The 71,974-nt window shown below is 45.5% G+C and overlaps 1 pseudogene; it reads right to left on the bottom strand.

Moving 5' to 3' along the window:
• Nucleotides 1-26,037: 26,037 nt before the first annotated feature.
• LOC101401806 (acyl-coenzyme A synthetase ACSM2A, mitochondrial-like) lies at nucleotides 26,038-49,211 on the bottom strand (annotated as a pseudogene).
• Between the last annotated feature and the right edge of the window lie 22,763 nt (nucleotides 49,212-71,974).

Genomic DNA, 71,974 nt, shown 5'->3' with positions numbered 1-71,974 from the left:
TATTTCTGGTAGAGGAGGCAATGCTAAATATGCAATTGGGTTACTGTCTGCAGAAAAGAGGACAGATATATGAAAAGTTCACCCCTTAGAGTTTGCTTCTCAGCATGGATCCTTGGGCCACAGGAACTAAAGTATGCCCTCTTTTCTTTCAGTGCCTGTCAATCAATCAACAGTACCTACCATCTTTGGTTTTGTCAGCACTTTTGGGCAAGAAGACTCTAAGATATCAGCTGGCCCAGACCCGGCCCTTGGACATATTCCTTTTGGCCCTCAGTCTTTGGAAATAAAATTTGAACTGCCAACATTTAAAATGTGGGATATTTCATTTAAAAGTCTTGAATGAAGGTTTCTCTTGAAAACTTAGGAGGTCTAGCAACGCGGCACCTTTAGTTCAAGCTAGCATCAACTGGCTGGAGCTGAGAATTTCTGCTTCATTTAAACGGGATGTTCTCCAATTTGACACTGCCTCCACCACTCCTTATTTTGTCACACCTGTCTGCTTCTCCACTTACTATACCTGTCTAGCTCCTTTGGACATTTGAGCTTAAAATCCCTGATCCAAGCCAACATCCCAGGAGAGACAGGGATTTCCCAAGGTTGCAAGGCAAGTTTAATAGCAGAGCTGGTTTCTAGAAGCCCACCTTCTCTGCTATTTCTTTCCAATACATACCTCCCTTTACAGGCAGGAGCCAATTTAGAGCAAGAATACCAGCCTCAGTTGCCATTTTTACACATAGGTAGATAAATGACCTCAGGATCTTCCTTAAAATACCCCAAGACAGGGCAAACAACCCCTTAATAAGTGGCTAGAGACCAAAACAAGACAGAGAAAAATAATGAGGAAATTAATTAATCCTTTATTATGAGCTGAATTACATCCCTTCAAAATTCATATGTTGAAGTCCTAACCTCCCGTTAGCTTGTATTGTGACTGTATTTGGAGATAGGATCTTTAAAGAGATAATTAAGTTAAAGTGAGATCATTAGATGGATCCTAAACCAATATAACAGGTGTCTTTATAAGAGAAGATTAAAACACAGGCACATCCAGAGGGAGAATGCCGTGTGAACATGAAGACAGCTATCCACAAGCCAAGGAGCGAGGCCTCAGAAGCAACCAGCCCTGCCGACACCTGGATCTCAGACTTTTCACCCACAGAACGGTGAGAAAATAAATTTCTGTTGTTTAAGCCCCCCAGTCTGTGGTATTTTGTTACGGCAGCCCTAGCAAACTAATACCCACCCCCTTTTTAAATTTATTTTATTGAGGTCACATTGGTTTAATCAAATAAAAAAGAAATGACTTTGGCATCATCTTACAAACGTGTTTGCAATTCTAATTTAATCCTCATCACATGAGAGGGCCAAACACAGTGCCCCGCTGAGCACTGTGGTAGCTGAGAGCCTGCCTTTAGGAGTCACACAGCACAGGTCCCAGTTCCAGCCCCTCCAGTCACCACCTACGTAACTTTGGGCAATTCTCTAACCTCTCTCTGAAATACGAACATACGGGCAGCACCTATTTCCTAGACCTGTGGTGATGAATGAATGACATCCTGTATAAAGCATTCGGCACAGACAGCACAGATAAGTGCTCCAGAAATGGGAGCTACTGACACTTAGCACTCTCTCTGGGGAAACTGCCATTGAACAATTAGGCCTCACAAAAAGAAATGGCTGCTTAACCCTTGGAATTAGAGTCTAAAGAGAAGGATCAGGAATAAATTTCCGAACATGGACACTGCAGGGTCCAGTTCCACTAATAAGTAAGGACCTAATCTCACAGTGTGTCAAGAGGACTAAAAGTCAGAGATACCTGTATCTATATGTCTATCCTATGTATATCTATCTTTATAACTATATTTCTGTATCTATGTCTATAACTATTCCAATATCTATAGCTAATCAATATGTCACTATATCTATAACTACATCTACATCTATATCTGTATTTATAACTATATCAATATCTGTGTATCACTATATATAACTATATCGGTATTTATAACTATATTTATAACTACATCTGTATCTATATCTATTCCTCACAATACCTGACACACGATAGATACTCGACCAAATGTTAGATTCTTCCCTTTTGGTCGTAATTCAGAAAAACAGAAGATGAAATTTGGGGAGAGAAGAGCCAGTGTGCCTATAGAATGTGAGAATTATAGAAAAATATATTTTTCCTTCATTGGCTTTGAGAGGTGGCTAGGCTCACCACTATGTGCCCAGGTACACAGTGCCTTGAAGAGTTCCTGCAACAGAGCTCTGATTTCACAAGAATTCACACTGAAAAAGCTATTTGTTTTGAGGCAACATACTTAGTGTGATAGAGGATCCGAGAGTTACAGAGCCAGGTTAGGCTCCACTGCCTACCAGCTCGGTGATCTTGGCCACTGTTTATATCTCAAGACTTGAGGACACAGTAATAATACCTACAGCCCAGCTTTCCACAAGGATTAGTGAGATAACCTACATAAATCACTTTGCCAGCCGTGGGTCTAATTCACAGTAAGGGTTCAATAAATGTTGAGGTGTTCTCTACTCCCAGCAAATTCTGAAGCCAAACCCTCGCAGTTATATATTAAAAAGAAAAAAAAATTTTTTTAACGAAAGGAATTTGCTTTATATAATGTGAACCAACTTCTGCATAATGGAGTTTTCTTTCAAGTGTTCACCTTCTGGGTCTCTTCTGCTCCTCTCTGCACCCTCCTCCCACAGCCCGCCACATTCAAAGCTGCCTCACATGAAATCAATCACCCTCTATGTACCAGCCACTGGCCTGGCCATATCACACGTATATTCCCATTTTTCCCTCTCACTCACTATCACCATGCTCATTTTGCAATTAAGGAAACAAAGTGTCAGAGAAGTTAAGAGACTTGCCCAAGGTCAGCTAACCTGTAAGCGGCATTGCCAGAACTTGAAACAGGGTCTTCAGATTTTAAGTTCAGGGCTCTGCATATCCTTTACTGCCCTGTGGAAGATAAACACACATACACTCATACCCACACACACAACTCAAAGAAGCTGTCACTTACCTCAGTTCTACATAGTACTGTCTAGGAAACAGTTGGGTTAGGTCTTGGATTGGTGTAGAAAAGGGGAATGTGCATGTTCAGTTCTCTCTGACCAGAACTCCCTGGGGTTGTACACACATTAGAATTTGCCTCCTGGCCCCACGTGGGGCGGAGAACTTGGCATGAATTGGATGTTCCAGAAGGGGGAGGAGATACTCAGGTAGGATAGGACAGAAAGCAATCACGGGGCTCCATGGAAAGCCAATTGGTTAGAAAAAGAAACTACATGAAGTCACCTCTGATCCTTGTGGGATGACTTGCAGTGTGAATGAACACATAAAGTCAAATGGAGCACTTGGACTAGTTCCCTGTGGCTAACCTGCTCCCCTTGCCCAGCCCTGTACCTCCAATGTTTTCATTTAAATGACAGCCAAGCAGCAGTGTGGCTTAGTAGTAAAGCCTGTGCTCTGGAGGCAGAAAGATTTGGGTTTCAGCCTCAGGTCTGCCACTTACCATCTCTTTCACCTTCACTGGCCTCCTCTCTCTATGCTTCAGTTTCCTTATTTGCAAAATGGGAACGATAATAGCGACACCTATCTCCTTGGTTATTTTGTTGTTGTTGTTGTCAGGATTAGATGAAACAACTCATGAAAAGCACATAGCATAGTGTTTGGCATAATCAATGTTGGCTGTGCGGGAGATCAAGATCTGGCCACCCTGAAATCTATCTCTTTACCTTGGTTGTTTTCTCTGAGGACATTTGACCTCCCCCACTACCTGCCTAAAGAATTTGACATGATGGCTCCTTCCTGGAACAGATCTATCATGATGGCTGTAAAGATAACGTAGGATAAATGTTACAATAGGAAAGGCACCAACAAGCCCATCTTATCGGAAGTTCTGTCTCTCTGGCCACATTCTCTGGATGACCCTGTGAGGAGTTGCCAGACAATCATTTACATTTACAAGGGGAATCTCCATTTGTAAAGGTATCTCCCTCTCTGTTTTGAGAAGAGAGGGGGATGGCCTCATTTCTAGAGGCTTATCAATGTGGAAGTTGAAGCCTTAAAGCTGCATAATAACCTTACCCTTGTTTACTGTGCTGTAGTGGTAATCTCCTGTAACTGACTCCCCCCACCCCCAACATCCTCCTTTGTCATTGGCTGAACATGGTATTTAAGACGAGAATTTCTGCTATTGTGTTGAGAAACGCAGTGTCCCTGCTTTCTCCCATGTATACATGTTATTAAACTTGGTATTATTTTCTCCTGCTAACCTGTCTTGTTAATTATTTGGCCAGTCATAAGAACCTTAAGGGAAAGGGCAGAGGGAGATTCTCCCTCTTCCCCCGACAGCTGTTTTTATTAATTTGGGATTCTAAGAAAAATAGTTTGGTGTACTAGTGAGATGCAGGGTCTTTGGAATCCCAAAGTCTTGAGCTTAAATCTTGACCCAGCCACTTACAAGACGGCCCTTGGGCAAGCCATTTACTTCTTTTAACTTTGGTCTTCTCATCTGAAAAATGGAGGAGTGGGGGTTGTTAATAAGATTTGTCCCATGGGATCTTTGAAAGGACTACATGATGTAAAGTCTGTAGGGTGCCTGGCCCAGGCATGTGGATGCTGGGTTCATATTGATGTTGCATTTGATAAGCCCAGATTGCCATAGATAGTGGTTTGTACTGGTAGTTTTTACAATGGCTAGAGCCATTATGGGGGTATCGTTGGGTGATGGGGAATCTCCAGTATCCTGGCCCAACTTTCCCAGTACCTTTTCCCTCCCAACCTCCACAGAAGCAGGGAGAAAAATAGCTCTGCTCAAAGTCACCACCAGAGATTGCTGGAGACACCTAGAACACCCATGCCAGGACTGAGGGGCAAGCCTGGCTTCTGCGAGGTGGGTCTTGCAATTCCTGGCCGATTCATTCAAGATAAACTTTCAGCTCAGGACAGGCTTTTATTTTATGGAGTGCAGTGAGTGAGGGATAGTTGCCTGGCCTCAGTAAGCTAACGATTAAACACCCAAAGTATCGGGGCCAGCCCTGTGGTGTAGCAGTTAACTGCGCGCACTCCACTGCTGGCAGCCTGGGTTCGGATCCCAGGCGTGCACCGACACACTGCTTGTCGGGCCAAGCTTTGGCGGCGTCCCACATAAAGTGGTGGAAGATGGGCATGGATGTTAGCTCAGGGCCAGTCTTCCTCAGCAAAAAGAGGAGGATTGGCATGGATGTTAGCTCAGGGCTGATCTTCCTCACACACACACAAACACACTAAATAAATATATTAATTAAAAAAAAACACTCAAAGTACAAAAAACGCTTTTGCTCAAGCAGAAGAGGCAGTCACTTTGAGAAAAGAATGGAGACAGGAGGAAGAGTCCACGAGACACTTTCTGGATCTCAGTAGATCTCTCGCATGGAACTGTAACACCAGTGTTGTGGTCAAGAAGACAGGCTCTGAGGCCGGGCAGCCTGGGTTTCAGTCTAGCTTTCACCAGTTACCAGCTCTGTGACGTTGAGCAGGTTTCTTATCCCATTGTGTTCAGTTTTCTCATCTCTAGTAGGACTCTCTGAAGATTCCACACACACTTCTCTTTCATTTCCAAGCCTCTCTTGTAGTTAGGGTGAAGCCATTGAATTCCAGTTCTGGACAATGAACTCCAGGTGGAAGTGACATAAGTCACTTCTGGTCTAGGGCATTTAAGAGCAGGTATGAGTTCTCTCTCTTCCCTTGACTCAGTAGTCTGGGAAACCATGTGTGGAGATAGAAACATCAAAATATGGCAGGGCTTCTCTCAGCCTAGTTCTCTGAATGACTTTGTGTAGCTAGGTATCCTGTCAATTTGAGTATTTTACATCCATTAACCTCTTTAATCTTATAACAATCCTATAGTACATTCATTCATTCAATAGATAATTAATGAGCACCCTCTAGGTGTGAATATAGCTTTGCTCATGTCAGACAAGGTTACTGCTCTCAAGGAGTTTACATTTCCATAACAGGGAGGCAAAAGACAACAAGCAAAAAATCAATTAAATAGACAAGAGGATAAAACATTATGTGGTAGGTACTATAATTGCCACCATTTTACTAATGAGAATATTGATGCTCGGAGAATTTAAGCTACTTGCCCCATGTCACACAGCCAGGAACGGCAGAACCAGCATTTGAATCTAGATCCACCTGGCTCTAAATCTTTGACTCTTAGTCACCATGTTCGTTCACCAGGTTGATCCTGGGGATAACTTCTAACTGAAAGAACACACAGTTCTTTGCTTTGCTTTGATTTTTGGAGTTAACCTGTTCTTAATTCCAACTGCAAACACCCTGAGGCAGAACAAAGCTTAGCTTGAAGCTTGTATGCTGATTACAATCTAAAACACTCTCCTGCACTGTCCTGGGAACTCCTAATGCATATTATCATAAAAGAGCATTTGGGGCGAGGGGTGGTTAATGTTTTTAATTGAATTAAAATGTAGGTACTCACAATAAGTATGGGTGGGAGGAAGAGATTAATCAAATCATTCACAACTAGGAACGTCATAACAGAACTTACACTTCGAGTATAGAATAGTATCTTCCATAAGACCAATTTTCTGATGGATATAAACTATAAACTCTGGAAAAAATATAAAAAACAATACCAGAATGTACTAGAAAGCAACCAAAAGCAGTCAGAAAATGGAGGGAGGAGACTGGAGGAAATGAACGAGTTCCCATTTTTATGGAGAAAATTCAAGAAACAGAGAACCAGAGGAGGAGATCCCCCAATTCTGTGTATATATTTTGCCCAAATTTCTGGCTGATCCCTGAACTACAGAGAATCTTTTCAGTTTCAGGCTAAAAGAACTGAACAGAGTTTTCAGTTGGTGGACACTGCAGGGGGGACGGAGTCTGGAGTTTGAGTATGGCCAAGTTAACTGCCTGCTAAAACAAACAAACTAAATAATCACACTTCAGAAAAATATAACAAAGTCCAGAATCTCTACAACATATTATAGAAAATGTTCAGCATAAAATTCAAAATAACTAGACTTACAAAGAAACAGGAAAACATGACACATTCTCAAGAGAAAAAGGGCATCAGTAGAGAAAACTGATGACCCAGATATTGGAATTAGACGAGGATTTTAATAACTATGCTATAGCTTTAATAACTATGCTCAAGGATTAAAGTAAAATACATTCATAATGAACAAATAAAAAAATTTAGCAGAGAAATAGAAATTATTTTTTTAAATTGAGAATCTCTAACTGAAAAATACATGGCTTTAAATTAAAAATTCACTGAATGGTCTTTAAAGCAGGTTCGAGATCACTGAAGAAAGTCAGTGAACTAAAGTTAGATCAAAAGAAAGGATCCACTCTGAAGAAGTAAGAGAAGAATATTGAAAAAGAATGAACAGAGCCTCAGTGAACTGTGTTTTATATATATATATAAAATATATAACGATATATATATAAAATATATGTATTTTCACATACATATTTTAATATACAAAATATTATATATAGAACTTATAATATATGGACATTATATTATATTATATATATTATTATATATATGTACATTAATATACTATAATTGTACATACATTATATGTACATACACACACACACACACACAGCTATACCTTGGCAGAATGCTTTTCCTATTGGAGTTTCACTACTCAAACTCTGATGTGAAATCCAAGTTCCTCTAAAAAGATACTAAGTTTTTTTCAACTTCTGAGCTCCCTGAACTGGAATTTTACTGCTAAAAACTTAAAGTAACACAGCGGGTTAATGGGAATTCCAAATACTGGAACATTCCAGGTCTTGCCTGCAAGAGCACATCTAGCCTTTGCTGACAACCCAGTTGTTCAAGTAAATATTGGACTGAGCCGGAGAAGCTTACCCTGGAGAGAGGAGGAAGGCAGGCAGGAACCAACATCAGTGGTAACCTAGAACAGGTTCCTCAACTTTGGCATTATTGACACTTTGGACTTGGTAATTCTTTGTGGAGGGGGTGCTGTCTTGTGCATTGTAGGATGTTTAGCAGCATCCCTGTCCTCCATCTACTAAATTCCAGTAGCAACTCCCCAGTTGTGACAATTAAGAATGTCTCCAGACATTGCCAATGTCCCCTAGAGGGCAAAATCACCCTGGTTTAGTACCACTGACCTACAGTCTAGGCACAGACACTTCTTCCCTTTGGCACCTGCAATTCCTTCCCGTAGCTGCAGCTGAATCCAGGCTGCCCTCTTCCCAGCACTTGCAGACACAGCTGCAAGTCCTGCCTCAACTAGGAGACACTAGCACAGCTGGCCTGTGCCTGTCCTCAGAAGTCTGGGCCAGCCCACGGGGCCCCTCCCCTGAGCTCAGAGACACCAGCCCAGCTGAGCAGTGCCCCTCCTTGGAGATCTGAGTTCACACCTCCGCCCACCAATGGGCTTCCTCCTCTGAGTTTCTAAGTTTTCTCCCTTGTTTCTTCAGCTATAGGAGTGGTAGCTGCTTCTTGCAACTGCTACCTTCATGATGCCTTAGAGTTCCTTTTAATCTCTCAGTCACTTAGTTAATGATTTTGTAACTAAACACTTTTTAATGTTAAAGTCTCTATGTTAAAATAACTGAGGTAGTTATTTTCTCCTGACTGGACCGACTGATGCAATGTTCTTTTTCCCTCTCCTCCCTTCTCTTCTTTTCCCTTCCCTTCTTTTCTTCTTCTCCACCTGGTAAAATTCTACTCCCTTTTAGAGCCCTGACAAATACCATCCTTTTCTGGAGCTTTCCTGGACTCTGTTAGGCAAAGCCAGCCACGCCCCTCTGGTCCCCTGGCACTTGGTACAGTGCTTCTCACCTGTGGTAGAGCCCTGTGTGTATATCTCTGTCTCTCCTACTAGACTGTAAACTCCCGAAGGTAGGAACCACATAACATCGTTTCTGCATTCCTGGTACACTGCTGTGCACATATTCAGGCTTGGTAAATGTTTGTTGAATAAATGAAGGAGTGAACAAATGAATGAATAACTGCATGCCACGGGACTTTTGACTGTTTCAAGCCCAGTCTGGTGCTGTGTTTTCTCCCTCCTCACCTTCTACCTAGATTGTAGTCTCAGTGAGCATTGGGATGGACTCTCTTGCTTTCCTTCCAATGGCTGGCCCACTGCTTTGCAACGACACCATCACAGCACCCTCATTGTGTTGAGTTTCTTGTAGTTGGGTCTCTTTTGCTCAGTAGATATTAAGCTCCTTGAGAATAGGGTTTCCTGGGCATAAAGGAGGTTCTTACTAAATATTTTGTTGAATGATTTGCTGAAGGGATTTAGGGGAGGTTTCAAGGGTAAGCCCTTGAAGGATGGGGAGGGTGTTTAGAAGTGGAGCCTTCATCCTTGGTAGTGGTGATGGGGTGGGAATGGTGTGGGGAAATGCAGAGAAATTGTTTAGGGAATCATTGACTGTTCTGGTCTGGTAGAATGCAGGGCACGTGGAGAAGAAATCTGGGAGATGAGACAGCACAGCTGAGTAGGATGCAGATTTGGGGTGCCCTAAGAACCAGGTTAAGCAATGTGTGCAGTATTTTGGGGGGAAGTCCAGGGGTCCTGGTGTAAGGGACTGACATCTCCAGACCTCCCTTTTGGGGAAGAGCCCACAGAGAGCTAGAGGAGAGACTAGTGGAGGAGGACATTCAGGCAAAGCTGTGTGCTGTAAAACCCAACAGGAGGGTTAACACGGAGAGCAAGGCTCCCACAACCCTGACAGTTCTATTCTGTAGGAAGAGGAGTCTCTTTGTGGAGGAAGATGAATGAACACTCCATGCTATAGACAATGGAGACCAAAAGGAGGTGAGAAAAGGAAAGAATCAGAATGTAATAATTATCCCAGGTTGAATGGTTCAGCGTCATATTTTTTTTGTCTAATTATCACAGAGTTTTTCAGAATTTGACATATTTTGTAAGATATGAAAGGTAATAAAAAAAAAGTGTCTATCTTGGCTTTTAAGCAGACGTGTGCTGGGCAACAGCAGTGTGTGCAATTCAGCTGGGTTCTGCTCCAACAGGGAATATGAGTCCATTATAATTCTTTTTTTTTTCCTTGCTGAGGAAGATTCACCGTGAGCTAACATCTGTAGCCAATCTTCCTCTATATCGTATGTGGGTTGCCGCCACAGCATGGCCACCAATGAGTGGTGTAGGTCCACACCTGGGAACCGAAACCGGACCGCCAAAGTGGAGCGTGCCAAACCTAACCGCTAGGCCATGGGGCTGGCCCCCCATTATAATTCTTAAAGAAAGAAAACAACAGCAGTTTGGGTGTGACCTGCATATCATCATCTGTTAAATGCAGTTAATGATATAAGCTTACCTTTATGTTCCAGGGCTTTTTGGAAGTTAAATAAGATGCAGGATGTACAAGTACTTTGTAAATCCTTAAGTGCCTACAAACTCCATCCATTCATCCAGCAAACATGTATTGAGCCTGTCCGATCTGACAGGAATGGTGGCAGGCCCACGGGGGTGCAGGCATGAATAAGACCTGGTCTCTGTCCTTCACATCTCTACATGAAGCCATGAGCTTTGACAAAGATACTCACCACGCCACAGTAGAAGGTTAACATACTTTACAAGGGATTGATACTAATACGACATTTAGTAAGGTGGGCTTTGTTGCTAACGGGTGGCAAGTTGACATGTTCAGTTTTCCTAGAAGAGTACTCAGAGAGTCAATAATGCCATGTGGTTAGAAGGAATTGGGCTTTGGAGACAAAGGATGAGCTGCAAGCTTATCCTCTGCCACTTGATGGCAAGTCACTTGTTTCCTCACCTGTGTCACTGACATAACTCCTCCTATCTAACTTGGAAGGTTAGCGAGATCACTGTATCGGCCACCTTAGAATCTCTTGTTCTCATCCATTTATTCATAAAACTTCTAACTCTAGGTGCTTCCTACCTGCTGACCAGAGAGACACAGAGAATAAATAAGGAGACAAATAGGCAAGGTACTTTTAGTTGGTGAGAAGTGCTGTGAAGAAGATGAAAGAGCTGACGTAATGGGGAGTGACGGGGCGGGGGCTGCTACTATCGTAGGTGATCAGGGAAGAACTGTTTGTGGAAGGGACATTTGAGCCCAGACCTAGATGACAAGCAGCAGCAGCTGGGTGAAGAAGTGGGGGAGGAGCACGCCAAGCAGTGGGCACCTGGCACCCTGAGACAGGAGAAGGTCCGTTTGAGGATCGGAGGAAGGTTAGTGGTCTAGTGTCAAGCAGAAGGGAGAAAGAGGCAGCACAAGGAGTCAGAGAGGCAGGTAGAGGCCAAATCACGTAGGACTCTGTGGAGGTGAGAGAGTGGGAAAGGAGAGCAGGTAGGAGACAGACAGTCGTCCTGGTGACAGGCAATGGCCAGTGGTGCTGAAAGGTGTGTGGCTAGTGATGGTGGACGGGGGGTTGCAGATAGTAGGTCAGACTGCAGACAAGCTCGGCCCTTGCACCAGGAGTCTTACCCATGCTGGTGAGGCCATTTCATTGATCTGATGACTCCATAACACTTTCCCTGGCTCCTTGAACTTTGAACTCTACTTGTCATTGGGAGCAAAAGTAGTGGTGGCTTGCTTTCTTTAGACTTGGCTTTTTTGTCTCTGGCTCCAGTGGTTCTTTTTTTTTTTTTTAATTTTTTGTTTATTGCAGTAACACTGGTTTATAACATTGTAAAAATTTCAGGTGTACATCATTATACTTCTATTTCTGCATAGATTACATCATGATCACCACCAAAATACTAAATACAACCCATCACCACACACATGTACCGAATTATCCCTTTCACCCTCCTCCCTCCCCGCTTCCCCTCTGGTAACCACCAATCCAATCCCTGTCTCTATGTGTTTGTTTATTGTTGTTATTATCTACTACTTAATGAAGGAAATCATACGGTATTTGACCTTCTCCCTCTGACTTATTTCACTTTGCATTATACCCTCAATGTCCATCCATGTTGTCACAAATGCCTGGATTTCATCGCAAATCAATCAACGTAATACACCACATTAATAAAATGAAGAATAAAAATCACATGATCATCTCAATAGATGCAGAGAAAGCATTTGACAAGATACAGCATCCATTTATGAGAAAAACTCTGAATAAAATGGGTATAGAAGGAAAGTACCTCAACATAATAAAGACCATATATGACAAACCCACAGCTAATATCATCCAGTGGTTCTTAGTGAAAGATCACGGGCTTTGGAGTGAGATAGACCTGGATTGGAATCCTTGCTCCAACACTTACCAGATGGCTGACTGGGTAGCTTTTTAATTTAATATCTGCAATCCTCAGTTTCCTCAGCAGCAAAATGGACTTAATAATAATGCCTGCTTCTTGCAGGCTTACGCTGAAGCATCAAATGAGATAATATTTGTCAAAATATCCAGCATACAGTAGGTTCTCAATGAAAGTCACTTGGCTTTCACTCTGAACTATCTCCTTCAACCTTCTGCCTTCCTAGACTGGGATGGGAGGCCAGATGTTTCTGCTAAAACTGCAGCACCAGCCTGGTGGCCAAGTCAAATTTCAACCTCAGCAGAACAACAAATTCCCACTTGACAAGCAAGGTCCCTGCTAAGGCCTTATGGTGCCCTAGTGAGAATTTTAAAAAGGGACCCCCTGGGAGGATGCACTTCTGCTGGACGTGACCTCTTTAACCCTGGGCAACAGCCTCAATGAGAAAAACTGTGGGCAGATCAAAAAAAGGAGAAAATTTCCGGGGCCGGCCCCGTGGCTTAGTGGTTAAGTGTGCGCGCTCCGCTGCTGGCGGCCCGGGGTTCAGATCCCAGGCGTGCACCGACGCACCGCTTCTCTGGCCATGCTGAGGCGGCATCCCACATACAGCAACTAGAAGGATGTGCAACTATGACATACAACTATCTACTGGGGCTTTGGGGGAAAAAAGGAGGAGGATTGGCAATAGATATTAGCTCAGAGCCGGTCTTCCTCAACAAAAAGAGGAGGATTGGCATAGATGTTAGCTCAGGGTTGATCTTCTTCACAAAAAAAAAAAATGGAGAAAACTTCCAAAAATCCAAAGCTGGATCTTCGTTTCCATAGATCCAAGCAAATGCCCTTTTTCTGCTCACTCCTCCCCCATCTCTCACAATTAATGAATATTAATTGTGAATGTCAGGTAACTTCTGGATCGTTACCAGTTTGTTTGGGGAAAAATGAAGGAAACCAGAAAGTAAACCTAAGAGAAACACCCCTTTCCATAAGTCAGTGTGGGTGGACAAGAAATGGGCCCCTTTCTGTGCCTCTCAATGACCCGACGTGACATCTCAGTGGCCCACTCAACCGTCTGCAAACAGGTAGGAATGGTGGTGGAATTTTGTTGTAAGTCTGTCAGAAAAAAAAATCTGCCATAAGTATAAGGTTCTATTTACTTCACTCCAGATATTTTCTATCCATAAAAATAGAAAAAAATGCAACCACTCTCTTTGATTCTCACCTGCTTAATTTTCTCCATACCAATCACCACTACCTATCCTAATCCCTATTTTCCATATTGGTTTATTTATCTTAATTATTGTCTGCTTCTCCCTTCCCCCTCCCACAACAACTAGATATGAGTTCCATGAGGGAGGGAACTTGCCTTTTAAAGCTGTATCCTCCCTGGGTAAAATACTAGCACTAGCAACCACTTACTAGCTATTTGTTGAGTAAATGAATGCAAGGCTTTGGGAGCCACCTGGTGGACAGACCCACTGTTATCCACATGCAACTGAGCTCTTCTTGTTTTCCTTTTGCATCCTTCTTGGTTTGGCGTGACTGGGAATCTCGGAGGATGGTGGGGGTAAGAACTAGGCCACACCCTTGCCCTGACAACTGAGCCACACTTGTCAGGTCTGGCTCTGCTCAAGAAGTTCAATCTCACTGGTGCCAACCCCAGGAGGAAATGGAGAGCATGGAAATCAGCTAGTCTGATGCAAACAAGAAGCTCTATAGTGAGAGGGAACTCACTACCTCCTAAGGCAGCCCAGAGCACTGGCGGAAAGATTGCATTTTCAGGAAATTCTGAGGTTGTTCAAGCTGAGATCTGCCTTCATGCCATGTACCCTCCCTATTCCTAGATTGGTTCTGGAGCCACATAGAACCAGCTTGCTGTCCAGGCTCTTCTGAACCCATCTAGGCTCCTTGGGAAGTGAATGCCTTTGCCCTCCTGAGTGACCATGCCCAGGCAGGGGGACCAACCCCTGAACACCAGATCAGCATCCGGCTTCTAGGGTAATGTTGGCTGAAATGCTGACCCATGTGCACAAGGCAGGAGCATGGTGATGGAGGTGCCTGGGGCTTTTCCCGTTCCACCCACACTGCTGGGGAGATGAAGAAAGGATATGAGAGATAGTGAGTTCTCTCCTGTAGGGGGAGGCCAGAGGGAACTGCAATGGGGTGCAAATCACAGCACAATCTGAGTAAAGAGGGAGAAAACCAACTAAGCTTCTACCGTCTGGCTCCCTCCAAATTTCCCCCCACATACCATTGAAAGGATTCACAAAAAAATTGTCATCATTTACCTCTGGGGAGGAGAACTGTGATGGCAGTGGGGGGTGGTTTTTATCGGATTTTTCAGAATATCTTTCAGGCATTACCAGTTCGCAAAGGTAAATAATACTAAAATGATAGAAGAAAACAACAAAGGTTCTTTCAGGATGGTGCTGTCACCTCTGTAGGGCCCTTTCTGCAGGACAGGTTTCAGATATTGCATTCTCTCATCTTCTGTGGGACCTGCTGGGATATCTGGGCCTCCCAAACCATTGCCGGGATGGGCTCTTTATCCAGCTCACAGCCCCAGGGATCTGTTTGTCTTATGCCAGTGCTCTCTTCTTTTTAGAGCACCCGGACCCTGGAAGGACCGAAAAAATCACGACTCCATCAAAAAGCTGGATCTTTGTTTCCATAAACATCCTGCTCTTCCAAGCAAAAGCCCTTTCTCTGCTCACTCGTCCCCCTCTCTCTCCTTCTGTGGGCAGACTGGCTCTCTTGGTGGACTGAGGGTTTAGTTAAAGGTAACTAAAATTAAATAAGAGGTTACCTCTGATCAGAGTTCATGCAGCCGGGCTGCTGTGCCCAGCCTGACTGCACCCTTGCTTGCTGAGGCAGCACTCATTCTCTGGGCCCCCGTCTCTTCCCCTCGCACCTGCACCTCTCAAACATTAATCCCTGCCCGGTGGTTTACCTGAACCCTGTGAGATGCTTCCTCAGGCATGATCTCCATGAATCTCTACTGCAACCTTGTGGTGATGTTGGATGCCTCCCATTTTTCAGATGAGGAGACTGAGGCTGAGAGTGGACAGGGCATTCCTCGAACAGAACTAGAACTCAAACTCACAACCTTCAACTCTAAAAGTTAGCTACATTCCCCACTCATCCTTGGCTACTTCCTTTTAGGAAAGATGACACTACTTGCACTTCTTTTTGAGTTTTCATTTTGGTCCCATTCGTTCTCTTATCCTCTGTAATCCTGGCCCATTCTTACTTGAATGTTTCTCAAACTTCGGTCATTCATGCCTCACCTTCATTGTCTCTTTCTTTTGTGCTATAACCATGCGCTATTATCTCTAGTCTTATTTACTCAATATTTTCCTTTACATTGATTCTCTTAAAAACTTAAAGCACGGTGGAGTGACGTCAGCATCATGGTGGAGTGAGCTTTCCCGTGAACTCTTCCCCTGACAAGATACAACAAAAGCAACAGTCACAACAACGGAATCCCAGACAGTGAAAAGCTAGAGCGGAGGGATCCACACTGCCGCACATCTGAGAGCGGAACGTGCTGGGCCCCCGGAGAAAGTGGGGAGAGGTAAGGAGAACTCCTCTCCCTCCCCATCAGATCAGCGATCCCAGTCCATGTGGCTCCCAGAGATGGGGGAGGGGCGGCCCCTGGCGGGGAAACCGTGGCTCTTCGGACTCTCTCAGCCAGTGGGAAACTCCTGCACAGAGGACTCAGAGGAGCCACAGGGCTACCATCAACATCTGAGCACCCCAGAGAGCGGATAAAGAGGGGCAAACGAGAAGCCTCCCACGTCAGGGACCCAGAGGGCAAAAGAGAGAGCCCCGCCCCCCGCAAACCGGACTCTGCAGCTCAACCGGCCAGACCAGATCTAGCGATCTGCGGCAGACCAGACCAAGTGATCCGCGACAGACCAGACCAAGAGATCCGCAGCAGACCTGATCAAACGACTGGACCCGTGGATCGCAGCGGGAAAAAAAAACAAAACAAAACTGCGGATCGCAGCAGAAAAACCGGGGCAGAGCGCAGGGGGCTTAGACTACACAGCCCTTTACCACCAGACAGTGGCCGCAGGTGGAAATTGCAACCAGAGATTTCCAGGATGAGGAAAAAACAAAACCAACACAGGAACCACAATGCAAAAATATATGAAATCACCAGACCAGAAACAAAATGACAAGCACCCAGAAATCAACCCTGAAGACACAGAAATTCATAAACTAAATGACAGAGATTTCAAAATAGCTATCATAAAAACACTCAAGGAAATACGAGACAACACAGACAAACAATTCAATGAGATTAGGAGTTTCTTCACAAAAGAGATTGAAATCATAAAGAAAAACCAATCAGTGCTGATGGAGATGAAGAACACAATGGAGGAGATAAAGGAGAATCTGGAATCTTTAAAGAACAGAGCTGACAATATGGAGGAAAGAATTAGTACTTTAGAGGATAGGAATACAGATATACTCCAGATGGAAGAGGAGAGAACTAAGACTAAAAAGAAATGAAGAAAAGACTCCAGAAATATCTGACTCTATTAAAAAATGAAACATAAGAATTATAGGTATTCCTGAGGGAGAGGAGAGGGAAAGAGGAACAGAGAGCCTATTCAAGGAAATAATAGCTGAGAATTTCCCAAATCTGGGGAAGGAGCAGGAAATACCAAGTAAGCGAAGCCAACAGGACACCTATATATACTAACAGACAAAGGCCTTCACCACAACACCTAGTGGTAAGGCTAGCCAGGGTCAACGACAAAGAAACAATATTAAGGGCAGCTAGACAAAAACAAAAATAACGCATTCAAAGGAACTCCCATCAGGCTCTCAGCAGATTTCTCAACAGAAACTTTACAGCCTAGAAGAGACTGGAATGATATATTCAAAATACTGAAAGACAAAAACTTTCAGCCAAGAATACTCTATCCAGCAAAAATATCCTTCAAATATGATGGAGAAATAGGAACTCTCCCAGTGAAACAAAAGCTAAGGTAGTTCATGGCCACGAGACCCCCACTACAAGAAATACTCAAGAAGGCCCTCAGTCCTGAAAAAAAGAAGAGAAAGGGAACACAAAGCTTGGAGGAAGGAGAAAAGTAGGTAGACAAACTCAGAAAAATAGTAGATCTTTACCGGAATAGGTTAGCAACCACTTAAATACTAAATTCAAAGATCAAAGGAAGAAATTCACCAAAAATAAATTTAACCTCATCACGGTAAAGACACAGCCACAACACAAGATAGAATAAGGTATAACAAGAACAACTTAGAAGGGGAAGAGGAAAGTGACTGAATTGACTTAGTATAAGGAAATAGGAGGCCATCAGATAATGGACTATCTCATACACAAGATTTTTTGCCCAAACCTCAAGGTAACCACTAAACAAATAATCAAAGCAAAACCACATAAGATAAACAAAGAGAAAACTAGAAGAGTCATAAGACAGAACAACCAAACTGAATTGGCAGTCCAAAACAAATGGGACAAGAAACAAAGGAAATGCAAAAGAACCAGAAAATAAGTGACAAAACAGCAACATTAAGCCCTCATACATCAATAATTACCCTAAATGTAAATGGATTGAATTCTCCAATCAAAAGATACAGAGTGGCAGGATGGATTAAAAAGCAAGACCCAACAATATGCTGCCTTCAGGAAACACATCTTAGCACTAAAGACAAGCACAGGCTCAGAGTGAAAGGATGGAAGACAATACTCCAAGCTAATGGCAAACAAAAGAAAGCAGGTGTTGCCATACTCATATCAGACAAAGTAGACTTCAAGATAAAACAGGTTAAGAAAGACAAAGAAGGGAAATACATAATGATAAAAGGGACACTCCATCAAGAAGACATATCACTTATAAATATATATGCACCCAACATAGGAGCACCAATGTACATAAAGCAACTATTAACAAACCTAAAAGGAGAAATCAACAACAACACAATAATAGTAGGGGACCTTAACACCCCACTTACAGCAATGGATAGATCATCCAGACAAAAAGTTAATAAAGAAATATTAGACTTAAATGAAAAACTGGACGAGATGGACCTAGTAGACATATAAAGACCACTCCGTCCAAAAACAGCTGACTACACATTCTTCTCAAGCGCGCATGGAACATTCTCTAGGATAGACCATATGTTGGGAAACAAAGCAACCCTGAATAAATTTAAGAAGATTGAAATCATAACAAGCATCTTTTCAGACCATAAGGCTATGAAACTGGAAATGAACCATGAAAAAAAAACTGGGAAAGTGACAAAAATGTGGAGATTAAACAACATGCTATTGAACAACCAATGGATCATTGATGAAATTAAAGGAGAAATCAAAAACTATCTGGAAACAAATGAAAATGATAACGTGCCATATCAAACCATATGGGATGCAGCAAAAGCGGTCCTGAGAGGGAAACTCATAGCGATACAAGCCCACCTTAACAAACAAGAAAAAGCCCTAATAGGCAACCTTAAATTACACCTAACAGAACTAGAAAAAGAAGAACAAACAAAGCCCAAAGCCAGCAGAAGGAGAGAAATAATAAAAATCAGAGCAGAAATAAATGAAATTGAGACCAAAAAAAACAGTAGAAAGGATTAATGAAACAAAGAGTTGGTTCTTCGAGAAGATAAACAAAATCGACAAACCCTTAGCCAGGCTTACTAAGAAAAAAAGAGAAAAGGCTCAAGTAAATAAAATTAGAAATGAAAGAGGAGAAATTACAATGGATACCATGGAAATACAGAGGAATATAAGAGAATACTATGAGAAATTATATGCCAACAAATTGGACAATCTAGAAGAAATGGATAAATTCTTAGACTTATACAACCTCCCAAAATTGAACCAAGAAGAAATGGAGAATCTGAATAGACCAATAACAAGTAAAGAGATTGAAATAGTAATCAAAAACCTCCCAAAAAATAAAAGTCCAGGACCAGATGGCTTCTCCAGTGAATTTTACCAAACATTCAAAGAAGATCTAATAACCATCCTTCTCAAACAATTCCAAAAAATAGAGGAAGATGGAACACTTCCTAAATCATTCTACGAGGCCAACATCACCCTGATACCAAAACCAGACAAAGACAATACAAAGAAAGAAAATTACAGGCCAATATCGCTGATGAACATTGATGCAAAAATCCTCAACAAAATATTGGCAAACCGAATACAACAATACATTAAAAAGATCATACACCATGATCAAGTGGGATTTATACCAGGGACGCAGGGATGGTTCAACATCCGCAAATCAATCAACGTGATACATCACATCAACAAAACAAAGAATAAAAACCACATGATCATCTCAATAGACACAGAGAAGCCATTTGACAAGATACAACATCCATTTATGATAAAAACTCTCAATAAAATGGGAATAGAAGGAAAGTACCTCAACATAATAAAGGCCATATATGACAAACCCACAGCCAACATCATACTCAACGGGGAAAGACTGAAAGCCATTCCTCTGAGAACAGGAACGAGGCAGGGCTGCCCACTCTCACCACTCCTGTTCAATATAGTACTGGAGGTTTTGGCCAGAGCAATTAGGCAAGAAAAAGGAATAAAAGGAATCCAAATAGGTAACGAAGAAGTGAAACTCTCACTATTTGCAGATGACATGATTGTATATATAGAAAACCCTAAAGAATCTGTGGGAAAACTATTAGAAACAATCAACAACTACAGCAAAGTTGCAGGGTACAAAATCAATCTACAAAAATCAGTTGCATTTCTATATGCTAATAATGAACTAACAGAAAGAGAGCTCAAAAAGATAATACCATTTACAATTGCATCAAAAAGAATAAAATACCTAGGAATAAATCTTACCAAGGAGGTGAAGGACCTATACAATGAGAACTACAATACATTATTGAAAGAAATCTATGATGACATAAAGAAATGGAAAGATATCCCATGCACGTGGAGTGGAAGAATAAACATAGTTAAAATGTCTATATTACCTAAAGCAATCTACAGATTCAATGCAATCCCAATCAGAATCCCAATGACATTCTTCACAGAAATAGAAAAAAGAATACTAAAATTTATATGGGGCAACAAAAGACCCTGAATAGCTAAAGAAATCCTAAAGAAAAAGAACAAAGCAGGAGGCATCACAACCCCTGACTTCAAAACATACTACAAAGCAACAGTAATCAAAACAGCATGGTACTGGTACAAAAACAGACACACAGATCAATGGAACAGAATTGAAAGGCCAGAAATAAAACCACACATATACGGACAGCTAATTTTCGACAAAGGTGCTAAGAACATGCAATGGAGAAAGGAAAGTCTCTTCAATAAATGGTGTTGGGAAAACTGGACAGCCACATGCAAAAGAATGAAAGTGGACCACATGCTATCGCCATTCACAAAAATTAACTCAAAATGGATCAAAGACCTGAAGGTGAGACCTGAAACTATAAAACTCATAGAAGAAAATATAGGCAACACACTATTTGACATTGGTTTTAAATGAATCTTTTCGGATGACATGCCTCCCCAGACTAGGGAAACTAAAGAAAAAATAAACAAGTGGGACTTTATCAGATTAAAGAGCTTTTATAAGACAAATGAAACCAGAATCAAGATGAACAGACAACCAACCAGCTGGGAGAGAATATTTGCGAAACATACATCTGACAAGGGGTTAATCTCCATAATATATAAAGAACTCACACAATTGAACAACAAAAAAACAAACAACCCGATCAAAAAATGGGCAGAGGAAATGAACAGACACTTCTCCAAGGAAGATATACAGATGGCCAATAGGCACATGAAAAGATGCTCAACATCACTAATCATCAGGAAAATGCAAATCAAAACAACACTAAGATACCACCTCACGCCTGTTAGAATGGCTATAATCACCAAGACAAAAAACAACAAATGTTGGAGAGGATGTGGAGAAACAGGAACCCTCATACACAGCTGGTAGGAATGCAAATTGGTGCAGCCTCTATGGAAAACGGTATGGAGATTCCTCAAAGAATTAAAAATAGAGATGCCCTATGATCCAGCCATCCCACTACTGGGAATCTATCCAACGCACCTGAAATCAACAATCCAAAGAGGCTTATGCACCCCTATGTTCATTGCAGCATTATTCACCATAGCCAAGAAGTGGAAGCAACCTAAGTGTCCCTCGACTGACGGTTGGATTAAGAAAATGTGGTATATATATACAATGGAATACTACTCAGCCATAAAAAAAGACAAAATCGTCCCATTTGCAACAACATGGATGGGCCTGGAGCGTATTATGTTAAGTGAAATAAGCCAGAAAGAGAAAGACAAACACTGTATGATCTCACTCATATGTGGAATATGAACCAACACATGGACAGAGAACACTGGACTGTGGTTACCAGGGGCAGTGGGGGTGGGGGGTGGGCACAAGGGGTGAAGGGAGTCATATATATGGTGATGGACAAACAAAAATGTACAACCCAAAATTTCACACTGTTAGAAACCATTAAAACATCAATGAAAAAAAAAAAAACTTAAAGCACAAAAAATATATCAATCCAAACGAAACTCTGTACCACTACTACCATTAAGAAATTAATTTTATCTGCCACAATGGAAGAAACTAAAAATGAATACAATGAAAGCACACATTGTTATTGTTATTAAATCCCATTGGGATATAGTTGCCTGCCAAATATTTGAGACTACTCTGTTCTCTTTTTATTAAAAAGGGGAATTAAGGTTTTATCAGTTATTTATTGCTATAGTAAAGTTGCCTAACAAACAATCCTCAAGTCTCAACGGTTTACACCAACACACATTTATTTCTCACAAGCCTGCAGGTGGTCTGGGAGGCTCAGCTTCAGCTGTGGGGTGGGGTTATGTCTGCCCCACGAGGCTTTCATTCTGAGACTGGTGGCTCTCCAGGGCATGCTCTTCTCATGGTGGGTGGCAGATGCACCAAAAATCAAGGCAAACCAGGTAAGCACACTCAAAACCTCTGCTTGCATCATGCCTGCTAGTATTCCATTGGCCAAGACAAGCTACACCACCAAGCTCAACCTCATGGCTCAGAGAAGTGTATTCCTCCCTTGAGTAGGGGTGGAGAGGGATGAGTAGAGAGTCAATATTTGCTGAGTCACAAATAAACTCCACCACAAAGGTGTGGAAGACACAGAAGGAGCAAACTGAAACTTTCTAATTGACTTAATTGAAGAGAACTGGAAAAGGACTGGGTTAATCCAATCATAATTCATGTCCTAGCAGTGAGCTCACTCAGATTCTGAACACAATGTGGGTTCTTTTAGCGAGGAACAGGTGGTGTGGAGGTGGTGGTGGGGAATAGCCATTGGGCAGGTGTATTTGTCCTCTAAGGCTGCTGTAACAAAATACCACACACCAGTGGCTTAAACAACAGAAATTTACTTTCTCACAGTTCTGGAGGCTGGAAGTCCAAGATCAAGGTGCTGGCAGAGTTGGTTTCCTCTTGGCTTGCAGATGGTCATCCTCTGCTGCCTCTTCATGATTGTCTCTCTGTGTGCACACCCCTGGTGTCTCTCTGTGTGTTCTTTCTCCTCTTTTTATAAGGACACCATCAGATTGGACTAGGGCCCACCCTAATGGCCTCATTTTAACTTAATCACCTCTTTAATGGCCCTATCTTCAAATATAGTCACATTCTGAGGTACTAGGGGTTAGGGCTTCAACATGTGAAATTTGGGGGACACAATTCACTCCATGACAGTAGGGGAAAAGCAATGTTTGCCACACAACCCCTCCCTCCTCCAAAAGTTGCTTCCTTGATTCTGTATCTTTTCTTTTGTTCCTTCCCTTTTCAATTAATGTTTATTAAAAAGAGTAGACCACACTAGCTGTTTCCATCTCTTTCCATCCCTCACTGATAACCCACAGCCATTACTTTTCTACTCTTAATTACTCTATTGCATCTTTGTTTTTGGAAACAAGTTCTCTAATGTTCTTGCTGCCAAATGCAATGGATCCTTTTCAGTTCTGACTCTTGGTCGTTCTTGGCAATGATAATCAACTCTTGAATCGCTCTCTTTCATCTTTCTGTTATCATACCCTGCCTTTTCTGAGTCTTCTTTCTCAACATCATCGGTGGAATTCTCTTCCGTTTTCTTCTCTTTAAATCTTGTTCTCCAAGAACTCATCCTCAGCCAACAATTCCTCTCATTCCATATGCACTCTGTCCATCTCTCTCTCTCTCTCCTCTCTCTATTTCTCTCGATAATTTCCTAAACCACATTTAAAATCTTGACCTCTCCCCTGAGTTCAGACTTAAATATCCAACGGATTACTAAATATATGCTAACCTCGATATTCCATAGATAACATAGATAAATTAACATGACCACAACTGAATTCAATGTTCCTGCCTCCAAATCCATTCCTCTCAGAAAGTATTATAACCACCTACCCCAGTTTACCTAATAAAAAAACAAGATATCATCCTTCAGTGCCTTCTTACTCTTAACCCCATCTGCCTTATTTGGTTCTAAGTCATCAAGTTCCAAGGAGAAGGAATTCTTCCAAGCATTTCTCAAATTCTCCTTTAATACATTCACCACTCAGCTACCAAGGTAATCATTTAGAAATGCATTGTTGACTGAGTTCATTACTCTCCAGATGAAGTCCAAACTCTTTACATGTGATATAATGGCCACCCCTTCTGTCATTTCACAACTTGAACCTGATGTTGAAATAATATTGAATGTAAGTGAGGTGACCCTCCTTCTCCAGTGTAAGTTTCTCCTTCTATCTGTGGATAATTGCGGCCAGCCTGGGACTTTCACTAGACTAGAAAGGCTTTTACTAGACAAGGACAGGCAGGATGAGGTGGTCAATCTTTATCTCATCCTGAAAAAGACAAGAGGTGGTGATTTCATTGTAGTCACAGTAAGCCACCTTTCAGCCAATCTGAAAGGTACTGGCTGAATACTGTGATTGCTTTATACAAGCCATTTGCAGAAGGGGATGGAGCGGAGGGAAGAGAGCCAGATCCTATTCTTCAGGTAGGTCACAGACTTCCCCTAAAGGTATGCGTTCCCATCATCAATCATTCCTGAGCCTGGAAGAGGTAAGGAGAGTGTGGACTGGGCAATGAGTAAAGGGATATGACCCAAGACATTCTCGCTATAAGATAAAGATAGCAGTGCAAGTGTCAGGATGAGCATCTGCCAGATTTTAATTCTTGGAAGCTGTCGGTTAAAAGCAAAGTTTTGCTATTTGATTAGCAGACTGCATTTCTCTACTAGGCCAAACAAAACTCTGATGCATTTTAGTGGACTCCCGGAGGAGTATATCACAGCATATCCACATTCTATTGGATGTTGAAAAAGAGGACTGTAAGAGAAGTGCTTTGTCAAGGGCCAGAAGAGCAGGCAGGCAGATTGAAGGGGTTCATGGGCGTTGTATGCAGACAGGCTTGTGAGGGAACCTGGCTGTGTGACTTTGGGGGATATTCACTTAATCTCTCCAAGTCTTAGTCTCCTCCTCTGTCAAAGGGGAAAAATAATAGTACCTGAATCAAAGGGTGACTGTGAATATTAAGCGGGATTAATATACGTGTTTGCTTCGCACGGTGCCTGATACTTGGCAAGTGCTTGACATTATTATTACCATCGTTGTAGTTATTACTCAGTATTCTTAAGAAGAGTCATGGAGCCTCAGAAATCCTTTGCTTTCTTCTCCAGCTCACTTGAGTCTGCTACGAAGGTTCACCCTCTGTCTCTGGGTTGTGGTGAAGCCGTCATGGTCCTCACCTCCCTCCCTCTCCTGGACTCCTGGCTCTGGGGTCCCAGAGGCCCCAGGAACCGAGTCTGTGGTTTTTCTTTCACCAATGCCACTCTCTCCTTCTTTGTTTTCCCCAGAGGGTCTTGATTTAAAAATGATTTTATTACTTGATTCTAGGAAGAGCAGACAACACCACAAACATGAGCTGTAGGGGAAGAGACACCTTTTTGAGTTTATCACACTGTTCTCACAACTATGACCTGAGGTCTGTAGATGCCACACCGAGATGAAACATGACAGGATTTATAAAATGGCTAGGACAGTGACTGGCATGTGGCAAATGCTCAGTACATGGTGTTTCCCCTCCACTGGACATGAATGCCCTAACGTTTGGGGTGACATGGGGATGACGCCACTGCCCCAACCACATACACAAGCCTCTCTGTATGGAGGTCTTGTCCAAGTGGTGATATGGGCGCCATGGCTTTTCATTTCCTTCCTAAGATCCAGTTTTCTGCTTGACTCTGTTTATCCAGCTTTCTTTTCTTTTTCATCTTTCCTTCCTCCCTCCCTTCCTCTCTTCCTTCTATCCTTCCTTCCTTCCTTCCTCCCTTCCTTCTTTCCTTCCTTCCTTCTTCCCTTCTCTTTCTTTCCCCTCTCTCTAATTCTTTTTGTCTTTCCTCCCTTCCTCCATTCTACCTTCCCTCCCTCCCTCGTTTTCTTTCTCAGTTGCTCTATCTTGCTGTTTTACTCTTTTTCTCTCTTATTTTTCTTTCCTTTTTCTGTGTTCCCCTCTCCTTTCCTCTCTCGCATTCCCTCCTTTTCTTCTTTCAATATCCAACATGGAAAGATTTTGAGGTCATAACCAAGGAAAGACAAAAATCACATGCATTTCTTGCCATAAAGAATCTCATATCCCCAGGGGAAGGCAGAAGACCCAAAGGGAAATGGAAGGGGGAAAAGGGCAGGATGCACAGGAAAGGTCTCTGCAGGTCTCACCGAGCCCCGGCCTGCCCAGACCTCTTCCAGTCCTTGTCGCTGGGTGTTCCCCGTGACAGTCTTGGGCAGGTCCAAGACAAACTCCATCTGTTGGGAAAAATCAGTGGAGGATGGGCTGTCTATGACCCCAATGGGGTTGGATTTTTCAGAGGAACTGCTATAGGGTGAGGGGCAGCTCTTGAGGCTGGAGGCTCCAGGTGAGTGAGGACTGAGCCTGGAAAACACCCAGGGCAGCCCGCTGTGCAATAAGAAGCTTCAGAAAGTGCTCGGGGACAAGGACAAGAGGAGAATGGCTGGAACTGGACATAAAGTCGGTCAGCTGGTCTCTGACATACTCTAGACCAGGCGAGAAGCAGTACGGTGAACACAACAAAACACATCAGACACCTGAGCTTTGATGCCAGACTCTCTGGGCTCCAGTCTTTCCTCTACCACTCGCCTGGCTTTGGTCGGGTCATCTGGCTTTTAGGAGACACGGTTTCCCCACTGAGTAAGCCGGAGGATAACAACAAATTTGTTGAGTTGTTGTGAGGACAAAATGAGATTCCAAGGCTAAATTCTTAGTATTAGCATGGGGTAAACACTCAAAAATATTAGCTGTGGTTATTAAGCTCGACTGGAGAGAATAGACATCTAAGAGTTAGGAAGCCTGGTTTTCAATTCCATTTCAGTCATTTCCTGTTGGTGTGTCCTTGGCAAAACTATAAAATCTCTCCAATTTCACTTTTCTCACCCGTGAAAAGGAAGGTCTGATGTCAAGGACCCCACCATCTCTAACACTCTTGAATCCTAATATGTGGATGATGATGACAGTTCATTGAGGCTTCCCATGGTTCAGCTTGCCAGGGCATCGGTCTACGAATCAGATGGTCTTGGATTTAATAAAAATAATAACAATACGGATACAGATACGAAAAAACTATCTTAGCAGCTGATGTGGGAATCTTCCACAGGGCAAGACTGACTTTGTTGAGGAAGGAGTTTGTTAAGATCACAGTGGGGTAGAGCAGGGCTTGGCAAACTACACCCTATGGGCGAAATCTAGCCCTCCTCCTGTTTTTGTAAATAAAGTTTTATTGAAACACAGCCACTCCCATTCATTTACAATTGTCTCTGGCTGCTTTCACACTACAAGGGCAGAATTGAGTAGTTGCAACAAAGACAGTATAACGTAAAATATTTACTATTTGGCCCCTGGAGAGTAGATAGAAGGTAGAAGGAAGCCATAAGGGAGATCCACGTTTAATGCTAAGACGAAAGCTACTCTGCATATCATAAAGAACATGAAATCAACCATCCATAGAGGTTTATGCACCCCTATGTTCATTGTAGCATTATTCACAATAACCAAGATGTGGAAGCAACCCAAGAGCCCATCAACTGATGAATGGATAAAGAAGATGTGGTGTGTATATATACACATATGTATATACGTATATACATATATATATACACATATGTATATACGTATATACATATATATACACATATGTATATACGTATATATACACATATGTATATATGTATATACGTATACACACACACACACACACACACACAATGGAATACTACTCAGCCATAAAAAAAGACAAAATCATCCCATTTGCACCAACATGGATGGACCTTGAGGGTATCATGCTAAAATAAGTCAGACAGGGAAAGACAAACACTGTATGATTTCACTCATATGTTGAAGATAAAAAAAACATGTGGATAAGGAGAACAGATTAGTGGTTACCAGAGGGGAAGGGGGTAGGAGGGAGGGCAAAAGGGGTAAAGGGGCACATATGTATGGTGACGGACAAAAACTAGACTATTGGTGGTTAGCAAGATGCAGTCTATACAGAAACTGATATATAATAATGTACACCTGAAACTACATGATGTTATAAACTAATATGACCTCAAGAAGATCAATCAATCAATAAAAAGAAGGGAGCAGAAGAGTATGGTCACTGGAAGGAGGGAGGAGGTGGAAGGAACCTGCTGCCCAGGGCATTCTAGAGGAGAGACTTGTAAAAAGAGACACGTCTACTGAGTAATACACTGTTATACTGTGTGATAGGACCCCTCCACTGAATCTCCCCAAATACTCAGTTTCAATTCAAAATTCTAAATTCTTGATATGTTTGGTGTTATTGGATTTCTAGTTTCCTTTTAAAATACTTATTAAATGCTTATTATGTGCCAGTCACTCTTCTAAGTGCCTTATGCCTTACAAATATTAATTCTTCTTCTTAACAACCTGTGAAACAGTAACACCATGATCGCCATTTTACAGATAAGGAAACTGAGGCACAGAGAGATTGTTGAGTAAGTGATGATATGGATTTTGAATGCAACAGTCTGATTCCGAGACTATGCTATCCTGCCTCTCTATCAGTTTCAGGCTGCAAGTCTGCATGGTGGACTCCTTAATGTGCTGCCCAGATCCCCCTGTGGGAACAAAAGGCTTACTCCCCCACTACCAGGCCTCTTTGGAGAGTGCACAGCTGAGGAGAGCTCTCTCTCCCAGGGCCACGGCCCCTTCCCAGGGCCACGCCCCCTTCCCAGGGCAGCCTGCATCCATGCCTGAACCACACAGGGCTATAAAGGCCCTCCCCTTATCCCCTCCACCCCCTCAGGAGACCCTGAAAGGTTGTCCCAGCTTCAGAACTCCCCATGGGCTCGGCTGAGGCCCCCACTGAAACTATGTCATAGTGCAACTTCACCTTCTGCCCAATCCCGCTCCCTTCCCATCCATCTCCTTCTGCAGGTGTTGATCCAAAGCACTCGCTAATAAAGCTCTGCAGGTCAGTCTCCTTCCCAGAGTCTGCTTCTCAGAAACCACCTGTGACAATCAGCCTGTGCTGACAAAGCGTCAGTGAGCATCCGGGTTACACTAGGATCTGAGGGGCTTGAGGCTTAACGTGCTTGCTCTCACCTTCTACCCCAGACTCAAAAAAGTAAATTTTTCTTCGTTCCCTGGGGCAAGCTCCTATCTTGTACCCGGCTCCAAAAACTAGGTCCTCCTTCTGTGTCAACCTCCATGCTTTAATTCTCTGCCTCAGAGTGAAAACAGTTGAAAACAGGTACGGTAGAGCCTATGCTTTTTGCCTTTTCGGGTAGAAGAACTTCCATTTTCCTGCAGGGAGCCACCCCTCCCTCGCTCAGTCCATGTCATGGGTGCAGGGCAGCTCTCTCTCCCATCCTTCCTGTGCTAGCTCCAGGAGTGATCACATGACCCAGAACTGGCCAGTCAGAGTGTCCCATCCCCTGGTTGCAGGGATTGGTTTAAGATGAACACATGACCTGAATTGGTCCAAACAGAATCAACTTGAAGACTTTTGCCGGTGCCTTTGAGGAAAAAGATGCTTTTTTTTTTTTTTTGGTGAGGAAGATTGGCCCTGAGCTAACATCTGTGCCCATCTTCCTCTATTTTGTAAACGAGATGCCACCGCAGCATGGCTTGATGAGTGGTGCATAGGTCCACACCCAGGATCTGAACCCACGAACCCTGGGCTGCCGAAGTGTAGTGCACAAACTTGACCACTATGCCACCAGGCCGGCCCCAAAGATGCTCTTTGTCTACTGGGATTTGCTAAGCTGCTAAAAATGTATGTTTGGAGCTTCTGAGGGCCATTACCAAGGTAGAGAATTTCAAGAAATGAAGCCAATACAGAAAGAAGGAAAGTCAAGTGTTGAAAGAGACATCCCTGACCACATCATTTGAACGCCTGTTACCAGCCGTGACTAAAGCTTCACCCACCCCTGGACTTTTCAATTAAGCAATAAAGTTCAAGTTGGATTTCTGTCACTTACAACTGAGAGAATCCTGAATAATATGGCAAGACCTCAGTGCAGAGAGTGGGAATGTAGGCCAGGTATTGGCTAGAACTTGTTCCCACAGGAGCATCTGACTTGCAATTCAGAGTGACTTAAAGGCTAAGGACAATTGTCAGGAATCTGGACAGTTGGGCTTTCTTGGTCATAGCCGGGCAGAACTTTGGAATTAGAGGCCTCATCCTCTGCCTGAAGGAGAGAAATACAAGAGGAGAACCATCCCTCCTTCCTCAAGTTCGGGAGCCCAGAGGCCTCACCTTCCTCAGGTATTTGTACGGGGCCGTCACTGACTTCACGTGCTGCTGCAGCTCCTTGGTGAGCTGGTCTGGGTCATGGGACAGAGACCGTGGGCCCAGGACCACAAATGCCTTCACTACCTGCAGCGAGGATGAGGGCCAAGAGAGAAGGGGTCAGAGTGTGTCGTCATCTCCTGGGATAGTGCAAAATCAGTGTTAAGACTTCCACCACAGCCACCACCTATGTATCCCCCAATTACTCCTCCAGATATCCGGAAGCAGGGCAAAGGGAGAAACTAAGGATAATAACAGCCAAGATCCCACCTCTCTCTCAAGCGGCTTATTGGATGCACAGGTAGGACTGCAGATTGAGACCAGGCTCACCTCATATCCCCAAGACAATAGAGAGTGAAGGGGAGAAATTCGATATTAGAGAAGAGAGGAAAATAAAGACTGGGGACCATGAGCCTAAATGACTTGTTTAACCTCTCCAAACTACAGTTTGCATGTCTATAAAATGGAGATCCAATTGTCATACTTCACGGGAAATGAAATGAAGTCATATGCAGCACAGCTTAGCTCAGTGCTTGGCACACAGGGTTTTCTCAGTAGAGGATCCCCTTCGGACCCCATTTGCCTAGTGGCTCCCATGATTTCCATACATCCCTAACCTGCCAGAGTATGACATGGTCAACTTCTTACAGAAATGTCCTTGGACATTGACCCACACGTCTGCACCTTAACCTTTCCCTACACACACACCAGGCTCTGTTAGACTCCGTCTGGCCTATTCCTATAACCCTGGCATTATAGGAGGTCTTTCTTCTTCCCCCTATTCTCACTGTAGACCCCATGGCTCAGGGGCTCTATCTCTTGCTTCAAATTCCTCCTCATTCCTCTCGTCAGGGATCAGATTCTCATTCAAATGACAGACAGCAGTGGAATCCCTGCAGCCCCATAATAATAGACCTTATGTGGTGCTTGCTATGTGCCAGGCCTTATTCCAAGCACTTTGCAAATATTAACACATTTAATCATCACAACAACCTCTCATCTTACAGATGAGAAACTGAGGCTCAGAGAGGCTAAGTAACTTGTCCACGGTCACACAGCTGGTAACCAACAGGGCCAAGATTTGGACCCAGGCACCCCAGCCTCCAGAGTCCATGCTCTTAACCACCATTCTATACTGCCCTTGTCTCTCAAATCTGCAGACCCGCAAGCTGCTGCTCGCCCATCACCTCTCCTCGGATGGGGTCCGGGCTGCTGACTACAGCCTCCTCCACCACAGCGGGGTGCTCCATCAATGCACTCTCCACCTCTGAGGCTCCAATCCGGTATCTGTAGGAGAACCTGTCCTTCAGAGAAGACTGGACACAACCTCTAGGCCAGCCCCAATGTCTAGAACCAGCCAGAATAAAGATCCAGAATACCCTTCCCAGCCCAGAAGCTAAGCTCACCACCAGAGTTAATGATACCATCTGCCCGCCCCATGAACTAGAAATACCCATCTTCATCCTTGATTCCCCAGTCTCCCAGGAGCCAAAAGTCTCCTTGAATGTTGGCTGCTGTCTTCTCAAGACTGTCCTGGTGAGTAGACAGAGTCATTGTGCCTGCAAAGCCTAAGTGCTCTGGCCCAGGGCTGCCATGAACAGATGGCAGGTTGTACTTTTACAACTTGAACAACTAAACACGGTGGGCTTGTCCTGAACCTGTCAACCCCAGCCCCCAGGTGGAACTGGACTTCCCTCTGTATTTCAGTTATTCCCCCAGGGCCTCTCACCTGCTCCCTGGGGTTCAGTCTGACGGGTCATATTGATGCTTCACTCACCCAAGATCTAGGGCACTTTCCCCGACCGATTCCGCCTTCCCTTCAACGGTCAGCCCAACCCCAACTCCACTCCATGACCCTGCTCAAGGGCACCAAAGTTTATTAGACATTCTTCTTGGCTCCTCTGTTAGATCTGAAAGTTCTAGAGACACATCAGCAAGCCACCAGGGCCCCAGGCATTGTGCACATTTCTACAGTGGCCGGGCCCCTCTATTCAGCTGAGGCACTTTTTCATGAGCAGTGAGAAGGTCTGAGGTTTGCCCCATGTTAGCGCATCTTTATATCAAGTGTTTGTTCAAGTGTTGAGGTGTGGGCTCCAGGTTGGATGTTCAGTCACTGGGTTAGAAGGCAGCATAGGGAATTCACAGCCTAGCCTCCTCATTTGGAAAATAGGGGTACTGAAGATCAGAGAGATCAAGAGGCCTGTCAGAGGCCAAACAGCCATCACAGCTGGCAGAGCTGAGACCAGAAGCCAAATCTCTTGGCCACCAGCTTGACTCCTTCTCCTGGTCACCATGCAGCCCCTGCTGGCGTTAACTCTGCAGCCTTGAGTCAACCCACCAACTCCTGAGTCTGTTTCCCATCTGTCGAGCGGGGAGAATCCCGGCGCGTGAGGATAGAGGGGACAGCGCACAGGAAATGCTTGGAGAAGCACACAGTGCGGCTGTGCCCTCTTCTCTGGGGCTCGGTTTTCCTCCTCTGTACAGTGGAAGTGATCATGTGGATCTACAGCAATTCTTTTATTTAACACACTCTTACATAGCACTGTTCTAAGTGTTTCACAAACATTAATGCCTCTCGATATCCATAATAACGCTGAGAGATATTATGATACATGTTTTACAGGTGAGGAAACTGAGGCATGAGAGACCAGTAACTTGCCCAAGATCATACAGTAAGTAGTGGAGCGGGGTTCTGAACTCAAGCAATTTGTCTCCAAGGACTTCATAGGGTCGTTGGGAGGATCCAATGTGTTTAACGTACGTGAAGTGCTTTGAGACAGGGCTTATCACATAGTAAGCACTCAATAAATGGTAGCAACGATTATTACTGGATTTATTATTTAATTTATTATTTAATGTGTTTGAGGTCCTCCCTGTCCATTTTTCAATGATAACGGGCTTGGATGAGTTTTGTAATCTCTGTCTTCGCCATCCTCACCTGTAAATTGAGCCGGTTAGCCTCAAGAATCATCTGTTTCTAACACTGCAAGGTCCGAAGGTAGGGGTGCCTCCAACTGTGTGGTGGCTTCAATGTGGCATCTAGCACAGCTTTGAAGGAGATCAATGGCATGGAGCAGGGACAATCGTTGGGGGTGGGGGCAGGGCTGCCCTTGGGAAAACACTGCTGTATAGAGTTGACAGGCAATAAGCTTTCTGGCATGAAGCACTTCTCGGGGTGGAAAGGGGTGTCTGGAGAAAGAGGATTCTTCAAATGGGGTCTTAGTGATGGGCTAAGGATGACAGGGATGAATGGCCAATCTTTTCTCTTGGCAAAGTGCCCATTCTTGGACACTGGACACCCCTTGTCCCTATGTCTTGCCAATCCCTCTTGGGAAGTTCATAACTTTGGGACCCCTCTCATCCCTCTCAGAACCCCCTATCCCCACCAGGGGACAGAGAGAGGAGAGTGGGTTCCTCACCACATAGCCAGAGAAGATGCCTATAGGCCTGATGGGCTTGACCCTGATGCCCAAGTCTCCTTCTGCACCAGGGGCAGGACATTGCCCTCGTCATCTATGACCTGGAGGAAGAAGCAGATTGATCTGCATAATAGGAAATGGCTTGAATGGCAGCATGGAAGGGCTGAGTTGGTCAAATGGAAGACCCTCTCACTCTAGTGGTCACTGAAAACAAGAACCAGAAACCAAGGGAAGACAAGAGTTTTAAACCCAGATCTCCAGTCCACCAGCCTGGGATGGTTTAGGAGAAGCCCCTTATTGAGACTGGACCAGATGAGCTTGGGAAGATTCTTCTGGCCTTAGGAGCTCAGGAAATATAATAGCCTCCCATTATCTTTGAGGCTTACGTCCCTGGACATCAGACAGATCAAAACTCAAATGATGACTCTGCTGCCTTACTAGTTAGTTGTCTTGGAGCTACTTAAACTCTACATCTCAGGGCCTTCCTCTATAAGACAGATAATGACAGCTTATTTCACAGGATTGTACGAGAATGAAATAAGACACTAAAAAAAGGGCTCTGTAAATGGTTATCACAGTCAGGGGTGGGAGAGCAGACGATTACACATAGCACTGAATAAAAATTGTTACCCTTTAGATACATACACCCATACACATAACCATAGATACACATACACACATTCTATTTCTTGGGATTTAGCCTGAAGAAATAGGGGAAAGGAGCAATATTTTAGCTACAGTATATTGGTTATAGTGTTGTTTGTACTAGCGAAAAATTTGGAAATCACCTATTGACCAACACAAGGCATAAAGAGCGGTAGAGCCAGACTATCCACTATGCAGTCATGAAAAATCACGCTGTAGCTTGGTGCTAATTGACCCGGAAAGAGGGTCACCCAAGATTCTTCAATGACAAAAGTGAGCTACAAAATGATATGTTAAGATTCACCCCTATTTTTTTTTAACGTATATATTTAGGGGGCCGACCCGGTGGCGCAAGCAGTTGGGTGCGTGCACTCTGCTGTGGCAGCCTGGGGCTCGCCAGTTCAGATCCCGGGCTCGCACCGACACACCACTTGTTAAGCCATGCTATGGCGGTGTCCCATATAAAGTAGAGGAAGATGGGCACGGATGTTAGCCCAGGGCCAGTCTTCCTCAGCAAAAAAGAGGAGGATTGGCATGGATGTTAGCTCAGGGCTGGTCTTCCTCACAAAAAAATAAATAAATAAAAATAAATAAATAAATGTATATATTTATATAACTAATGCGCTAGCTAATTTGCTAGCTATTCAAAGTACTTTTCTCTGGATGATAAGAATATGAATAATTTTCTCTTTTCTCTTCCTTTCTGTCTTCCTTCCTCCCTTTCTCCCTCCCTCCTTTTAATAACTTTACTTTCTGTTATTTTTCCTCAATGAGAAATGTAATAAGTAAATTACTGAAAAATTGGTGTTTTCCTTCCCTCCTTAGTGCCCCTAACAAACCTGCACATCATAATGGGAAATGGTGGGTCCCAGGTGGCCAGGTCTGATTCTCATTGTCTTGGAAACTCTGCAGGTGATTCCCTGTGGGAAGTGGTGGGCGGATCAGCAAACCTCAGGAGGCTCACAGGTCACAGAAAAAGAAAAACAGACTCAGCAGAGCAGGTCCTGACAGTCCTGAAGTGGCCTCTCATTTGGTGGCTCCCTCCCTCCCCTTTCCCTGGCTCCCCCTTTACTGGAACCCTCATCCTAGGGGCTGCCCTACAGTGGAAAGCAATCTGATTGACCACTCCCCAGGGAAGAGGAACTAACAACCACATTATAATCCCTTTAGAAGGAGCCATACTTTAACAAGTGACCACAGACACCAAAAGTCCTTTAAAATAATATGGGATTAAATTATCTGCCATAAGAGGACCAGCTCTGCTTGAATCCTGAAATGAATCCTACAGAGATGCTGGTGTCCCAAGCAGCAGTCCCTAAACATGGCCTCCTCTGAAAGGCTGGAAGCCCATGCCATAACTCCATTGTCCTTCCCCAAATGTGCAAAGTTCTTCCATATCACAGCCCTGCCATGAGCCTTCTGGGGAGTTCTGCCAGGGGACCCATTAGCCATAGAAGGATGTAAGGTAAAAGACTGGAGAGAGGAGGCGAGAAGTCCTGAGAGTCCCAAGAAGCAGCACTGGGGAAAGGAGTTGGGGAAGGATTCCCCAGGTAGTTTGGGTAAGTGGCATAGTGTAGAGCGACGGGAATCCACATCGTGCTCACAGGGCCCCAAGAGTTCCAAGAAGGTATCTCAGCAGGTGAGGTGGGGTCCTAGTGGGTTCCTCTCCCCACCCCTCACTTCAATCTGAGCAGCTTAGTACAGTGCCTGCATGTTCAATAAACTCAGGTCTCTGCAGAAACGCTACCCCGTTGCAGGGGACTTTCCTGACCACCATATCTGAAACAGCAGCCCCTCATCCTGCCTCACCCCTTCTCACCAGCTTGACTTCTCTCCACAGACCTTCTCACCATCTGCCATGTCATATATTTATTAGCTTATGTCTCTCTCCCGACTCCTGCTAGAATGCCATCTCCGTGAGAGCAGGAGCTATGCCTGTTTTGTTTCTGCTGAATTGTCAATACCTATCCCGTGGTAGGTGCCCAATAAATATTCACTGAATAAGCACATGATAAATGGTCGCTCATGTTTTTATTATTAAAGAGCCTTTTGAAGCCCACCACATTCACCAGCCCATGGTTCTAGGAGCAGGTACCATTTCTGTCTGGCCATAGAATTCTCAGATGTCCAGTCCTGTCTGGGCCCTCCAGCTCTCCAGAGTGCCTGGAAGGAGGGTCTCCCCTCTGCTGAAGCAGTTCTGTAGATGTGGGAACTTGTAACTGAAAAGAGAAGAGAGGTCATTGTTCCCCTGAGCCTCCCTGGAACCAAACTCTGCCTAGAGCTGGATTCTAGGTGCTTTGACGATGAAGTTAGCTTCATGGGGCTAACTGTGCTCAGAGGGCCAGATAGATGAGCACAGGTGTATGTGGGGGAGGCAGGAGGAGGCGCCAATAGACCAGAGGCTCTTTCCAACCCCCAAAGCCCCATCTCCTGGAAAGATCCTGTTGAACCAACATCCAGTAAATGATGGGGGCTCCTACCACATTGTAGACTGGGGAGCTGGGCAGGGCCTGGAGGGAGAGAGCCAGCTGACACTGCCCATCAGGTCAGATGCCAAACTAACTGGTAGGCACAGTGGTTATGAGCATGAGCTGTGGAGGTGGGCTCCGGATTTAAATCCCAGCTTCTTTGCTGTGTCTATTTCAGGCCACATGAGCCCCAATTCTCATGCACCCTCAAGCCAAAAATGACAGAGAAATGACCACCTATCATTATAGGGAAAAGGTCCAGGACAAATTTGGAACATTTTTGTCAAATCCTGGCAGCCTATTCCTGCCAGTGTAATGACTTGCCCCCATAAACACACTTCTAGAATTACATAAACCTCCAGTCACCAAGGAAAAGACATCAGCCACTGTAACAAATCAGCTATGTGGTCTTGGTTAAGTCTTTAACTTGCTGGGACTAGCTTTATAATAGATTAATTCCAGCCCTATTTCCCAAAAATATTTTTGGGATACAACTCAGGTAGAAAAGTGCTTTGAAAAGTTAAAATTGCCTACAGAAAATTCAGAAGAAGTGCTACTAAAAAATAGCCAGTACTGAATACTTGCCAGGCCCTGTGCTATCTCACTGAAGTCTCACAACAACCTCACAGAGTTCGCATTATCACTCCCATTTTAAAGAGGGGAACACTGACTCAGAGAGTTAAGTAACTTGCCCAAGGTCACACAACCAGCAAGTAGTGGAACCGGCATCTGCACCCTATATTCTCAACCGTTATGTAATACCACCTCCATCCATGCTTTGCTTTGTGCAGAATTTATTACAAAGATGGTTTAGGCAAAAATATACAGAAAAAATGATTAACATTAGTGCATGATGTAATTATTTCCTCTGAGTGCCCTTGATGAACTGGTATGTTAGGAAGATCATCCCATTTCCATTACTGCGTTGCCTTACAGGAAGCTCAACATGCAATTATCCACTTATTTGCTGTACTTCTCCTTACTCTCTTTAGTTTCCCCTCTTCCCTATCTCCACCCTGTATTTTCCTAATAGGCTTTATAATTTTACATTGTTTTCATGTTGTTGTTTTTTTCTATTTGTGACACTTAAAAGCTACTTCAAATCCTTTTTTGGAAGGAGGCAGAGTAAGAATTTGTTTAAAACAGAGAATGACAGAATCACCTGAAGAGAATCTCCTGAGAGAACCCAGACCACGCCTGACCTTTTGACCTTTAAGGATATCATCCACGCCTCAGTTTGCTCCTGGGGTCTCTGTTGCCAGCGAAACAGAAGTCTGGGTGGGCCATCAACTGCTACAGAGACCTGGAGGCCCCAGGATGCCAGTGACCCAACTCCCCATCACAAATAGAGTCCAACGTAGGGCATGACTTTGCAGGCAAAATGAGCCCATTTCCATTGCTTTGTTGCCCCAGGGTAACGTAGTTTATAGATTTCATTTAATGGCTACCGCATCAAGTTCCACTAGAAAAACTCACATTTATTCTTCAAAACTTCCCACAGATAATAGCCCCAAATTGGAAGTCACCCTGACTTCCAACAATAGGATGGAAAAAGAAATTGTGATAGGGCCACAGAATGGAAGACTACACAGCAATGAAGAGCACAAACTTCTAATATGTGCAACAATATGGACAGTATTCACAGGGAATGTTGAGTCAAAGAAGCCAGACACAAAAGATTACATATTGTAGGATTCCACTTATATGAAGTTTAAGAAGAGGCTAAATTAATCTATAGTGGTAGAGGCCAAAAGAGTGAATAACTTACGAACGGGTGTGGACAATGGCCTGAGGGGGGATGAGCACTATCTGCAGTGGTGGGAATGTTTTACGTCTTGAGATGGTGGGGGTTACATGGGTGTCTGTTATTGACTGAATGTTGTGTCCCCCGCTATCCATGTTGAAGCCCAACTCCCCGTGTGATATTTGGAGCTGGGGCCTTTGGGAGATAATTAGGTTTAGATGAGGTCACGAGAGTGGGGCTTCCATGATGGGATTACCATTCTTATAAGAAGAGGAAGAGACACCAGAGCTCACTCTCTCCACCATGTGGGGACACAGGGAAAAGGCAGCCTTCTGTAAGCAAAGGAGACAGTTGTCACCAGGAACCCAACCATGCTGGCACCCTGATCTCAGACTCCCAGCCTCCAGAACTGTAAGAAATAAATGTCTGTTGTTTAAGCCAGCCAGTCTATGCTATTTTGTTATAGGAGCCTGAGCTGACTAATAAAGTGTCTAACATATGTAAATTATTTTCAACCTGTACACTGAAGATGACTGCATTCTATACACACACGCGCACAAACACACATACACATACAGATGGCACCACCTCCAATATTCCATTCTTCTCTTTTACACTTGGTTCACCACCATCTATCTGATACTTGACAACAGAGCAAGAGCCCATTAAATGCGTGTTGAGTAAACAAATGACCCATCATGCCTGTCTCCTGAATATATTCCTTTTATCTGTATATGGGTCTGTCTCCTTCCCTGGACCATGAGCTCTATGAGGGCATGGACCATTTCCATCTCGCTTACTGAACACTGTCCATCTGTGTGACAAGGATTAGTCAAAATTAGGTGAACTGAAAGAAACTGCAATAAATTGGAGTGTGCAAACCTTGGGTTCACTCTGACCATTTGGTGCAAACTGGATCCTCTCTTACCTTTAGAATGACCAGCAGGTCAAACTTTGGTAAGAATGGATAAATGTGCATGCTCCTGACAGCCAGGGTTCCAGAAACGAGGCCAAGAGGTTCAATATCCAAGCTGTGTCTCACATGGTCCGTATTATGTCAGAGGCTTTCAGGTCTGTCCACATGCTGAGAACATGGAGGAAACACATGTACGTATACGTGAGTGCAAGCTGGGGTGAGTGGAGCATGAGTGTGTGCATACGTGTCGGGAGGGGTAGGTGTGTGTACACAGGTCTGTGTGGACCTGAGTGTGTTTGTGTATGCTCGTAGCAGTGTAAGTGTGAGCAGGCAGGGGAAGGAGAGGTCTTCTATCCACACATCCTTGTATCAAGAAGGGGCAAGTATTCAGAAGGTGTGACCCCAGCTCCCATGACTAACAGGTAATTGGGTCTCATTCACTTTATCCCCAGAATGTAGTACAGTTCTGGCGTGTGGTAACCATCCAGGAAACGTTTACTAACGGAAGACATCTAAGTGAATATTCTAACAAGAGGCCTTGCTAAGTTCAAGTTTGGCTGTGTAAACCTTTGGTTCTCTTTCCTTGAAGAATCATGAATTTCCTGAGCACAGCTGAGGGTCTGCTACAGGGCAAAACTTGTTCCCTTTCTTCAGGCCAGAATAAAAGGTATCAGGCCTGTTTTAAAGCAAAAGTGATTTAGGCCAGACATGAAGAACTTCCTTGTGGCAGGGAATCTCCATAGTGTGTGTCCCTTCCTGAAGATGATTAATGCTTTCAGCTCTGTAGGGAAATTGGGTCATAGCCTATTAGGACCAAATTTTGGAGGGGCTGGGAATTAAACATCTTAGTTACATTTAAGTGATTTATCTTCTCATCTTTTAGAAACTGCATTTTACCATAGCTATTCCATGAAATAATTTCTATTAAATAATTTAATTTTCTGGCACCACTGGATCACAGGTGGGACATTTAAGTTTTTGAGGGTTTTTTGTATTAAAATATTTTTCCAGTTTTAATCATAAAATTAACATGGTAGGCAGGATCCACTGAAAAAGACCCTGAAGAGCTCTTGTTATTATCGCATGACAATCTTGGCAGAGTATTTCCTGATTCCACTGACAGGGTTGGTGTAGAGTGGAAGGACATTCTGAATTATGAGATCTGAGATCCAGAAATTCTGAGACCTCAGTTCATCTAACTAACCCAGTTACAGCTTCTACGTCAATGGATTTGAAAAGCAATTTGCTGCTGACAAAAACGCCCTCTCGGAATCCGTAGCATCAAAGCAAATTACTAGCACCCAAAGGAAAAGATAGAGAGCAGTCTGGGGAGAAACGCATATAAACTTTACGTTAATCATTCAGTCTAGTAGACATGTGGCTCAAAGCACTGAAGAGGTGTTGAGATCCCATGTTATCTGAAACAGAAATGTCCCACCAGAGGTCACTGGATACCCAGCTTGCTAAGCCATGCTCCCTGGTGTCCCCCTTCCCAACCGTCTATCTCAGAAGCATCAGATGGTAGCCCACCCCAGTAGAACTCGATTTGTGCTCAGGCAAGTCTCAAGGCCTCGTCATGTAGTTCTCTGTAAAGAAAGAGCTCTTCTTAACCAGCATCCATCTTGGTCTTGATGCGCAGGCTTGAGTGGGAGTGTTGTGCCATCTTGGCAAGGCCACTGGTCCCGCTGGTGAAGTCGATGGCAGCTGCTTCTTGGCTTCCAGTCTCCACACAGCGATGTGTGGTAGATGCTTCTCTGACAGAGACACAGACTGTCACCTTCTCAGATCTGCCCTGGACACCAGATGTCCTGGTGACTCATCTCTTCCCACCTTCCCCCACGGTGGGAAGGGCAAGTCAGCCAACCCACTTCAGAGGGGGGCTGATGAAAGGTTAAGATGATGAGATTCTGAGTCACTCAGACTTGGGCTTGAAAACCACTCGGGTTTGGCACTTAGTTACCTGTGTAACGTTGGACCATTTATTTAACTTCTCTGAGTCTCACTTTCCATATCTGTGAAATGGGATCAATAATACCTGTCTGTTTCATTGAGTTATTGAGAAAGTTAACTGTAACACAAAGGAAATGAGCTACTTGCTCAGCAAGAACTCAATAAATGTTGATCTGATTGTTGTTGGGAGCCCTAGCATGACACCAGGTGAGCAGAAGGTGCTCAGTTAGCATGAGTTTTCCCAGTACACCCTCTTCCATTCCCATGAAGCATCCACACATCTCCCGGACCCCTCCTCCAGTGTCCCGATTTCAAGTGTCAAAGCTGGTCTCATGTTGTCCACTTCTCTGGCAGTTATCTTAAAGACCATGACATTAGAAAAGCTTGCATTCTCCCTAGGGGTTTCCTAAGGTATGTGTCTCTAATGGGAGGATTTCAGATATGTGACAGAGAAATGCATTCTTCCAGCCAGTCCTGCTACTGACGGCTAGAATGACACATAGAGTCCTCTGAATTGAGAAGCAGCCTGGCTTAGGGATAGAGAAGGTGGGAGGAGGACTCTGGAAACTCAGTATTCAGCCTGCTCTTCTGTTTTGCCTCATACACTCTTGGCCTCACCTCTGATTCCAGCAGTGGTTGCAGTGAACAACTCTGGGCAAGTTTCAAGACATATGGTGTTGCTTGTAGTGTGGACCACAGGTGATTCACTTTGTGCCCCAGGGCTTCTCTGTTGCCACCATGGCACGGGACTCTGAGCCTGCTCTGCATGCATGTGCAGCCCAGAAGCGTGGGGTAGATAATGCCCCCCAGTTCAACTCTCCACCACTGGGAGTCAGGTTCTGATGGGTCAACACTCAGTCCTTTAGTGGACAATACTGAGAGGCATTCTGTGTGCTCCTCAGAAGGTTCCTGCAGATCAAACCCCACTTATCCCTGCAGGGACTCAATAATAAACTCTTGCATTAGCTTTTTCTTCTTCCCTGCTTCACTCTCCCCAGCCCCACACTCTGCTCCCTGGACCTCCCCAATAAAGCACCTGCACAAAAGTGCTTGGCGCCCTTTCTACTTTTCGTGAAAACCCAGGCTAAGACGTGTAGGTACTCACTGTAGTAGTGTCTGAAAGTCCACCCACCCATCTCGGCTTTTCTCAGACACCAGTAGCTTTGTTTTCAGAGACGGGCAGTCAGGCGCTACGGTGTCCACTGCCTGGGCCACTTTGTCCCCAGCTGTGATGGCCCTGGCCTTGGACAGCTGTAGCCTATAGAGAACGTCTTTGGCTTTCATCTGGATAGTCCCAGGCATGAAGACGAGGCCTGGAGAAGCCAAATGACTTAGAGAGAACTGGAAGGGAGGGTTGTCTTCTTCCCCAGAGAAGCCCGATGTAAACAGCCAGTGGGGAGTAAATGGAGGAGGGGAGGTCGGGTAGTGGTGACCAATGGGGAATAACAATAACAAGGGGACAAAGGATCAGAGTGATTTGAACCCAGATTTCCCTGGGTTGTCAGAGCTGTAAGGGGTCTAAGGAGAGAAACTGATTTGCCTAATGTTACACTATTGACAGTCTAAGGCCAATACAACCTCCCCCCGCCCCCAACACACACAAAATGCCCTGCAGGAGTTTCCTGTATCCAGACTCACACAGTCACTAAAATAAGGAAAGGCACCTGGAACTGTCCATGGTCCTGCAGCACCACAGTGGTCTAGGTCCCGGCTTTTTTTCCCAAACCTAGGACACTGAATGCATTTTCTTAGGCAAGAGTGCTCTTGATCTTTCTTTGTTTTTGTTTTCTGTCTTGAAGAAACTCTTGTGACTTTGTTTTATTCTTTTGGAGAATAACTAGACTTATGTTTCACCTTTTATGAAGCTGATTTCATATGTTCCTCCTGTTAAATAGCTCTTAGCCCTGGCTCACTTTCTTTCCACTCGCAACACTTCAGGAGCCACATAGAAAATACTTTATTGCTAAAAAATGCTAACCGTCATCTGAGCCTTCAGGGATTTGTAATCTTTGTGCTGGTGGAGGGTCTTGTAAAAAACACAACATCTGTGAAGCGCAATAAAGCAAGGCACAATAAAATGAGGTATGTCTGTAACTTGATGTATGTATACACTGTGAAATGATTACCACAATAGGTTAACATCCATCACCACACATAATTACAAATTTTTTTCTTGTGATGAGAACTTTTAAGAGCTACTCCCTTAGCAACTTTCAAATATATGATACAGTATTGTTAACTATAGTCCTCATGCTGTGCATTACATCCCCAGGACTTATTTTTATAACTAGAACTCCTCATCCCTTCTTGAACATCACCCGGGTACCCCCAACTCAACAGTTACCAAATTGAACTAGTCGTCTTTCCCCGACACCCCCATTCCTGGTTCTCCCTGTGTCCCTCACTCCAGTGAAAGAGAGCCGCATCCACCCAGTTGCCCAAGTGTCTGTGACTTCTCCATCACCCTGGCCTTCTTCCTCTACCATACGTCATCCATCAAAAAATCCTGCTATCAGTTTCTTCCTCATTGTCTCCTAAATTCATCCACTCATCTCCACCTCCACCACCCCATCCACGTTGAAGCCACCATCATCCCTCGTCTCCCATCTGGGTTTCTCACCCCCATTCTTGGCCTCCTTCATCCTATTGTCTACGTACCAACCAGAGTGACCTTGTACAAACAGAAAATGATCACATCACTCAATCCGTCCATGGTTTCCCATTCCTCAGTGGATAAGGGCCAGAACCCTTACCATGGTCCCCAAGAGTCTGCAGCTCAGCGCCCACCCATCTTTCCAGACCCATTTGCCACTCCTTCCTCCTCGCTGCCTGGACTCCAGGCACACAGACGTCCTTGCAGCTTCTCTCATCATTTTCAAGCCTCCCTCCCCTCTGTGCATTTCCTCTGCTTGGAGCACTCCTCCCTGCCTCCTCTCCTGGCCAAATCCTACTCATCCTTGAGATCTCAGCCCAAATTTCACTTCCACTGAGCCTTCTGTGACCCCCTCAGATTAGTCAGTTTGAGTCTCCTTTTATAGCAAGATTGTCAAACTTTTTCTGCAAAGGGCCAAACAGTAAATATTTTAGGTTTTGTGCACCAGACGCTCTCTGTCCCAACTGCTCAAGTCTGCCACTATCGTGCAAAGGCAACCAGAGAACCTGTGAGCAGGGCATGGCCCTGTTCCAATAAAACTTTATTTATAAAAACAGGCTGTGGCCTGGATGTGGCCTACAGGTCACATGAATAGGTCCTTATGAATAGGTCCTTATGAAATTCTCATGCCACTTGTTAAAATTGTGATTAAATAATTATGTGTGCAATTAATAGTTTAATAGCTATCTTTCTCCAAAGACCTGTAAGTCCCATGAGTACACAGACCATGTTTTGTTCACCCCATACTAGCAACCTCTAGCAGAGTGCTTGGCAAACAGTTTGCATAAATAAATGGAAGAAGGATAATATTTCCATACGAGGAAGGACAGCACGCTATGGGGAAGGGGCATCTTTGAGGGGGTGGTGGTTGCACTTCTCTGCCATCAGTTTCTTTCACAAGGGAGACAGTGCCCAGTCCAGGTGCTCAATTACCAACCTGCTCGCATGCAGCCCAGGGTCACCAGCCACCACTCAGGCACTCAGGGCAGCACCACCACCACACGGTCCCCACGCTGCAGGCCACACACCCCCAAGAGGACATCAGCCACCTGCTGGCTGAGTTCACATAGTTCGCTGAAGTTCCACATCACTTCATCTCCATCACTGCTCACCCACCACAAGGCTGGGCCAGGGGGCCGCTTCCCAGCCTGAAGAAAGAGAAGACCTACTGATCAGGCTGGGCTGGTACATGAGCACATAGAATAAATGCCAGTCTTGGGATTGCCCCACCAATGCTTAGTTGGCTTTTTAATCTCAGGACCCCTATACGTTCTTAGGAAGTATTAAAAACCCTAAAGAATTTTTATTTATATGGATTCTATCTATCAATATTTACTGTACTGGAAATTAAAACTGAGAAATTTTATAAATGTGTGCTTTTAAAAATAACAGTAATAAAACCATTATACATTACCACAAATAAGATACGTTTTGATACAGAGGTAAGTATACTTTCCCAAACAAAAAAAAAAAACAATAAGAGAGGCATCATTTTACATGTTTGCAAATGTCTTTAACGTCTTCCTTAATAGAAGACAGTTGGATTTTATTTTCTGTTTCTGCACTTACTTTGTTGCAGGATCACCCATCGTGAAGCCTCTGGAAAATGCCACTGTGCACTTGTGAGAGAGTGAAAGTGAAGAAGGAAACTGTTACCTTAAATTGATGTATTTATTTTTTGTTTGTTTATTTATTTAATTTCTCTCTTCCTTTCTCTATTTGTGTATTTATTTTGTTTTCCTTTTTTATTGTGTTAAAATATACATAGCATAAAATTTGCCATTTTAACTATTTTTAAGTGTACCGTTCAGTGACTAAGTACATTCACATTATTGTTCAACTATCGCCACCATCCTTCTTCAGAACTTTTTCATCATCCAAAACTGAAACTCTGTACCCATTACAAAACAACTCCCCAGTCTCACCTCCCCCCAGCCTGGTAACCATCACTCTATCTTCTGTCTCTATGAATTTGACTACTCTAGGCACGTCTTATAAATGAAATCGCACAATATTTGTCCTTTTGTGTCTGGTTTATTTCACAACATAATGTCTTCAAGGTTCATCTATGTTGTAGCATACATCAGAATTTCATTCTTCTTTAAGGTTGGATAATATTCCTTTGTATGGATATGCCGATTTTGTTTATCCATTCGTCCACTGATGGACATTGGGTTGTTCCTACCTTTCAGCTATTGTAAATAATGATGAGCAGGGGTGTACAAATATCTCAAGACCCTGCTTCTGATTCTTTGGGGTACATACCTAAAAGTGGAATTGCTGGATTATACGGTAATTAAGTAATTTTTAAAATTATTTATTTATTGTAAATTTTTTGAGGAAGTGCCACATTGTTTTCCATGGAAGCTGTACCATTTTACATTCCCACTGGTGACGCACAAGGGTTCCAATTTGTCTTAGTTTTGTTTTGAGATAGTTTTGATTTCACAGTCTCTGGTATCCTCAGCAGTCCCCATATCATAGTTTGAGAGCAATAATGCAAAGTCAAAGAGAAAATGTATTGGTAATTGGGTTAGATATTTCAAAATTCCTCTCCATAGAGTTGTACCATTTTGCACTTTGCCCAGTAATGTGTGAGTGTCCATTTCCTCATAGCCCTGTCCACAGAGCATACTGTCAAACTTTTGTATTTAACTGCACTGGGAGGTAAAAAATCTTATTTCAGTGAAGTTTTAATTTGCATGAGTGAGGTGGGGCATTTTTTCTTACATTCAAGGGCCATTCGAGTTCACGCTTCTGTGAACTGTCCTTTCATCTACTTTGCCCACTTTTACATTGGATTGTGTCTTTTCATTCTTGACTTCTAGGAGCTCTTTCTGTGTTAGGGATATTAACTCTTCTGCTGTGCTATGAGTTGAACATTTTTCCCCTGGGTGTCATTAGTTTTTTGATTTTGCTTATACTGTTATTCGTCAAAGGAGAGATTTTTATGATGTTTATGTAGCAGATTTATTAAATCACTTCTTTTATGGAATCAGAATTTTGAGTCATCGTAGTAAAGGCCTTTCTCATTATTCCAAGGAGCTCTTACTTTTATAGAAAAGCCAGAAATCTAAATTTTTATCTGAAATTTTTCAATTTTAAAATGTTGACCAAATTTTTTTAAGAACACTCTGCACCATGAGCCATCTTCAGCCTAGAGGCCCAGCATTTGCGATTTCCGCACTAAGGCTTTGTCATGACAACACCGTGATTATGACTTCTTTTAAGCTCATGCTGGCAGATCCACCTCTCTCCCCATCCCAGCCAAGATGAATCCTTCCACCCTCCATAAAAGTACACAGAACTTCAAGCGAAGGCAGGGGCGGGATCAGCAGTGAATGGGGTGGAATTTTAGAACCCCAGGGAGGGAAAGGAAAATCAGAAATTTCCTCATCACTCTCTTTCTCTGATTTCTCATGTTGGAGCCCTTTTGACAACCCCTGCCTAGTGGCCATCCTGCTTACACACCTTGATGACAAGGACACATAACTTTCTGAGAAGACTGATGCAGTCTTTGGTCAGTGCTGATTTTCTCTTATTAAACCCAAAGCCACCTCCTCTATGACCCCAACACACTAGTCCTTGTTTGACTCTGGGAGGTCAAAACAGAGCACGTGCAGCATGTGCAGGCAAACTGTGTGTCAGCTGCCCAGGGTTTTCGCTCCACTCTGCACCAGTCTCTTAGGCTCGTCTTTATGCCAAGTTCATGCTCTCTTGCTCCCACCCCACGCTGCCTTCCTGGAAAGTGGACATCTTCATAGCTCATCCTAGTGCCTGACACGTAAGTGCTCAATAAATATTTATTGAATGAATGGGTGATTAATGAACTCAGCCAATTTGTCCAACCCTGTGCCTCGTCCCCACCCCATTACCTACTCCACGCCAGCCCCGTGATCCACCACATTACTAGCAAAGTTGAACTTGGCAGGGACTTCCTGGTCGCCCCACTGCAGGGCTGCCAATTGCCTGGTATGAATGCAGACAGTGAGCTTGGACATCTGAGCCCCTACAGGATACAAAGCCCCTGGAGTCTCCACAGCCAGTGCATGGTCAGACCTACGAAGGAAACAGGAGACAGAGGTCAGTCTTTCCTGTATAGTCATCAGTTGCTTAAGGAGATTCATCCCAGCTTGACGAGGTTCTTCGAGAAATTAATCTGTTGTGCTTGTGAGTGAACTGGCACATTTCAGTTTCCTTCTGGTGTGCCATTCTCCAAAAACACAACACCCTGTCTAGATCCTACATCTCCAGCACCTCTGACAGCTTTGTGAACACCCAATTCCATGCAATAAACCCCTTTGTTCTTAAAATACAGTGGTGTGGTAGACTGAATTGTTGTTCCCAACAATTTGCCCGTTCCCTGTAGTAGGATATATGTCCCCATTCATTTCCATGTGACTTGCCCAGTGCAATCTGGGGAAGAGTAATATCCACCTCTCATTGACTCTGGCTTGCCCATGGGATACGCTTTGGTCAATGAGTGGATGCGACTGTGTGGTTGGTCAGGAACTCTTGCATTTCTGCCCTCTGTCATGAGAGCAGCATGTCCCAGATAGGTGCCTACCTTCAGCCTGGGTCCCAGAATGATAGCACATGTGAGCTGACCTGAGCCCAGCACATCCACGGCCAACCCACAGACCCATGGGAAAAAACATGCATGGTTATAAGCTCCTGAGACGTTGGGATGTTTGTTACTACAGTAAATGCTGACTAATACAAGTAGCCTCTATTTCCTTCAACTGAACCTTGACTCAGACATCTTGAATACTAAGCACCTAGCACAGAGAACCTAACACAGAGAATCACTGTAGAAATTGTAACAGTTGTAATTATCGTTTCCATCCATGCACTGGCTCCAGGGAAAGTAGTTCCAAGGCTGTGCAGGCTGGTCTCTGAGTTCCATCACGTGCACCTTGATGGGGGTTGCAGAATTTAAATCTAATGACCTTTGATTCCAGGAGTCCTGCCAATTGGCTGCATTTCCATCCCCTGTTATCTAGGCAGCAGCAGCCAGAATGCTCAAGGTCTCCGATACTTGTGCCTACTCTCCTATTTTCCAAAAGAACAAGGCGTGAAGATTTCCTTACCAGCTCCTGGGCAGGAATATTGATTGTCTTTGTCCCTGCTGGTCCTTCTCTTTCCACGGCTGGCTCTTTCTCATTCTTCTGGCCTCATCTCCTAAGAGAGGCCTCCTTCCCTGATCACCACCCACTCCCATTCCCCTTTGACCGCCCTTCTCCCACATATCCCAGACCCCCACTTTTGTTGTACTAAAGGCCTCGTTTCCTTTGCCCAGTGTGGCCTCCTCACTGAGACCTGGCAGATACTCCCTTTTGAGGACTCTAGGGATTGCACACCTCACTCCTATAGATCAGAGGTCAGATCATGTCACAGTTCTGCTCAATACCCACCAGTGAATCCCAATTTCATGCAAAATAAATGTCAAAGTGTTTACCACGTCAGTCTTCTCCTCTGTTCAATGGAGATAATAATACTTTCTTCTTAGGATTACAGTGGGAATTCAGTTAGATCAGTTTTCCCCAAAGTGGGTTTTGCAAGGTGATATTATTTAATTAACTAATTAACTAATTTTTTATTTATTTTTTTGGTGAGGGAGATTAGTCCTGAGCTAACATCTGTTGCCAATCCTCCTCTCTTTACTGAGGAAAATTGGCGCTGGGCTAACATCCGTGCCCACCATCCTCTACTTTATATGGGACGCCGCCACAGCATGGCTTGATAAGCAGTGCGTAGGTCTGCACCCAGGATCCGAACCCGCGAACCCTGGGCCGCCGAAGCAGAGCGTGTGAACTTAACCACTATGCCACCAGGCCAGCCCCTAATTTATTAATTTCTTATTGAGGTCACATTGGTTTATAACATTGTGTAAATTTCAGGTGTACATCACTATCTATCGGCTTCTGTATATACCACATCGTGTTACCACCAATATTCTAGTTTCTATCCACCACGGTACACATGTACCCTTTTACTCCTTTCGCCCTCCCCTAGCCCCCCTTCCCCTCTGGTAACTACTAATCTGTTCTCCATATCTGTGTGTTTATCTTCCACATACGAGTGAAATCATATGGTATTTGTCTTTCTCTGTCTGACGTATTTCGCTTAGCATAATACCTTCAAGGTCCATCCATGTTGTTGCAAATGGCACGATTTTGTCTTTCTTTGTGGCTGAGTACACATATTCCATTGTGTATATGTATCACATCGTCTTTATCCACTCATCCACTGATGGGCACTTAGGTTGCTTCAAACTGGTGCAGCTACTACGGAAAACATATAGATATTTCTCAAAAAATTGAAAATAGAAATACCGTTTGATCCAGCTACTCCCCCTCTGGGTATTTATGCAAAGAACATGAAAACACTAATTAAAAGGATGCGTGCACCCCTGTGTTCACTGCAGCATTATTCACAACAGCCAAGACCTGCAAGGTGATTTTAGACGAGCAGTTTTCATGTTTGTGGTTATTTTGATGTGTATTAGGAAAACGCAAACAGAACTCCAGATGCGCCCTTTAGTGAATGTTCTATTTCTTAGGGTGAAGATATTTTCTTCTAGAAGTGAGTTGATTTACAGCACGGATGGTCGGTGGATAGAGCTACAATCGTGAGAGTAGAATGGGAACGAGTGAAGATCAAGAATAACTGAGAGGATTTCAGCAGAGCATTCAGCACGACGCCTGGCACAGAATAAACCGACAGTAAAGGATGGCGGTAGCACTCGTCCTTGCGGCTCTAACTACCGATGACGTCTGGGGCTGGGGGTGCAGCTGGGAAGTGCTGGGTGGTGGTGCCTGGCTCCCTGTGGTGTGGCTGCAGCTGGGAGTTTTGTCTTTTCCTTTTGGAGCTGAGCTGGGCTGAAGTGACTGTGGGAGAGCTGGCTGGGAGTCAGGTGTGTCAGCGGGGCCCCTAGGGGGAGGGTGATTGGGTCTCCCCCACCCTTTATCATCCTTGGCTTGTCCTGACTGAAGTCTGAGCCCAGGCCCCTGCTGGAGAGCTCTGACTGCAGCGGGAGAACAGACTGGTTCAGCCCAGAGGGGAGTGGAGGGGAATCCAGACAGCATCTGCCCTGCAGACAAGGCATCTGAGGCTGAGAGACGGGAGCAGTGTGACCACAGCACAGTGACAGCAGGTGCCGCTTCCCCCAGGCATCATTTCCACCCAAGCCACGGCTTTCAGGGAGCTGACATTCTGGGGGCTCATTAGGAATCCCAGCAGCACCCCATGCCATGAGGACAAGCCCCAGCAAAAGAGCACTAGTGATGTGGAATCAGACCTGCCTGTTTTCCTGGCCTCTGGCGCCCCATCCTGTCCGGCCTGGGGCAAATCCCCTTTCTGAATTTCCACCTTTCAAATGAGAATTTGCCCAGCCCAGGAATGCATAAAGATAAACAGCATAAAGAACAAGAGAAAGACAAGCACTGTATGATATCACTTATATGTGAAATCTAAAAAAGTTAAACCTGTAAAAAACAGAGTAAAATGGTGGTACCCAGGGATGAGGCGGGAGAAGAGTCTTAGCGTTTAAGGGTACAAACTTGTAATGAGTGGTAAATAAACCGTAGGGATCTAATGCACAGTATAATGAACATAGACAACAATATTGTGCCATAATTATGTAAGGTGATAAATATCGCTACATCGGCAATCATATTACAACATTTGAATGTATCAAAGTAACACACTGTACACCTTAAACCTACACAATGTTACGTCAGATTTGTTCAATAAAAAAAAGAATAAGTCAATCACTTTGGCACGATTTTTTTCTTTTTAAGGGCTAGGAAACCTTAAGGGGGTCATTTCTGTCATTTCCCTGGCACTCATTGGAGAAAGACAAAATTCTGAAACCAGGCCATCGTGAATCAGTCGTGAAAGGTGAAGCATGTGTGGACGCTGGAGCTGGACCCCCTGGAGATACTAGCCGTGTGAACTTCAGCAAACTGCTTAACCTCTCTGTTCCATTCTGTAAAAAGAGGATGTTATCAGTACCTGTCCAACAGGAGGGCTGAGAGGTGACATTTAGAGCTGTGCCTGGACATAGCTGGCGCCGAGTGTGAGCTGTTCTTAGCAACACTGACCTGCCTTGCCCACCTCAGGGCCTTTGCACGTGGGTATCCTCTGTTCAGAAAGCTCAGCCCCAATCTCTTGGTTTACTGCCACCTTTCCTTCAATCCCAGCACAGGGGGGACCTCCTTATGGAAGCCTCTCCTGATACCCTGGGTCCCCTCTAGTCTCGATCAGCCCCCAACTATGTTTTAACTGTAGTGTTTCCTTCATAGCATTTATCACAGTTAGGCATTATTTGCATTATTCTTTGACAAATAATATCAACGTCCCCACTAGACCGTAAACTCCACAAGGCTAGTGTCATAGCTGAACTGTGTCCCCTCAAATTCATATGCTGAAGCCCTAACCCCCAGTACTGCAGAATGTGGCTGTATTCAGAGACGGGGCCTGCAAAGAGGTGAGTAAGTTAAATGAGGTCATTAGGGTGGGCCCTAACCCAATGCGACTGGTGTTCTTATAAGAGGAGATGAGGACACAGACATGCACGGAGAACAGGCCATGTGAAGACACAGGAGGAGACAGCCGTCTACAAACCAAGGAGAGAGGCCTCAGAATGATATCAACCCTGCCAACACCTTCATCTTGGACGTCCAGCCTCCAGAACTGAGGAAATAAATCCCTGCTGTTAAAGCCCCCCAGTCTGTGGGACTCTGGTTGGCAGCCGGAGCTGGCTGATACAGGGAGGGACTGGGCTGGCTATTGCTTATGATCATATTCACAGAGCCCAGCACTGAGTAGGTGCTCAATAAATAATGATTGGTGCATGAGTGGAGGTTATGGGGGTCGGGTAAGCAGCACTGGGTTGACTCTGAGTTTCCATCTGCTGCTTCTCCACCTGGCTGGTCTCAGCTGCCCAGAATCATCCTTTCTATTTCTGGGCCTGGGACATGACTTCAGGTCCTCCTGTCCTTCCTGGGTAAGACATACGACACTCACATTTGGGCACAATGACTTAGGATGTGGAGAAAGAACCAGACACGAGGCAGAGGGTGGTTTGGCGGGATTGTTTCTTTAAAATAATTTTTTCATTAAAATAGTTATATATACTTACTGAGCAAACCTGGAAAATAAGAAATGTAGATGAAAGGAAAGAAACATCATCCATTATTTTCAATACCCAGGAAAATTACTATTAACATTTTAGTGTATTTCCTTCCCATCATTTTTCCATCTACAGTTTTTCTTTTATCTTTCAAAGCTGTGACTCTCCAGTATTCACATATTATTTTTGTTCTGATTTAAAATTAAGATAGCTCAAGATTTCCCCAAGGCATATTTTTAATGGCCATATGATATCTTATTGAGTTAATCTACTATAACTTAGTTAATCATAACTCTATTGTTTGGATATTGATTTTTTTTTCCTTATTTTGTTTTGATGGTTTTAAACAATGCTACAGTAAACATCTCTTGAATCCTTCCTTTTGTAGTGATTCCCAAAGATGGAATTTCTGAGCTAACGGGTATGACCAATTTTTTATGGCCCTGGGTATGATTAGCAAATGGCTTTATCAAAAGGGTCAAGTGGTTACACTCCCACCGACAGTGAAAGAGATCACAAGTGCTCTGACGCTCTGGTGACCCGTCCCTCGGAGGGCCAGCTGCAAGCTCTTAGGAAGTAAGACCAGTGGGCAGCTGCTGAAGGTGCCTCCAGACAGAGGGGGAAGTCGAGCCACCAAACGTTTGCTAGACTGGGCAGTGACCATGCACTCTGGGTCAGTGATGTTCTCTTCCAGGGTCATCCAGTGATTCTGGAGATGCCCATTTGGAAGCCGAGAGCCTTTGATGTCACAGGGTTGAAGGAATGATGCTCCAAGTGGGGACTAAGCAGTGATCCCACCAGTTCCCCTTAGAACCTTCAGAGGCCTGCGGGGCCCTTCTGGGGTTGTATCTCGCTTCCTCCACTCTTGGCTTCTCAGTTTACTCCTTTGGATCTTTCCAGAAACCATCTTGGACAGTTCCGAAACAAAGGCCACCTAGTGCCCATAAAACAAAAACAAAAACATTTTGAAATCATCGTTTCCCAGAAAGACTGTTGTCTCGAAAAGACTCATTACCCTCGGCCACTAGGTGAGAAAGCCTCCATGAGTCATGGTTTTCTCCAAATGACAACAATCAAAACAGTCAGAGCCTGGAGCACGTGATCTTTCCCACAGTGTTTCAGCATCACCCCCTGAATCTGATTTACAGTCACTTCTTAGAGGAGGAACAGAATGTGCTTTGGGGAGGCCCCGTGAACAGACAGGGAGAAAAGGCGGAAGCAGCTGCTGGGCCTGTTTGTGCCTTCATCTCCCCAGCGCCGAGCCCGGAGGGGGAGCCCAGGTAGCGTGTGCCCTCCTGAGTCCCCAGCTCATCGTATCCTAGAACCCCCGATGTTTACCTTCCTGGGATACTCGTACGGAGCAGTCACCCTTTTCATGAGCTCCTGGAGCTCCCGGGTTAGTTCCTCTGGACCATGAGAGGAGTAGGCTGGAGAAAGGACTGTAAATGCCTTTACCACCTGCCAAAAAACCAATCAGGCCTTGTATAACAACTCTTTTCTCCTTAACCCAGCCTGTGAATAAGCGCTCACTTTCACCAGCCCAACAAGAAAGTTCTACAATTCTTTGGGCTCAGCCAGTGAAATGGACAACACCAACTTTTTTCTGTTGTCTGCCTTTCCAGGACCAACTCTCGGGTGCACTGGCTTTTGTGGAATGACTTCAGACTCCTACCTATTTCCCAAACTAGTCCCCATACCTGAAGTGACACCCTTAGGAGCCAACGTGCTTCTCTTAGGGTGCAAATACTTTGGAGAAAGAAGCCTCACAAACTCCTTAAATCCCATTATGTCCAGGTTTTCCTGACTAGGAAGGTAACTAGGCATATGTTTGGAGATGCAGGATCGGAGAACAGTGCAGACCACTTTCAAGGGGAGGAGGCTCTTTCCGAGACTGCATGTGTGAGCGTCTGCAGTCAGCAAACATTTTGCTGCACGGCCTCTATTCCAGGCATCCTGAGGGACATGCTGCATCCTGGCTCTCTCTGCCCACATCTTTCTTGCAGGCTGCTTCCTGCCAAGGAGGAGGAAGAGTCCCAAACTCAGGCACAAGAAAACATGGTTTCTGCTAGGAATAGAAGAGTCCAAAGGCCAGGAGGTTGCTTGCTCATACAAGCATACAACTCTATCAACACATCCTGTTAAGCGGTGTTCACTGGCCTTGCATACTTCCAAAGGTGGGCATCTCACCACCATTTCATGTTCAGACAGATCTGGCTTTTAGGAAGGGCTTTCTCTTATGTTTTCTAAAACTACCAAACATTTACTGAGCACTTTCTACGTGCCAGGCTCTGTTCTGAATGCTTTACATGGATTAACTGTGAGCACACAGCCATTCATCACAGCCCCAGCTAATTCGCGGCATGCAGAACTAGGCATACTTTTCCAGGTGTCATTTCTCCAGCATGTAGATGGGATTCTCACCTCCCTCATTCTACATTAGTGGCCTCAAATTTTAGTGGGCATCAGAACCACTTGGCTGGGGGCTTCTGGTCAAAATGAAACTTCCTTGGGCTGCATCCCCAGTCACTTGGATTCAGCAAGTCTGACTTGAGGTCTAGAAACCTGCATCTTAAACAAGAATCCCAGATGATGCAGCTGTGAGCAAGCCAGGGCCCAGACTGAGCATCACTCCTCTGGCCCCAGTGCTTCTGAGAACGTAGCTTGATGTTACACCAACTTTCATAAAGTAACTACATACAACTTCAGGATTACGTTGGATTTACAGCCACTGAAAAGTACACAGTTCAGTTTATGAGCTTATTTCTCCCATTCTATCCGTTCCTCTGGGACCCCTGGGAAGGAACTGGCGTTTCTCCTGAGAAAAGTGAGCTTATTGAATTTGACACATCTTTCTGATAGATCAAGGTCACCTTGGATACTTATTCTGTCATCCCTCAAGTTGGCTATTCCCCCCAGGTTAGAGCCATCAGTAACTACGTCTGGGGCACTTGCTATGTCCTCATCTGCAAATGGAAAAGGACTTTTTATGGGACAGGATAGAGGACAAAGCCTGCACCTACCACCACCATCTCCCGCTGACAGTTAGCCTCTTTTGGACCCAGTTCTGTCTCTAGTTGTCACCAAAGTGTTGGTATCTTCCCATGGTGTCCCTCTAGAGAGTATTTACGTCTCTAAAGACATGAGGGCAATGCTCAACCAAAACTAATGTGTGTCTGATGGTGGTATTTCAGACTCTTACGGTGCCTGGATAGGGGAAAGATATGGAGGAATCTGGGCCTTCCAGATTATTCTGCTGGGTGCTAATAGGCACAGAACCAGGAGGCAAAGTTCTTGGCTGGACTGGTTACCTCTCCTCTGATGGGGTCTTGGCTGCTGACCACAGCAGACTCCAGGACAGCTGGGTGCTCGGCAAGGACACTTTCCACTTCAACGGGCCTGATCCAGTAGCTGGAAGAGGAAAACAAACTCCTCCACGTGACCTCCCCTCCCCCGTGAAGCTTCGAAGGGAGAAGAAAAGAGCAGATAGCTTGACCTTGCGGAATTGATCACGTTGTCGTTTCTTCCCATGAACCAAAAGTAGCCATCCTTGTCCAGGTGGGCTCGGTCCCCCGTGATGTAAAAGTCCCCTCGTTCTGATGCGGCCGTCTTCTCAGGATTGTCCCGAAAGACAAAGAAAGCCCATGAAGGGCCGGCCATCTGGCAACAGCCACTCAGGCCAGCTACGGCCCGAGGAGCCCCATGCAGGAGGCTGGGGCTTCCTCAACAGGAAGTCCAGCAGTCCCCAAAGCCCAAAGTGGCCAGAATCCCCCAGTGGACAAGGAGCCGTGAATTTGTCAATTCTCCCTCTTTTAACCGGAAGGAAGTTGTCAGGAAATGATTAAGGACAGCCACCCACTACCATCTTTAGAGGGGTCCTGGGAAGCATAGTTGAATGCAGGAGGGAGGGCACAGGCTTGGTTTCTAAGACAAAAAAACACTGATACTGTGTGCTCAGGAATCACTGAAGGTAGAAAGTGAGGGGCTGGCCAAAACGCAAGGGTAGAGGAAAGATTCTCAAAGTTTTAAGAAAAAGCTACTACTCAGCAAGAAAAAGAAACAAATGACTGAGGATGTGCAACAACATGGATGAGACTCAAAGACACTACACGGAGTAAAAGAAACCAGACACACACACACATTAACACTTTATGATTCCATTTATATGAAGTCATTTTTTTTAAAAAGCAAAATTATTCTATAGTGACAACAAATAATTTGTCAATTGCCTGGGGCTTGGGGCTGGGCAAAGGGGCACAAGGAACTTTTAGAGGTGATAAAAATGTTCCATATCTTGATTGTGGTGGTGGTTACACAGGTAGACACATTTGTCAGAAGTCATTGACCTGTACATTTAACACAGGTGCATTTTATTGTATGTAAATTATGCCTCAATTTAAAAAATGCATTCTGAGAAAAAGAAAAAACTAAGCTATCAACACCTAACAATAAATCTAATACAAAATCTGTAAGAAATGTACACAGAAAACTTAAAACTCTACAGAACTTTAAAGAAGATGTAAATAAATGGAAAGATAGAAAAACTTAATATCATTAAGATGTTAATTCTCCCCAAATTGATCTATAGACTTAATGCAACCCCAATTAAAATGCTAACAAACATTTTGCGTGGAACTTGCCAAGTTGACTCTAAATGTATCTGAAAGAGCAGAGGGCCAAGAATAGGTTAAACACTTCAAAGAAGCTGAGTGAGAAGGAGAGACGTGCTCTACTAGACGTCAAGACTTATGAGAACAGTTCGTGGACAAGGCTCTCTGGTACCAGCACAGATAAAACAAGTGACAACTAAGTAGAAGAAAGTGCCCAAACTTATTTATCTATGGATATATCACACTTCTATATCTGACCAAGTTGACAGCACAGATCACTGGGGAAAGGAGAGTTGTTCAACAGATTGGCTACCCATGTGGAAAAAATAAAATAGATCCCCACCTCATACCATACATAAATCAACCACAGATGCATTAGAAACTTAAATGTCAAAAGCACAACTTTAAAACTGTTGGAAGAAAATGTAAGTGAATATATATTTCCTACCTCAGGGTAGAAAATGATCTAATAAATAAGACAACCAAAGCACTAACCAAAGAAGAAATGACTTATTGATTCGACTACGTGAAAACGAAAACTTCTATTCAACAAAAATACCTTAAAGAAAGTGAAAAGATAAGCTACAAAGCGGGAGAAAATGTTTGCAACTGATACAACAAAAAAAGGATCAGTATCAAGTATATATTAAGAACTCCTGTAAATCAATTAGAAAAGACAAACAACTCAATAAAAGTTGGCAAAGGCATGAACAGGTATTTCAAAAAGAAGGAATAGAAATGGCTAATAAACATATGAAGAGATATTTAACTTCACTAGTAACCAAGGAAATGGAAACAGTACCATGAGATAACATTTTACACCTACTAGACTGTCAATCTACTACACTTCACTGAACCATTTCTTCAATTTTGAGTTTCTCCTCCATTTTTCAGTTATAAACAATGCTGCAGTGAACATCTTGGTGTGCCAAATATTTTCCTGCATTTTGAGTTCTTTTCTTTGTAGAAAGAAAAGATGGAATACCCAAAGATGGAATTCCTGAGCCAAACAGTATGACCAGTTTCACAGCCCTGGATATCAAGTTACTTTATCAAAAGGGCCAAGCCGTTACATTCCTACTGGCAGTGAAGGGGATCACAAGTGTCCAGAGACCGTGGTGACCTGCCCTTAGGATTCTTGTGGAAATGTAAATTGGCACAAACGCTTTAGCAAAATTAAACTTACTAACTAAATTTTAAACTTATAAATTAAATTTCCTTGTAAAGTTGAACAACGCCCCATCCCATGATCTAACAATTCCACACCTAGATATATTCCAAAGAGCAACTTTAGCATCTGTGAACCAGAGGCATGGACAAATGTGTTCATAGCAGCAGTTTTCCAGTAAATGGCTGGAAACAAGACAAATGACCACATATGTGAGAATGGGTAGATAAATAAATAGTGATTTATTCACACAACACCTATGTAGGGCATTGATAGTTATAAAAAGGCCTGGAGGTGTGCTGCAGCATGAGAAACATGCTTGTATGTGACAGAGGGGGACACTTCCCTCACAGGCGGAAGCCCCTGGATGCCCCCTCCTCCTGGCTTGTCCGTGGCCCCGGCAGCTCGGCCTCCATCCATCTCTCTGTCTCACCTCCTCCTGCTGCCCTGAGGCCCAGCCCCTGAGCCGGCTCCCCCTCAACATCCTGTGCTTTCCATATTGTCCTGTCTTGGCTCAGACACAACAGATGGATTCCCTTCCTTGAAATGATAATTAAGTTTCTCCTTACTGAGGAATACCCTCATGACATGTCTTCAAAGTTTAAAAAAAATTAAAATTGAAAAAAAATCCAGACTGTTAATGGTCTAAATGAGCACAGGGTGATAAAAGGTCCCCCAGGCTCCTGATAATGAAGGAGCCCTGGTCCTGGAGGGAGAGGGGGAGACGGTGAACTTGAGCCCTATGTGGCCTGTGTGTAATCCTTTCATCTATTCAGTGTTTTCGCCAACATCACATTTTTCTGAGCCCCTTTCTGTACCTGGCCCAGAGCTCACAGGCTGCAGAGGTCACCAGAGTGTGATCACAGCACTGGGGTGGTCCCAGGTGAGGCCAGAGGGGGCTGCAGGAGGGAGTGGGGATCAAGAATGGCTTCATGGAGGAGGTGACATCTGAGCTGGGCCTCCAAGGATGAGCCACCACCTAGCCAGGGTCTGGCACCGACCAAGAACCAAATACATGAGGAACGAATGAGTGAATGAATGAATAGGCACCCACCTAACAGAGAGCAAGGAGGGGCAGCCAGCCCAAGCCGAGGCATGAAACACAGGGCACCCTGGGCAACACGGGGAGGGGCTGCAGTGGGGCGCCAGCCTCACCCTCTTTATGGGCATCTTGCCGCCACAATAGCTGTGCTCCGGCCACTCAGGAGCCCTGGTCTGCCCTCTGCTCTGGGATACTGCTTGTCATTCCCAGCCACACCCGCGTGCGTCGCCTCCGTGTCCCCGTGTGTAACTGTACCAGCCTCTTGGGGGTTTGTGAAAAGGGGGAGGTCGGTGTGCAGCCCAAGGCTGAAGCCGGGAGGGAGAGGGTCACTGGGTTCCCGAGGTGGTGGATCCACAGGGTGGCAGGCATCAGCAGGGCGGGGTGGGGAGGAGCCCTACCCAGGGGTTGAGGATCCTGCTGGTGGTGGCTCCCTCACCAAGTGGGACTTCATGGAGAGGAGGCAGTTGTGGGGCAAGGGCTGAACTCAGTTTGCGACACGCTGACTTCGAGAAGCTCAGGGGACACCCAGACAGAGAGGTCTAGGAGGAGGTAGATGTGGGGGTGAAGGTGCGACAAAGGGTCAGGGTTGGAGCTTGAGACCCAGATGAGATGGGGCAGAGGGACAGTGGAAGGGACTGGAGGACGTCGAGGACATTCATTAACTGGGGTCATCAAGGCAGAGACTGCCATGTTGATTTCACAGCCTCCTGATGCCTAACAGAGCTGGGCCCACGGAGGCCATTCAATAAACGCATACTGACTTGACCCAAATTCACCCGTTTCTACTTTAAATCACAGAATAGAATAGAATTTGCTGAACTCAGGTTAATTGGTTAGAAAGGTGAAACCAAGGATTACAAACAAAAGCGAAATACAGACTCAAGAGAAAACTAAGAATCCATACTAATAACTAAGACACTCAAACATGCAGCCCAATGTTGCCTCAGGGCCTTTGCACTTGCTGGTTTTGCAACCTGGAACACTCTACCCTCTGCATTGCTTGCTCCCTAAACACTTTCAGGAATCTGCTCAAATGTCCTTCCTGCCTTTATTTTTCTCCATGGTACATATCACTGCCTAACTTTGTCTTATTTTTACTTATTTTTTCTCTGTCTCCCCCACTAGGCTGGCAGCTGTATGAGAATGGAGACCTCTGCCTGCTTCGCCCGCTGCTGTGCCCAGTGTCTGAAGCCGGCCCAGTGCGCAGTAGGGCCTCAGTGACGTGCGCTGGGCAAGTGAACACTGCAGACCACAAGCAAGCACGTTTCCAGGAGTGCTGAGCGTTCTTCGCTCATTCGCTGTTTGTGGAGCCCCGCTCTATGCCCGGCCCTGACTTAGGCTGCAGGCACGGAGGGCAGTGAAGGAGATGAGAAAACAAACTCCGCTGCCCCCATGGAGCCAACATCGCAGAGCGGGACAAAGAGTGAGCAGAGCACAGCAGGTTAGAAGGCAGAAGTGCTACAGAGGAAAAGCAGGGCTCGGGGATTAGGATGCAGGGGCTGGGGGGGACAGTAGTGGGAGGAGACGAGAGAGGTGGAGGGCCCCAGATGGTGCAGGGCCTGGGGGCCCCGGTGAGGAGTTTTCCTCCGAGTGGGGAGAGTCAGGGTGGGGTGCTGAGCAGGGGGCCAGGCCCTGAACGCTGTGAGGGGAATGAAGTGGGTGATGGTAGGGAGACTGGGGTGGGGAGTCTGTCACTGTAGATGGAGAAGGCAGGGAAGGCTCCACTGAGGAGGTGACATTTGAGCTGAGCCCTTGTCTGGACCATGTTTCTAGCTTCTGTAAACCTGATGCTTTAGCATCTGTCTCGCGTGCATAAGCAGGACACGCCTTGTTCTGAATCCCGACTTGGCCTCCTGCCTCCCTGTGCCCCCCCCCACCCTCATGAAGAATCCTCCAGTCTTGGGCCCAAATACAAACCAACCAATCCAGTGTCCACGCACACCCCAACCACCTCCTCTATTGGACACTCATACTCCGGGCCACTATCCCCCTGCCCTTATCACCCAGGGCAGGTACCAGACAACTGGGACAGCCCCTATGCCCCGGAGCCCGTGAAATTATTCAGACCAGCCAGTCCTAAGCCTGCTTACCCCGCCCCGCTGTTCCTTCCTGTAGAACCCACAGTAAAGGCTCCTGCCCACAGTTCCCCCCCTCCCTCTGCCTCCTGACCACCTGAGTGCTTCCCCGTGAGGCCCTGTGTGGCGCGGCGTGCCCCTCCTCTGGGAACTGTAACAAACTATCTTCTCAATGGTGTAGTCTCCTGATCTGTTGGCCTTACTGAACCTCAAATTTTCCATTAATACATTCTGGTTTTTTGGGTGTGTGTGAGGAAGACTAGCCCTGAGCTAACATCTGTTGCCAATCCTCCTCTTTTTGCTGAGGAAAATTGGCCCTGGGCTAACGTCTGTGCTCATCTTCCTCTACTTTATATGGGACGCCGGTACAGCATGGCTTAACGAGTAGTGCACAGGTCTGCACCCGGGATCCGAACCTGCGAACCTCGGGCTGCCAAAGTGGAGTGAGCAAACTTAACCACTACGCCACTGGGCTGACCCCAATACATTCTATTTTAATTTTTATTTATTTATTTTTTTCCCCCAAAGCCCCAGTAGATAGTTGTATGTCATAGTTGCACAGCCTTCTAGTTGCTGTATGTGGGACGCGGCCTCAGCATGGCCGGAAAAGCGGTGCGTCGGTGCGTGCCTGGGATCCGAACCCGGGCCGCCAGCAGCGGAGCGGGCGCACTTAACTGCCAAGCCACGGGGCCGGCCCTACATTCTATTTTAAACCAGCCCTAAAAGACACTTTGCAGACGCTTAGCATAAACAAACGAAGAACAAATATACTGTGCACCCTTTTACAATGTCTTCAACAAGTTTTTTAATATACATTAGAATTCCTTTTCCCCATAAAATTGGAGGCTCCATAAGAGTGGAGGGCATATCAGAAATTACATGGACAAGAGACCCCTAGGAAGTCCTAAACATCTGTCTCCCCAGACTGAGGGCTCAGGCCAAGGCTTGATGGGACTCCCAGTCTCTGCCCTCACACTGTGACTAGAATTTGGTTCGTTTTTCAAATTCAGCTTTTAAACTTGTTTAAAAGTTTAGCAGGGAACTCGTCAGTTCCAAACTCATCTTTCTAACAATAATCGAGTTATACCATGCGTGAGACGGCCTGTTCCCTGAGTTATTTATGAGAATCTGCAGATATTAGCAGGAAAAGAGTCAGTCCAGCCTATTTCAGAACAAGGTGCATCTTTGGGAGAGAGTGGGGGGTGCACAGTGTGGGAGGACAGAACAAGAGGATGCCCTGGGAGATACCAGCTCCACACTTGTTTCCTTGGGGGCATCGACCTTCACGTAGATTTCCAGAGAAGCGCCCGGAGAGGGGAGTGGGTTGGAGCTGAGCTTGGCTGTTACCACACGGAAAGGAGGGCTGACAACTTCAGACAGCTGTGGCCCTGGGAGCAGCCTGATCCAAGGGAACCCCACAGAAAGTCCCCTCCAAGCCTGCTGTCCTGGTCAGGATAAGGTTCAGCTGCTGCAATAAAGGGCCGCCAGAGGAGAGTGGCAAACAGAACAGGCATCTCCCCCATGCTCAGTCTGGAGGCAGACAGTCCCGGGCTGGTCTGGCAGGGCTGCTCCAGGAGGCTCCTCTCCCTGCTGCCCTGTCATCCCAGAGGAGTTGCCCTCATCAATGTGGGTCAGGATGGAGCTCCAGCCTCAGGGCTCATGCTCCCGGCAGGAGGACAGAGGGTGAAGCTGAAAGAAGGGCCTGCTTCTCTCTCCTAGGAAATATCCTAGAAGCCGCACAAGTTGTTTCCCTTCCCATCCTGGAGGGAGAGCTTGGTCACACACCCGGCCTAGCTGCAGAGGAGGCTGGGAGCTCTGCAGTCTTGGGTGGCCACATGCCCAGCTAAAAGTCAGGCGTTCAGTTGCTCTGAGGAGTGGACAATGCGACTGGGGGCCACCTGGACCTCTCTGATACACACCTTTTAATGTTTCCTCCCACCACCCAACCACTCCCTGCCCTGAGTTCATGTTTTATGAAAAATTGTCCATCAGACAAATTGCATTAAGTAATTCGTAATTCAGGAACCAGCTGAAAATCATGGGCCAGTGCGTGCTTTTCATTAGATGTGCTGGCAAATCGCTGGTGGGACTCCATTACCAACTCAGATTCTCTCCCCCCCAGAGCCCACTGTGTACATGCAGCCAGAAGCATCTTCTCCAATGGAAGTCGATCATGTCACTCCCTGCTCACGGAGCCCCTGCTCCTCAGAACAAAACCCAAAGCCCTTCCTGTGGAACTGAGCTTGGACTAATGAGGGAGATGAGAGGCAGCCGCGGGCCAAGGCAGCCAAGGCCCAAAGCTCACGGAAGAGGAGAGAGTCTCATAGCAGAGCGTCCTATCATCAGAGCTGACTGCTTTCCAGGCTCTGAGCTGGAGGATATTTAAGTTTGGAGACGCAGAGCAAAATGCACCAGTGGGAAGTGGTCCCAGAAACAAGGGGTGCTGGTCCACCCCCCACTCCCCAGCCTCGCTCCCCACCTCTGTCTGGTACGTGCCTAACACTCCAGCTTCCTTCTGTCTGGAATGCCTCCTCTCTATCTCTTGTGGTCAGAGCCATGCATTGGGCCCTGCTAAACGCCACCTCCCTCAAGACGCTGTCCTGATACTGCCAGCAGCGGGTGAGTGTGTGCTGTGCTGTGAATGTGACTGTACTATCGTTAGGTACCCGTCTTGTCTTCCCAGCTGGACCATGCTCTTCAGGCGATATCTATGTCTGATTCATCTTGGGGAGCCTGATGGAGTTTGTGGGCTTCCCAGAGAGTAAACCTTATGGGCAGAGTATCTGTGGGAAACTGAACAATTCGCTGTGAGCACAGTGCAAGGACGGGGTGGCAGTGAAAAGTTCTGCAGGGGGACAGGTCACAGAGGGTCCTGAAAGCCCACTAAGGAACTGGGATTTGCCCTAAAGGGAATGAGAGCCACGGAGAGATTTCAAGGAGAGCAACACTGGCTGACCACACATCGGGCCACTTAGTGTGAAGAAAACCAAAACGGGGGACAGGAACGGGGAGTGACAAGACTCCCAGCCCATCCCCAGCCCTCTTCTTACTTCCGCACCCAAGGCCACATGGATGCTCCCCCTCCCCTACCTAAAACCCCAAATAAAAACCCTTGATTGTAGCTTGTCAGGGATTTCGGGAGTTGGCTGCCCGTTCTCCTTGCTCAGCACTCTGCCCTACTTTCTTCCACTACACCCGCTGTCAGAGATTGGCTTAATGCGTGATGGGCGACCGAACCCACTTCTGGTTCAGTAACAATTTCATTTGTGGAAAATGAATACATCGGATCTCGCAAATGTCTCGCCTCGGGGAAAATACTGCACACGAATTCACACACAGGTTTCTCTGGTAAAAACAGTTCCCTGCTGCTCCGGGAGGTTGAAACAGCCAACCAGAAAGGTGGCAGCGAGTATCACCTGCATCTAAAGAAAAATAACCTCAGCCAGCAGGGACCCCCGGGGTAGGGGGTGGGATACAGACGGGACTCTCAGGGTTCATTTCCTTCACATTTAGCAAAGACCATCAGCTCCTGGCGTCCACCAGTACCTTAGTGAGCCAAGCTAATGAAATCCAGACACTGCCTTTCTGAGTCATCAAATGCAGCCCCTCTGCCCACTATGTTTAGGAGGGTTTGCTGTGGAAGGGGGGACAAGGGAAGCTTCTCTGTTGAGCAGGGTGAATGATCCACTTTTCTCTTTTCTTCCAGCTGGCCCTGACTTTCACAGCTTTGGTGTGCTCCTGCCCCGTGTCTTAACTATCTGAAGTTGTGCTGTCTTGGGGCAAGAGCTGGCCAATATGTGCTTCAAGCCTAGGAGGTGATGCCCAACATAAAAGGTGGCACGTTTCCTGCAGCATGTGGCTGAGAGAAGACGAGGTCTGTGTGGTCAGTAGGGGCCAGGGCAGGGGGAAACGGGGAGAGGGCGGTCAAAGGGCACCCAGCTGCAGTTAGGTAGGATAAATAAGGCTAGAGATATAATGTGCAGCACGACAACTGTAGCTAACAAGGCTGTTTCATATACTGGAAACTTGCTAAGAAGAGATTTCAGGTGCTTACACCACAAAAAAAAGACAATTATGTAAAGACACGGACATATTAATTAGCTTTATTGTAGCGACCATTTCACTATGTATCTGTATACCAAAACATGTTGTATGCCTTAAATATATATCATTTTTATTCAAAAAAAAAAAAAAGACGAGGTCTGTGATATGAACCAGTAGCTATACCTGGACTCTGTGACTTCTACGACGGCAGAAATGACACTCCTGCCAGGATCAGGACCAACCTTTAAAAGGACTGGCAACTTTTGCTTTCTCACTCTTAGAAACCAGCCACCATGCTGTGAGGAAGGCCACGCAGCCACGTGGAGGAGAACCAAGGCCCCTGGCCACCAGTCCAGCTGAGCTCCCAGCTGTCAGCCAGCACCAACTTGCCAGCCCTTGTGAGCAAGGCCTTGGCTGACGTCACATAGGGCAGAGAGGAGCTGTCCCCCTGGGCCCTGCCCAAACTGTGAAATCTTGAGTAAATAAATGATGATTCTCGTTAGAACCACTAAGTTTAGGAGTGGTTTGTTACACAAGGACCAATAACTAAAACACCACCTGACCCCTTGGTCCATGCACGCTCCAGTTCTTCAAATTCCCCTCACCCCCGTTACAGACTGAATGGTTGTGGGCCCCTAAATTCATATGTTGAAGCCCTAACCCCCAGTGTGGCTGTGTCTGGAGATGGGGTCTGTGAGGAGGCGCTAAAGGCTAAATGCGGCCATAAGGGTGGGACCCTGACTCGGCAGGACTAGTGCCCTCACAAGAGGAAGAGTCATGAGACCTCTCTCTCCACTACGTGAGGACATGGAGAGAAGGCACCAGCCAGGAAGAGAGGTCCCACCAGGAAGCCGCCCTGCCAGACATTCACCTGGGACTTGCAGCCTCCAGAACTGTGGGAAAATGAATTCTGTTGCTCATGCGGCCCAGCCTGTGGCACTTTCTTGTGGCAGCCGAGCTGATGGATCACCCCCCACCTCAAAGCCTCTGCACACACTCCTCCTGCCTGGAACACTCCACGTAGTTAACGTCTGACCATCGGTCACTCTCAGGAACCGTGTCTCTAACGCAGCGGGGGGATCTCTGACCGCCCTCCACACACTCGGCCAGGCCTCCCTCCCTGTTCATCCCTGTCTAAGCAGCCTGCCCTTCCGCCACAGCACAGGCCAGTCTGCTGCTGAGATTCCCGGGAGAACGCTGCCCCTCCCTGAGCTCAGCACAGGACCTGGCACACACAAGTGCTCCACCGTAGAAGAGACAGCAGCACTGCCCACAAAGGTAAGGGCACCTCTTGACCCAGAAGTTCTGCTCCTACTCATAAAGGCCAGTGAAGTGGGGGACACAGCCTGGGGCGGTGTGCTCCCGGAACCCCGCGCTGGAATGGGCCCAGCATGTCTCAACAGGAGAATGGATGAATGTGGCCCATCCACACAAGGGAGACTAACCAGCCACAGGCATGCACGCGCCCTGGCTGCCCCCAGCAGCAGAGTGAGTCGCCCAGGCAGCCAGTCTCCAAAGACGGCACACATCACAATCCACACGAATGAAGAAAAACGAGCAAAACATAACGCCTCAGTGGAGAGGTGCCTGCCGGAGAGTGAGACTGTGAGGCTGAGCAAGGACTTGACCGTCACAAAAGTCAGGGCATCGGTCCCCCAGGGAGAGGGGCTCCTGTCAGGAGGGACACAAGTGCTTCTGGAAATGTCCCACTTACTGACTTTGTGGTGAAGACAGATGTCTATACCATGTGAATCTTTAAACTGTATACACACACACATATACACATGTATGCAAGTGTATTTTGTGTGTCTTCTGTGTGTATGTCACAATTTTAAAATGGAAAAAATGAACAACGGTTCAACAAAGTAATGGATTATTATTTTAAAAAGGGGGAGAGAGACCCCATTTTGCTCCTCGAACATCCAGGCCCGTTGTCACAGGTGGACTGCCCGGCCTCCCCTGGCAGCACCCAATCTCCCCTGTGCTCTCGCCAGCAGCAAATAAGACCCAGAGCAGGTAGTTCCCAGCAATGTGTGTTCCAGCTGCCTGAATGTAAACCCCTTGTTCTAGAAGGACACTGGACTCCCTGTCCAGCAATTCCAAGCAGGTATCGGTGCCCGCCACACTGCCCCCTCTGCGGGCAAGTGACAGAAGACCAGAATGGCCAGCGGAAACTTGTGCTGTCTCCTTGCCCCAGGGGGACAGGGACAAGCTGCAGACAGCCCTCTGTCAGCTGGACGACTCTCCAAGGCCATTCTCAGGAAGCCTGAAGGAAAGCAAGCCACGGACAGTGAGGAAGGGTGGCCCGGGAGCAGCGGGAGAGGGTGCTTGTTCCTTGTTTTGTTTCCCATTTCATCACAGCCGTGCGGAAGGAAAGCAGGCAGGGGCGGTGCGTGCGTGCATACATGCGTGTGTGTGTGCACGTGTACGTGTGTGTATCTCAATCTTTATCTCCATCTCCATCTCTCCCCCTGGGAAGCTAGCTACCTTGCCTGTGAGTGGCCCTGTGGAGAGACCCACATGGTGACGACCTGACGCCTCCTGCCAGCAGCCACGCATGTGAGCTGACAGGTAGATTTTCCAGCCCCTGAGAAGATGCGGCCCCAGCCAACATCCTGACAGAGACCTCAAGAGAGCCCTGAGTCAGAACCACCCAGCCACACTGCTCCTGGGTTCCTGACCCACAGAGGCCAAGACAATAACCATTTGCTGCTGTGGGCTGCCAAGTGTTGGGGCCATTTGCTATCCAGCAATAGACAGACTCCTCCTCAAAGCCTCTCCTCCATCACCCGCTTGGTAGCCTTCCCGCAGGGCCACCTGATCTCGTCTTACTGATGTCTGTTTACTGTCTCTGTCTTCCTCGTTAGGAGAAAACCCCGTGAGGACAAGGGATTTGTTAGGTTCACTGTAGGGTCCCCAGTGCCAAGACAACACAGAGGCTCCTTGTGTAATGGCTGAGGTGCAGCAATGCAGCAAATCAGGAGCCCCATCATTCTGGCGTGTCCCGTGTCTGAGAGGCCGCAACACGCCAGGGAACAAGCACACACCCTGAGTCAGACCTTCCCGGTCCCAGCCCCAGCCCTAGCCCCAAGTGACCTCAGAAGTCACTCAACCTGTAGGAGCCTTGGTTTCCTCATCTGCAGATTGGGAATGATAGTAACAATTAGCCCCCAAGAATGCTGTAAGGAGACAAGGCACAGGCCTGGCCCAGAGTAGCTGACCAGTAAAGCTGCTTCTCTCACCGCCTGCCTGAAGGTGTAATAGGAGAATGTGAGCTCCCTGCCGCTAGGCTGCTGGGCGACTGCTCAAGGGCAGACCTACAGTGCGAGGGCAGCTGCCATCTGTAGGAGATGATGCATCTGCAGGTCCAGAGCCAGCGTCCTCATGCACCAAGCAGAGCAGGCTCCAGGGGAACGTTTGTTGTGTGAACCCACGACAAAGCTGGCCCCAACCTCACACACTAATAGCAACACACAGCAGAGTCCCACTTAAACCAACGATGGCACATTCAGAGGATGCCCTTGCACCCCATGGAGTATCATCACCAGTCCTAGGGCAGAAGCAGCCCTGAATGATGTGGGGAAAAGAGGCAGAGAGGGGCTGGGCAGAACCCTGGGGTGGATGACGCCTGTATGTACACGTGGTCCTGGCGTCAGCATGGGTGGGGCACCGGGCAGCCGAGAGTGGCCTGCAGCCCTCTGGTTTCCTGCCCACAAGGATGAGAACCAGGAACAGGATGACATTCCAAACTGCAGTGAACAGATGCGAGGTCACAGAAGCAGCCTCACACCTGTTAAGTCACGGCCCAGGGGACTGTCTCCAGCAGGTCTTCCAGAGCCAAGACAAGGCTTGACATGTGTGTATGCTTAGGCCACGGATGCCTCAGCTTGTGCGGCGCCAGATGCAGATCTGGAGAGGATTCTGGAGCAGGCAGTTTATCTGGGAGGCGAAGGCAAGGGGGGTCGGGACGCGGGAGAAGGAAGAGAAGGCGGCTAGTTATGGCTACTATCAAGCTGCCCACCACTGCGGGGGCCCCCGCTCAGGACACCCACCACTGTGGGCAACAGGAGCTCTGTCCACAGGGAGCCCTGGCAGCCGGGGCAGAGCACGCCCCTCAGAGCTCTCCCACCCAAGGGGTGAGGCAGCTGGGGTACTAGCTGAAGATGCTCCTGGGGACAGCAAGTCTCTACACTTCAGCCTGTCACACAGGTGGCCAAGGAGTCTCCAGCAGTGAGGAAAGTCCCCAGGCAGAGAAGTGCTGGCAGCTCGAAGTCAGCCCAGTGTGCACTGAGGAAGCTAGGGCGAGGGGCTCTGATAGCCAGTGCTCCCTGGACTAAGACAGAGCCACCTGCTGTCCTTATTAAGAGTCAGAATAAGAGTCTTCGAAAGAGTTCTATCAGAGGAAACAGAAGCACACTTTAGAAAGCTTCTGTTGTGTTTATGTTCTCTATAAAATTCAGTAAACTGCCCTAAGAAACAAGAAGTGAAAAATTATATGATAAGGTGAGAGACTGAGCTGTAAAGGGAGAGGCTGGCATGACAGAAATAGATAGAGATAGATAAAGAGGAAACATATTGAAAAGAATAAAATTTCCTTTGAGATTAACTGCAGCTTAGAAACAATCAAGATCAGAATTTATACTACTGGGAATTAAATCAATATTGTTGAAGCCATTCTTGAGAAACTCTTTCAGAAAGAAGAGGATAAAGGAAAAGAGAGAAACTAATGAGTCAGAAGATTCCACAGATTTTCAATATAAGAATCATTGGAATGTCTGATGGAGAGAACAGAGCAAATGGGAAAAACAATATTTAAAGACATGTGAGAAAAAACTTTCCAGAACTCAAGAAAGGCCCCAATCATCAAAAGGAACATATCAGGGGCCGGCCCCGTGGCTTAGCAGTTAAGTGCACGCGCTCTGCTACTGGTGGCCCGGGTTCAGATCCCGGGCCCGCACCGATGCACCGCTTCTCCGGCCACGCTGAGGCCGCGTCCCACATACAGCAACTAGAAGGATGTGCAACTATGACATACAACCATCTACTGGGGCTTTGGGGAGAAAAAAGGAGGAGGATTGGCAATAGATGTTAGCTCAGAGCCGGTCTTCCTCACCAAAAAGAGGAGGATTGGCATGGATGTTAGCTCAGGACTGATCTTCCTCACAAAAAAAAAAAAAAGGAACATAACATATACTAGGAAAAATTAATGAGAAAAAATATTACCATAACACATATTGAGAAAGTTTTTGAATTTAGAGAAGAAATAAAATTTTCTAGGCATCTAGGAAGAAAGAGAAAAAAAGGTCATATTGGCATTAGACTGCTCATCTGCAATTCTAGAAGACAATGGAGCAATGTGTGTGGATAGAGATGAGGGGTAAAATGTTGTGAGACAAGCATTCTATAGCCAGACAATCTCTTATCCATGAGTGAAGACCAAAAAACGAAAAGATTCACAGTAATGTGCAGAGACTCAGAAAATACACTATTCCATTTAGCAACAATACTATAAACACAGTTAAAAGATGAATCAGACTCAGAAAAAAACATCAGCAATACACAATAGACAAATGATTAATATCAGTACTGAAGAAGGAGCTCCAAAAACCTAACTAATAAACTGGCAAAAGATATGGATAAACAACCTACTGAGAAATACACAGATGACCAATATGCAACAATGTTAGAATTCACGAATTAAAAATGAAATTGTCAATGGAATACCATCTTCAACCATCACATTGAGAAAACAAAAAAATGCTAATAATATTATGTGTTGGAAAGGCACGGGAAAATAGATACTTGTAAAAACTCGAGGAGAGCCTTCAGGGTCTGGAAGATAAAAGACGGCTCCCTGAATCCAAAACATCCTGCAAGCAAGAGAGTGGAGTGAAGTGTGGAAACAAGAAAACCACCAACCTAAAATTCTGTACTCCGTGAACTTATCCTTCAAA

The sequence above is a fragment of the Ceratotherium simum genome, chromosome 26 (assembly GCF_057802395.1).
Source record: "Ceratotherium simum simum isolate JZ-2026a chromosome 26, ASM5780239v1, whole genome shotgun sequence".
NCBI classification, from domain to species: domain Eukaryota; kingdom Metazoa; phylum Chordata; class Mammalia; order Perissodactyla; family Rhinocerotidae; genus Ceratotherium; species Ceratotherium simum.
This window is presented reverse-complemented; position numbering and strand designations above follow the sequence as displayed.